Here is a 72089-nt window from a genome sequence, read left to right on the forward strand (position 1 = left end):
ATAGATGAGTTCGTCATGGGTTAATAAAGTAGAAAGTTCTCTAACTAGTACCGAGGCCTTTTCAGATAAAATTCCACACCCATTGCCAAGTTGTGGCCCAAGCCCAATGGGTAGTTAAGTGGGGGACAATATCAGTACTAGTTATCCTATGGGCGCGGAGGCCCAGGCCCATTTGGTGTGCCTAGATCCTAACAACTGGTATCAGAGCCGATAGTTCGGTAGGGACAAAATCTCTAATCATGTAGAATCAAGAGATGAAATCAATCAAGCTGGAGCACTAGCGAAGGCCGCAACTCAGGTGAAGTTGCTTAACGAAGCGTTCCCATTACACCAAAGATTGGTGCCCCTTGGATGTTGTGGAGATTCGAAGGGGTGTAACTCGAGGTGTGTAGAGAAAAAAGAGTTTTTTTTCTGGTTTTCATGGTCGAGCCGCGTGCTTTCAGAGCTGCCACTTCGCCATGGTCCAAGAGTTTTGGCCGACCACGCCGGAAAGAAAGGCGCCCGGCCGTGTCCTTTTTTTGGGCTTCATTATAAGAATCGAGATTTTGGTTTTTTTGTATAAAAACAAAATCAGTTTTTTGGAAAACCTAACTTTTCCAAAACCAAGAAAGAGAGAGATTATAAGAGAGCAATTCTTTGTGAGTTGAGTATTCATTCTTTGTGAGTGAATTGAGAGACTTGTAATCTGTTACATCCGACATCTAGTAAAGCTTGGAACTCAGCAGCGTGGAAGTAGGCAAATTACCAACCACGATATATCTCGCCTTGTGGTTTGTTCTTCTTTATATTAATTTGTCTTACTTTATATACTTGTTATTTGATATCGGAGAAGTGTTGGGATATTGCTTGGAGGGTGTTGAAGTCTTGTCTATCGGTAGGATCTATCCTTGTGTTGGATTGATCCGCTTTGTTGTAATTGGTAACGCTTGTTTCCGCAATCATATATTCACAACAATTGGTATCGAGCTTAGGTATACGACCTAGATTTTTGAGTTTAGTGCTTTCGAAATTTGTGTAGACAAGGTGTTCGATTAAATTCGAGGTGAAATTTTTTTGGTTATCAGGTGTAACTTGAAAGATGGCTCCCAAGATGTCAAACACAAGGTTTGAAGTAGAAGTTTTAATGGGAAGAATAACTTTGGGATTTGGCAAGTCCAAGTAAAGGACATCCTCATCCAACAAGGTTTGCACAAGGCTTTAAAGGGGATTAAATCTAAGGCGGCGAGTATGAGTAATGATGATTGAGAAGAGTTCAATCTTCAGGCTTGTTCATCAATCCGGTTATGTCTTGCTAATGAGGTCATGTATAGTGTGATGGGAGAAAATACCGCTGCTGGTATTTGGCTCAAACTAGAGTCTATGTATATGACCAAGAGCATGACAAACAAGATGTACCTTAAGAAGCGTCTTTATTGGTACATGATGGTCGATGGTTCAATGATGCAAGAGCACTTTAGTGAGTTCCGTCGACGTCTAGCGGATTATTTGAATGTTGGTATGAAGATGGATGATGAGGATCAAGCGGCATGTTTAATATTCTCCTTGCCAGAAAGCTATGAGCATCTAATGACTACATTCATGAACAGAGAAGTCATCGATCTTGACGAAGTTCAGAGTGCACTTCTTTCTTATGAGTTGATGAAGAAGACACGCGTGTAGAGAATAGCATTGATGCAGTCGTGGGCTAGTGGCAAGAGGAAATTGTATGAACGTAATTATTCAAGTAATGAGAATTCTAGGTCCAAGTCAAAGAAGCCTTTAAAACATGTACAATCTTCAATTGCAATGAAAAGGGACATTACGCAAGTAATTGTCCTCACCCAAAGAAAGAGAACAAGAGAGATGGTCAAGAAAGGTAAGGCAAAAATTGAGGCAAATTATGCTTCGTGCTCAAAGAGGATGAGTTCACTCGGTGTCCACACAAGACTATATGACCGAAAGGTGGATTCTTGATTCGGATGTTCCTATCATATGTGCCCGAATAGAAAGTGGTTTACTTCTTATGAGAGCATTGATGGTGGTTCCGCTTTAATGGGTAATGACGCTGCTTGTAAGATCGGTAGGAATTGAACTATACGGGTCAAGATGTATGATAGTGTAGTGAGGACTTTAACCGATGTGAGACATGTTCCCCGAAGCTAAAGAAAAGTCTTATTTCTCTTGGTACCTTGACTCCAAAGGCCACAAGTTTGTAGCGGCGTGGAGTCCTACATATTGTTAATGGCTCTTTAGTTGTTATGAAGGGGTCAAAAATATGGAACCTTGTATACTCGATAGGTAGTACGGTGATAGGCGATGTAGCGGTGGGGTGCATGTAGTAATGATTCGAGTGCACTAAGATATGGCATACGCTTTAGGGCATATGAAAGTGAAAAGGGTTTGTCCGAAGTCAGGCAAGCAAGGGTTCTTGAAAGAACTTGAAGAAGCCAAGTATGGGGTTCTCGGAGCATTGCGTGTATGGGAAGCAAAGCAGAGTCAAGTTCAAGTCAAGCAAGCACACGACAACAGCATCCTTGACTATGTGCATACGGATGTTTGGGGACCCTCCGTGGTGGCTTCCAAGGGAGGTAACCGCTATTATGTCTCATTCATCGATGATCATACTCGCCATGTGTGGGTGTATATGATGAAATCGAAAGATGAAGTGTTTGAGACATTTAAGAAGTGGAAGGCAAGGGTTGAGAATCGCATTTATAGGAAGGTAAAGACATTACTGTCCGACAATGGTAATCGAAAGTATACCTATGGACCTTTTCAAGAGTTCTCGCGGCGCAATGGGAATTGCCGCATTAATCGATACGTGGGCACGCCACGCCAGAATGGAATGGCGAGAGGATGAATAGAACTTTGCTTGAAAGAGCAAGATGTTTATTGTCTAATGCCGCCCAGGCAAAAAGAGTATCAAGCGATGCAAAGGTCCATGGCGTGTTACCCGCATAATAGGTCACCATTATCAACTATAGATTGCGGACACACCTTATGAGGTGTGGTCGTAACCCACCGATTATAGTATTTTCGCGAAGTTTGGATCGACGACTTACTACCATGTGAGGGACGCAAAGCTAGATCCTGTGAGCTAAGAAGGCCATATTCTTAGGCTTCGCAAAATGGGGTAAAGGGATATAGATTGTGGTGTCTAGAAGACCACAAGTTCCCCGGTCGCCAGAGATGTTACCTTTGATGAGACTTCCGTTATCTTTAGTAAGTTCCAAGTAACCGGGCGCGAAATGGTGAGTCTATAGAAGTTTAAGCTACCGAGCTTGAGTTGTTCGATGCAGCCAGATGACCGGTTAGATCATGATGAGGTACCAAATCATGGAACCACACAAAGAACGGAAGAAGAGCAAGAGCATCCACAACTTGTAGTAGTGGTCGACCCTAGCCACGAGACAAGTTAAAGAAGTGCACAAGTACGGGCACGAAGGTTCGAAACACTATGGTCGTGGATTTAGTGGCATATGCACTGAATATCGAAGATGATGAGCCAGATAGCTTCAAGGAAGCTATTAGAGATGCTCATTATAGAGATTGGTTGGTAGCTATGCAAGCAGAGATGGAATCTCTTGATAAAAATTACACATGGGACCTAGTTTTATTGCCAAAGGGCAAAATGACTATCGGCAATAAATGGGTGTTCGAAGAAAAAGATCCTTCCCCGAACCGACAAAGATCGGGTATAAGGCAAGAGTGGTAGCAAAGGGTTTTTCACAGAAGGAAGGAGTCGACTACAATGAGGTATTTTCCCCGGTGGTCAAACATACGTCTATTCGTGTGTTATTGAGTTTAGTTGCTCACTTCAACTTGGAGTTAGAGCAACTTGATGTGAAAACTGCTTTCTTGCATGGGGACTTGGAAGAAGATATCTATTTGAGACAACCCGAAGGGGTTTGTCGCTTCTTGAAAAAAAAGATTATGTATGCAAATTGAATCGGTCAATCAGACGGGTTAAAGCAATCACCCGTGCAATGGTACAAGCCGCTTTGACACGCTCATGATGCAACATAAGTACACCCGGCGTAAGTATGACCGCCGTGTCTACTTTAGAAGCGCTTCGTGGTAATGACTTCATCTATCTCCCGCTTTATGTGGATGACATGCTTATTGCTTCCAAAAGCATGGTGGAGATAGACAAGTTGAAATCTCAACTTAGCTCGAAGTTTGAGATGAAAGACTTAGGTGGAGCCAAGAAGATACCGGGCATGGAGATTGACAGAGATAGGAAGAAGCGACGGATAGTTGTATCTCGGAAGAAATACATTCGTGAAAAGTAATTCTCGATTTGGTATGGAGAATACAAAGTCGGTTTCTACACCTTTAGTCGGCATTTTAGGCTTTCGACTAAGTTCTCTCCTAGTTCGGGTGGAGGAACAAAAGCATATGGCAAATGTTCCTTATGCAAGTGCCGTGGGCAGTTTGATGTATGCTATGGTGTGCACACGCCCAGACATTTCACAGTAGTTAGTGTTGTCAGCAGGTATATGGCAAATCCCGGAAGCAAAGATTGGGAGGCGCTGAAATGGGTACTAAGGTACTTGAAGCGGTACCTTGGATGTGGGATTAGCTTATGGTGGAGGCACTTGTTATGTCGGGTTTGTGGATTCGATTATGCAGTGATCTAGATAGATAGACGATCGACCATCGGTTATGTGTTTATGATGCATGGTGCACCGGTTAGTTGGAGGTCTATGCTACAGCTACTGATTGCTCTATCTACCACCGAGGCGCGAGTATATGCAAAGGCGGCAGGCAAAAGAAAGAGGCACTATGGCTTCGGTGGTCTTCTAGATGATTTGGGTATCGAAAGCGTAACGTTGTTGCTTTGTATTGTGATAGTCGAGTGCTATTCATTTGGCGAAGAACCAAGTTCATCATGGTCGGACCAAGCATATTGATGTCCGTTATCACTTTATACGGGATGTCGTTGAGGATGGTGATGTAGCACTTGAGAAAGTAGACACCCATGACAATCCTGCTGATATGCTGACAAAAGTTGTCACCGGAGTTAAGTTCCAACACTGTTTGGACTTTCCAAATCCTACATGTTTGAAAGAGCCATGTGTGGGCATAGCCCTTCGGGGCTGCGAGTCTTCCTTGCTGGAGGTGTTCCTACTGGATGTGATCTTGCTGGATGTGTTCGGCTTGGTTTTATATGTTAAAACCTCACCGAGGTGGAGAATGTAGAGAAAAAAGAGTTTTTTTTCGTTTTTCACGATCGAGCGCCCAAGGCCAGAGAATGGGCGCGACTCAGCTCATGGTCCGATGTTTTGGCGCCGACCAAGACTTAAGAAGGGCGCCGCCGGCCAGTCCTTTTTGTGGGCTTCGCCACAAGAACTCGGATTTTGGTTTTTTTATAAAAATAAAAATGGTTTTGGAAAACCTAACTTTTCCAAAACCAAGAAAGAGAGAGATTATAAAGAGAGCAATTCTTTGTGAGTTGAGTATTCATTCTTTGTGAGTGAATTGAGAGACTTGTAATCTGCTACTCCTGACATCTAGTAAAGCTTGAACTCGCAGCTGAAGTAGGCAAATTGCCGAACCACGATATATCTCGCCTTGTGGTTTGTTCTTCTTTATATTAATTTGTCTTACTTTATATACTTGTTATTTGATATCGGTAAGTGTTGGGATATTGCTTGGAGGGTGTCGAAGTCTTGTCTATTGAGAAGGATCGATTCTTGTGTTGGATTGATCCGTTTGTTGTGGGTAACGTTGTTTTCGCAGTCATATATTCACAACAAGGTGAATCTAACAACATGGAATGATGTTTAAGGTGGAGTAAGCTCTGGGGTTGAGAAAAAGTTACTTGCCTCAGAGGCTCATATACACCAGAACTCTGGCATTGGATCGTACTCGGCGATGAACGAATGGAGTCCTTTGGAGTTCGGTCCAAAGTGGAGATTGTTTGAGTGTGTGGACCAAAAAGATGAATAGTCCCATATGGAACAAGAATAGAGTTCATCATGGGTTGATAAAGTGGGAAACTCACTAACTAGTACGATGTTTTTCTGGATAAAACTCCACACCAATAACCAAATTGTGGCCCAAGCCCAATAAGTGGTTAAGTGGGGACAATATCAGTACTAATTATTCTATGGACATAAAGACTCAAGCCTGGCGGGTGTGAATCTCAGTCGAGAAAATCCTATACTATCAAGCCCTCAGTAGCACCGATATTATCCCCACTTAATCACTCACTCGGTGTTATACAACCCACTTTCGAGATTGACGACATCAATTTTGGTGACCAAAGACGCAAAGTGGAGAATATCTTCCACTGTTCGGAGGCCACGAGATATCAGGGAGTATCCATGTTACGAGATAGTTGTAACGTTGTCGCGGTGCACATTTCCCTACATGTTGCCACTAGGCAAAGCTAGTGTGGGGCATTCTATATATATATGCTACCCTATATAGACGTACGCATTTACCATTTTCCCTACATGTTGCGGCAAAGCTAGTGTGGGGTATTCTGTACATGCGCGCAGCTACCCTATATAGATATATAGTAGTCCGATATAGAAAGAGGAGGACTACTAAATAAACAAGAGATGTTCTACAGATTCACTAAGTTTTGGGAAATCTGAGGGGACTTCACTAAGAAATTACAAGTCATGGTCTCTGGAAGTATCAGTTCTTATTACCGAACAAAAAAAACAGAAGAGATTTTTCTAATATTTCGTGTCAACAGTTCACCACCTTCAAGAACTTACCAAAACATAAGTCCAACAGTCTTTGAAAAATCAATGAAAGAGAGAAAGACGTGGCTAAAAAGATGAGGGGATTATATTTGTTTTTGTTTTTAGTGATGAATCATTGTTGTGTGAAAGTTCTATGATAGTCTGTCCATGGAATGTGTAGTGTTCTGCACTTATGTGAGTTATGTCCTCTACTGCATTGCATGATAAGTTTAAGAGAAACACACAAGACTGAGCGTACTGACTTTAAGCAGCCCTAGATGGTCCTGCATCTCCCAGCTAATAGAAAGGGACAACTGTACGTGATCTTGTCTCGCTAGCTTCCTATAACAATAAGGGGAGTAGGAGACAAAGATATTTTTGTGTGTATACAATGCACCTGGCGTGGGCCTTGGAATTAGAAATTTAGAATCATTGGCCATGGACCCTAGCGATCTTTGGAGGGGATAATAAGTAAAAGAGCTACCTTTCAATACTGTTATATACTTCTGCAGAAGATCTGAATCAGGGATTCAAAACAAATGAATAATTGAATATACAAAATTTCCACTAGGCCTCTTGTACAGACTTCATTTAACCTTCTAAAATACAGTAGAATATGAAATTCTAAAAGAGATAATAACGCTGACATTTGCTACCCTCATCTTTTCGATGCAATCCAACAGAACTACGCTAGAGCAATGTAATAAATATTATCAGCCTCTTCCATAGTGTTGTCTCCACTCTTGAACGACTTTTATCTAAGAGTTACTATTCCGATGCGGTTCAACTTATTCAATTTCTACTTTAATATCTGTCAGAAGTTGATTCGCAAATAAAAATTTGAATGATCATTGGCTGCAGCCCCAACAACGATTGTGCACGGCATTAACCAGCCAAGACCTTTACGTTGCACACAGTGGTCATCCCTGCTCCATTGTTCCTCTTTTCCAAGCCACAAGGGACCTATAGATGCAGATTTATCATGATATTGAGAAAAATTACAAAAGAAAAAAAGAGACGACAACTTACATGGAAATTCCTGTAAATCAAATTGGACCATTTCCAATCACTTTCATTTATTCCAGACGCTTCTATTACAAAAAGAAACAAAATATTGTGGTTGATGTTATGCTTTGTCCATCATAGCGTGGAAAATTTATCGTAGTGCTATTCTTTTTCTCCTGGTATCGTTTTTTCTTTTTCTTTTTCTCTTCCGTATACCTTTTGAATTGAACCACACTAAATCTTATATGTGTTATTAAAGGAGTTCATTTATAGACGAAAACAAGTAGGGTGCAGCCGTGCAGAACAACATGATATTATTAAGTCTTATTATTCAATCCTGAATTTAAACTCATAGTTCTTAGGGTTTTTCATTTCTCTTTTTTTCCTTTTCCTGAACTTTTGCTTCAAATATGTTAGTCACAAAAGGAATTTGGTGGGGTTCCCTCATATTTCAATAAGCTTTTCCAATGCCCACAGTTGTGGCTTTTAAAGTAAGATTCAATATGAAGTCTGCAATTTGATAGGGGAGGATGGGATCTTATAACCTCACTTAACCATATAACCACCACATATATATTCCAAAACTCAAGTAACCTACTTTTAAGAACCTTAGTCTTCTTTTAGAAAAGGATAAACAATACCAACCACTCAGCTATATAATAATACTCTAGCTTTCTGTGGTTAATGTGAATATATTCTTTCCACAATTAGAAGTGTCAGTGACAGAGAATTAGACCCTTGGTTAGGAGAAGTACGAAAAGTAACTTAGAAACTTCCTTTAGGGAATCTGTTAAAGTTTAGGTTTTGAGTTATTTATATGTTGTTACTTATTAGCATTACTTTGTTCTAGTGAGATTTTTAGATTCTGATGAAACTAAATTCCCAAACAAGAAGAATAGAATCTTTTATAATGAGAACTAATATAATCTAAAAACAAAACTTTTATTTCACAAATAAGAGCTCTTTCAAAAGGAAATTAATTCATAAGATAAATCTGAAAGGGACCCTCTTAATAAAGAAAATAGAAGAATAAGTGCTAATGTAAGCCATTCAATCCGCCCCTCGATTATTGTTAATAAAGAGTTCAAAATACAAGCAATCAGGAAAGAAAGGAATGTTGTTTTATTAGTAGTGCGCATACAACACAAACAACATCAGTACTATAATAATCATGTACAACATCCTTTACAGTCTATCCCAACCTACCATTTAAATTTAACAAGGTTCATATATTAAAGCAAGTTCTTGATGCAATGTTCAGTTAGGAAATAGGGTGGAGTGGAGCCTGTTTGATTGTGAATCCATATAATTTACTTTAGGACACTTAGCTAAGAAACGAACCGAACCACAATCCAACAACTGCTCCACCTGAAAATGAAAAAGCGTCCAGAAGATCCCATCTCAAATCTCTGTTATTATTTCCTTGTATTCTTTCTCGGTTTACAACAATATTCATTCTAAGAGGTGTAATATTGAGTTTTAACTTTTAAGTAAAATCATGTGAATGGTTTACTAGTATACCATGTCCCCTAATAAGGGTTCAATAGAGGTGTTGCTTCAACCTTCTGTGTTGCATATAGATTATTGACACCGTTTAGAATGGTGTAATAGGAGTGGCGAGTTCTAGTAACATACTAGAACTCGCCACTCTATGGAATCCACCAAAGAGACAAGAGTTGAATAACAAAGAAGAACTCCTTCTCAATTAAATTACTATAACTCCATCTGGAGAAAGATATGACCATTTTTCCACAAGGTATCAAACTGGAATCCAAAAACTTATTTGGGCTGTTTCTTAGACTTTTAATCGGATGTTTCGTCATCAATTATTTTAGTCCCTGCTTAGCAAAAAAACAAAAGTAAATAAGAGATTTTTTCAGTCCTTGAAACAAAGAGATTCCTATATCTTGATAATACTATGCGATCTGTTATGTTAACGGCAATATCTTAAGATTCCTTGTTTCCCAGTTTAAGATCTAATGATGATATGCCTAAGACTTAAAGGTGTAATCAGTGTCATTTGTAGGGACCAATTTGACCTTTCAGTAACAATTGGTCGACACTTTGAACCATCTTTGGGAAGCCCAAAACAGAGCTGAGATGTATAAATTCACATTTCTAGACTGGGCCCGGAAATGAGGTCTGAACTACTGACCCTGCTTGGAAGTGGTACTCATTTAAGAAGATGATATAAATGCACCTGGTGAGATCTTACAGCTGACCATACCCATACCCATACCCATACCCATATTTAACTGATATGGATTGTTCTGTACCATGGATTTAAAAAGTCTGTGGGGTCTATGTTTCGTGGATGCGGACACAGATGCTGTGACTCAGGCGTATCTCAAAAAACAAAGGGCGCAGACACGGCAAAAACGCGGGAAAACATCTTAATTTAATCTAATATTGATTATACATTAGAATTCAATTTGTACATATCATATATTCGTAACTCTTCAAGATTCATAACCAAAAATGAATTGAAAAACATGTGGTGGTACTGCAAGTGGTGGTGAACAGTAAGTGGTGGCAGTGAAGTGTGAGTGGCAGAGGGAAGAGAAAAAAGATGAAAGAGGAATAAATTTAGGGTCAGATCGAGTTTTTTCTTAATTTTCTCTTTGACCTGTGTCCTGACTATTGGTTGACCGCGTTCAATTCTCGCGTCCTGCAAGTGGTGCTGAACAGTGAGTGGTGGCGGTGATGTGTGAGTGGCAGAGGGAAGACAAAAAAGATGAGAGAAATAAATTTAGGGTCAGATCGAGTTTTTTCTTCATTTTTTCTTTGACCCGCGTCCTGACCATTGGTTCCGCATCCAATTCCCTTGACCACGTGGGACTCATATGTGCCACATTGGACACGTGTCCGAGCCACGTCCGACGCGGACACTGCCAAGAAACAGGTGCGTATGTGCTTCATAGGTGGGGGTATGGTCAGTTTGATTTCATATATCATGGAGTAGAATTGGTAGATGCTATTCTGAAAAAAAAAATGAATTTCACTGATTCTGATCAGATTTTGACGGTATTTAGTCATTAGGGAACGACAAAAAAAAACACACAATACTACAGGATTGTTCCATGCAGAGTAGAACCATAGGAAGAGTTACAATAGAGATGAAAAAAGAGTACTTTGATACCTGAACATGGAGATGCGAGAAATTATAGGAGATGCCGGGTGGGCGGGGTGGCAAACAAACAAAATTTAAAAAGTCTTTTAAGGGAGAAAAACATGGGATTTAAGGTTCTGCTTTACTTCATAAACATGGAGATGACTGATAGCGAGCGAGTGATTTAGTTGTCCTCCTCAACAGCAGTCTGAATGAACTATACAAGAGAAACTTGGATTTTAACAATGGAGGTCACTCATCCACTCAACACTCAAAGACTACACGGGTTAACTGAAGGGAGTATAAAAAATATATATATTATCACATACCTTAGACAGTTAGACGACCTTAGTTGACTTTAACGTACTTGAGATTTTTAGTATCTAAAATTGGTATTAAGTTTTCAGACTGCGTAATGCTCCTAGCATTAAGATTTGAACAGAAATATGGGCCAACCATAACTCCAGTAAGCATAAGTATGTTAAACACCATACCCAGACTGTTTCAAGACTATGTAATGTTGGAGTTCGCGTCTCAAGTGTACCCAGTAGAGCGGCTCTAATTTGTAACTCTACTGGGAAATTACACTACAGGAAACTATTACATTACCTGTTTTTTCAAGAATCCTATGCATCTTAAGAAACTGATCTACTAGCTAGATTATCGCACCGTAGAGACAATAGAGAATAGACAAAGGAGCTAAGAGGAGGGACAATAGACAAGGGAGGAGAGTAGCAGGAAAAGGGAAAGTGGTTCTGCAGTTAGGTGCAGCTCGTAGACATACTTGAAGCTGCAGGAGAGCGAGAACAAGTGCAGAAGAAGAAGGAGATGAGGAAGTAGAGGGACCTAATAGAGTTGGAGACCTTGAGCAGTGATCGAGAACTGATGAGGAAGACCGAGCTAAGATTGGAGGAGGGAAACAAAAGGATAGCGCTCAAGACATACAGAGGGAAAGACAACCCCCAAGACAATAACGTTGACCCCCTTTAGTCCAAGAAACTCGCTTCACTCAATAGGATGAGAGGATTAAAATTAGCAAAAGAATCTACTTCTACAGTATAAATAATGATTAGCATTAGTCTTCCAATAATGGATGACTCCCTTTAAGTGAATAAGTTTCATATAATATCTAAGACAGTTTTGGCATGGATAAAGGAATCCATGGCAACGTCTACCTTTTGTGCAGGTCTAATGGTTGCCAGTACAAGCCCAGAGCAGTTGAAACATGAGGTGTACTAACAAACTGGTCACTGGAAAACAGATGTTGTAACAATGTTCCAATCTAGTTTTTATGGACGTTACTCTTGCGAAGGATATTCTATTTTATCATACTGCTAGAATTAGTTATAACGATGTTAGTTTTATCCAGTGATCATTAATAAGATATTAAGTTGTTACAGAAGTAAAAATAACAATAAGGTGATCAAACAGCTTATAATGGAGTAAATAAGAATGACGTTTAACTTTGAGCACATACTATGATATAATAAAGTGGTTTGATGTAATTCTATACCTCAAATGGATCCTTGCAGTTGTGTCTGAAGTAGTTATCCATTACCAGCTAAGTCAATCCAACTGCTTCCAGGAATTTTCCTTACAGATGTAGTTTCCATCAATTCTCTCAACTTCCCCACGCCATCCCAGTTACTTGAATCAGCAAATATGTTAGATAACAATATGTAAGTAGATGGATCTTCTTTGTCTAGAGCAAGAGCATGCTGCGCCGCTCTTTTTCCAGTCTCCAGGTCCCCATGAACCCGACAAGCACCAAGCAAGGTCTGCCACACTAAAACACCCGGTTCAAAGGGCATAGTTCGGATCAGCTCCTCTGCTTCTTTAATCTTTCCGGCTCGACCAAGGAGAGTTACCATACATGCATAGTGATCTTCTCCTGGGGAGATACCATGGTCAGCAGTCATGGACGAGAAATACTCCCAGCCTTCATCAATAAACCCTCCCTCGCTGCATGCATACAGCACACAGATAAACGTGATATAATTTGGCTGCACACGCTCTGCCCTCATTTTGTTAAAAGTCTCCAGTGCTTCCCTAGCATGGCCATTTTGCGCAAACCCCATTATCATTGTTGTCCAAGAAACAACCGAGCGATCTTTCATCAATTGAAATGCCGTCCATGCCCCATCCACATACCCACATTTAGAATACATGTCGAGCAGAGCATTTTCAACACAAACATCCACTTTGTCGCCTAGCTTAATCCTCAAACCATGAGCCTTCTTACCATCCTCCAAAGAAGCTAAATTGGCACAAGCATTAAGTGCTGTTGCTAATGTGAATTTATTTGGTCTGACCCCCATACTCTTCATCTCTTCTACAACCTCTAGTGCTTTTTTTGGCACTCCACACTGCAAGCACCCAGAAGCCATTTCGGTCCAAGAGATCACATCTCTAAAAGGCATTTCACTAAAAGCTTTCAGACCATCATCTAATTTCTTACTCTTTAAGTACATATCAACTAAGGAATTCCCAACACAGTTCTCATCACCATGTCCATACTTAACAAGCTGAGCATGGACTTGTAACCCCAGTTTAAGATCCGAAACAGCTGCCAAACCAGTAAGAACACTCGCAAATGTAAAGTTATCAGGTACAACCCCTTGATGATTCATCCTACACCATATTCTTGGTACATCAGTATAAGAATATTGCAAGTACCCAGCAATCATAGCATTCCAAGAAACAATATCTCTCTCCGTACAATTCTCGAAAAGTTCAACAGCTTCAACTAAGTTCCCATGCCTAATCAATGCAGTCAAAAAAGCATTAGTCAAATACACATTCGACTCAATCCCAACCCGAATAATCAAACCATAAACCTGATACGATAAAGCCAAACTCTCCGTAAACGAACACGCATACAAAACGCTTACGAAAGTAAACTCATTCGCCCTCACCCCATCTCGACGCATGGAAGCAAACATAGAAATAGCTGTTTCACAACACCCACATTGTACAAGTCCAGAAATAATCGAAGACCATGTAACAACATTACGTTCAGGCATTTCATCAAATAATTTTAAAGCTTGTAAAGTTTCGCCGCATTTCGCGTACATGTTGAGAAGATAGTTGTTAATGAATAGTGATGAAAGTAATGCATTTTTAATGAGTTTAGCATGGGTTGCTTTACCATATTCTAAATTTAAGGTTTGGCCACACTTCTTTAAGAAATGGGAGTATTTCTCTTCTTCCAAGCCCAAGAATTTCGCGGTTTCGGAGAGATGGAAACTTCTATGGTAAGTTCTGTATGGTGAAGGGTATTTCAGTTTACGGAAAACACTTGTTGATGGAACCATTTGTTTGTACCATTTTATTTGCATCAAGATTATAGTTAAGTTAGTTAAAAACACCTATATATCTTTACAACAGAAGAAAGAAAGAAGTACTTAATATTGTCAGTGGTAAACGAAGAGCGCATCTGGTGTAGTGGTATCATAGTACCCTCCCACGGTACTGACCAGGGTTCGATTCCCTGGATGCGCACGCACCCTTTCCTTTTGTTTTTTAAATGAATGGGCAATCCAAAAGCATGATCAAGATAATAATCTTTATATATATATAATAGCAGTCCCTTTTCCTGCTCTCTGAGGGTGTCCACGTAGGCAAATTTTAAGTACCCTTTTTACTCACGAGAAATCAGGATGGATTGAGAAAAAAGTGGAAAAAATTATGTTTTCACAAGACACAAAACACTTCTATTCTGAAACAAAAACTATACCCCACGTAGACAAACATTTTGATTTGACGCTGCCGTTCCATCTCGCCCGTCCAAAAAAGACAAGAAGAAGAAGAAGAATCGATCGCGTGTTGGGTTTGAATCATGTCAATTGCGGTGTGATTGTTCTGGATTGGATTGATGGCGTATCGAAGAAGACAGTGTCCGTGTCTTCGACTTTCAAAGAAGAAATCCGAATAATAATGATGATGACAACAACAACAACAACTCTTCGGTGGCGGCGGCTCCATCTTCTTCTTCTTCTTCGCCGCCGCCGCCTCGGCGCCCAAGCGATCCGGGCATCCTCGCCCCATCGCGATTCATCTCTCTCATCGACTTATCGGGACTCTCGCTTTTACCTCAACACCAATCGCCAAAAATCTGCCGCTTCTAGACGGTTTCCATTCATCCATGTTGTCTATTTCACGTTTCCATTGAAATATCTTATTATTATTATATACATTATTTATTCCTTTTGCATATAGGATTCCACCTCCTATGAGTATATCGTCAATGAAGAATTTGAATGAATCCAAATATGGCTTTTGGGGAGTTCTTGCTAGAAAAGCTAAATCCATTCTTGACGATGAGAATGTGGCTCACCAGTTCAATAAACCTGCCCTCCATATACCTTCAGATGATATGGTCAGTTTACCACTTTTTATCATTTCTTTACAGATTTTGCATTCTCAAATTCTGCTAAACATTTTCATCTGTCCTTATGCAAACTGAGAATGAAGAAATAAAAGTGATTGATTGTTAGTTGGATTCTCACTCCACTAGGTAAGCGTTCTTCACGAATACCTTATTTTACTACATTTTTCTTCTCATGTGAATTGCCATAGCTTCAAATTTAATTGTTTCCGCTTAAATTACTATTATTATTAGGAGTTGTGCGGAAGTGATTTGTGTTACTATTATTGATTTAAATTCTTTGTTTTTTTTAGTTAAATTTAATTACAATGCTCTTGCAGTTACGTTTCTGATGTATGGAAATTTCTTTCAAGGTTAATGGTCAATCAAGTAAGGGATCTAGAAAGGACGTGCTGCACTTACGTTTAGTTGGATTCCACTTACTGGTCTTTCTGACGTTCGTAAGGAAGAAAACGACTCTACACTCTCTGACTCTAATAAGCAAAATGATAAACCACCTTCCGAACCTAAATCTCCTGACAAAAGTAAGTAAATGGAACCCGGTGGAACCCCGACCAACAACAAAGGAATAAATTGAATGCCGATGGGGCGTTAAATGATCGAGGTACGTGGATATGGAGGAGTGTTGTGTGATGGGCGGGGGAAAAAGATCGAAGCTTATTCAGGTTCTCGGGGATGAAATCGGTAATATATCAAGAACTCAAGGCCGCCATTGAGATAGGACTCGATCGATGTCGACACAATACACTTTGCAATCTGCTACTGAGTTTTTCCATCCCGCCGGGCTACTATAGGCGCTAGGTTGCTGCCGCAGCCACTTGTATCGCCTTCTTCACTCTCCTTTTTGGGTGCGGGCTTGGTGCTTTCGAATTAACAGTTAGTGAGGCTTACTTTCTCTTTGTTATTTCAAGCGTTGGTGGATGTATTAGTTACTTTGAGAAATTTTGGTTTGCTCATGTATATCAAACAAACTTATTTACTAATTGAATTTTGGATATTCAATAAAGCTTCGTGCATGGTTGAGTTTGCGTGATCGTTTCTTATAGACTTTTTGTTTGTTAAGTTTGATTTGTCCCTTTTCCTGCTCTCTGAGGGTGTCCACGTAGGCTAATTTTAAGTACCCTTTTTACTCACGAGAAATTAGGAGAGGAAAAAAAAAAACCCCCCGAAAAAAGGAGAGAAAAAAGGAATTATATATGAGTCCCCCACAAATACGATTCTATACCCCACGGTCCCCCCAAAACCTTCTTTCTCCACTTCCCCCAAAACCTTCTTTCTCTACTTCTAAATTCACGTAGAAAAGCACAACTAAAACTCTAAAAGACCACATTTGAATCCCTCCTAGAAGCAAAGGAATTGATCCGATTGCTTCATATGAATCATACAATCATATTTCACTTCGTTTTTTTTTTTTTTCTTCACGATCAAAGTTTCAAATTCAGCACTTATCAATGCCTTTATGACAGAGTCGAAGTGATACACCGTCACCGGGTTATTCTTTAATTATTTTGAAACTTCTTACCCCGACTCCTTCAGTTTGGTCAATCATTGAACTCTTGAGGTTCTTTTTGCAAGCAGTGATTATGATCGCCTACAGCCTATCAACCAATCCATTTATGGAGAGGAATGTAGCGCTTTTGATTGAATGCATGGATGATCCACAAATGGAACAACAAAAGGTTAGTGCTTTCTCTTTCTTTTCTTTTTTTATCTTGGTATAGTTTTCCTTTATCCGAAAAACCATGGCGAGGAAATTATTTATTTGGTTGTTTTTCGGTTTCAATTCTATTACCAAACCTTTCACGCCGCCAGAAGCCCAAAGAAGAATCATGGCTTCAAAAGAGGAGATAATTCATGGACACACTCAAAACTGCTTTTAACTAACGCGTTGTTTTCTCGTGACTTATAAATACCTTCATTTCCTTTCTTCCATCGCATTGGGCCAAGAACATGACAAACCGCAGACAAGAACCATTGCCTGAAGAGGACCCTACCAATCCCATCTTTAAGCCAGATACTGAGCCATCATGGTTGGATAGCTATCTCATAACAATAATCAAATGCAGTGTAAGAGGTGAAGTCTGTGTACTCAAAAAATTCATTGCACTCAAAACTTTAGTTCTGCATAATGATGTGGTGAATATCTTTGATCTGCCCTTTCAACATGATCGTTGGTTAAATAGCCATTCCTGCTCTTTCTACTCCCTCTAGATTGCCCAAAATCCATTTCCACAACCTTGACATTCTCTTCAATGTGTCTATCCATCTACATGCAGAAAAATCAGATTGCAGATTAAAGGGTGAAGAATTTGTATTGCTTTCATTTATAAGAGAGATTCTCCCATCATAATAGTGGATATGCTCTTAAGTAGTGCAAACTATTTTCAGTAGGATGCATGTGGTAATTTTATTTATATAGAAATGTTTAACATATGGACTGATTTCTAGGAGGCTTACATTATATGTTGGTCGAATGTGATTTGCCCTCGCAAAGAAATTTACGTAGTTTGATGACCTATGGGCAAGGAGATGTGTTTCCTTAGCCATCCGGCTCCTCCGGCTCGAGCTCTAGCCTGAACAAATACCAAGGATTGCATACACCGGAGGGTCCTAGCAGCCTGTTTTCTCACAAGGTAACCCCTTACAAGTGCTTGCAACTTCACCAAATTTTCAAAGTGCACAAAGCTTTCCTTGCAAGTTGCAATGGAAGATACTGAGAGAGTTGATTTATCTAACACGAGACTTCTAATTGGTAATCTTTATATTGACAAATGGTGATTGTTTTGAAAATTATACCGATACCCATGGAAGAATGCCTCAATCCCGATTGAAGCGCCTCTTGAATTGCACTTGATCTTCTTCTTGAAGCCGTTGGGTAACGGCAGCGCCGGCTGTCCAACTGCCATGACCGCGTCATTACGGGACGATACAAAAGCCACGAAATGCTCATCGAACTCAGCCTCCTCCTCGTCATTCTCCGTTTCCAACATAGATCGCGACTTCGCGATTGCAGAGTCGTAGCAATTAAGTTCATAGAACTGAAATCATTGGATGCCGTTGGCGATCTTCGAAAACTCCATCTCCGCTTCTCTTTAGGGGGGGTGGTGGGAGCAACGGGTGCCGTAGGGGAACTCAGTGAATATGAACAATGCTGATTACTTAACACTACCTCCTTACCATTCTCTTTCTTTCACGCCAAGAAGTTTTTAATCCATTTTCCCGCCTTCCCCATATCTTTCAACTCTTCTCACTAACCATGCCAACACGAAACAACAAATAATAGGGAGAAAATAAAACCGATGCTTCTTTCTCTCTCAGGTCCCTTTCTTTCTGAATCGAACCGAATCAAAAAATTTATGAAGGCAATTTACTCTTAGCTGACCTCTTATATTCCTCATCCCTTTCCTTCGCTTGTTTTAAAAGTATCGGTTGAGTCTTTGCATTTTTTAGTGGTTAAGGCCCCGCGAGAAAAAAGTAGTACCATAATGAGCCACTTGCCACTTGCCACTTGCCACCTTGCTTTATATGTAAATTCCATCAGTTTCCTCAATTGTCACTTTTGTCCTTCTTTATATGCTTCATTAATTGAGTATTTACTTTCATATGATGATGTGAAAGTTGTTTACGTCATTTGATTACCGGTATCATTTATCAAAGATTTGCATGGACGAAGCCATGTGAGGAAGGGTATCTATGAGTTGCAACTGATGTAACACACTGGGTGAGAGGCTATATGAAGGGTGCGACCAGGCTTACATCCTCAAATTCGATAGGGAGACAACCATCCGTAGCGCCCAAAAAACACAATTGTTAGAAGTGAAAACCGTGCGATCGAAGATCAGAAAGATTCTTGCGGGGAGGAATGGGCAGTCCAAACAGACCAACAACCTAAAAGAAACGCCAAGAACAAAGCAACCAAAGGGCTGCCGTGAGGAATTGGGAAAAATGGAGGGGAAGAAGAGGTAATGTGTAGAGGGAAGGAATCATGCAAGGAGTATATCAAAAATTTCTGGCTGCTATCCCCAATCGAGAATTGCGGGGTTGATATCAAGAAGGGGCTGATGGACTCCACACTTCTTCACCATCGACTTCGGTCAATTTCATTACACCGAAGTTTTACAGCCAACTCCCCGAACCACAAGCGGTTGAAGCAGCCAGAGAGCTATGTTAGCAAAGTGGTACCGGTTGTGGAGGCATGTTAGCAATGTTAGCATTGTTGATAGTAATTTACTTTTTATATATATTTCTTTTCTCAACCGTGTGATAGGTTTTGGAAAAATTGGGTTCAAAGAAGAGCCCACTTAAGTTATGTGACTTCGTAATTAGGTGTTGTTGGTTCTATGTGCCGGATAGGGAGTAAGAACAACTTATCCGTGTGTGATTAGGGTGTTTCGTGATAGGTCTAATTTTTTTTCTTCTTTTAACTGTTTTCTTTATAGGGGATATTGTGTACATGAGTGTGTAAATGTTTATAAGAATACTATAAGATAGAGTATGAATGTATAATGAAAATTATAATTTTGTTTTCATAAAGGTTTACATTGTGTATATGGGAGCTCTCACTAAGAACACATATTCACCTCTAGCACACCACCGCACCATTCTAGAACAAGTTCTTGAGAACAGTACAATTATTGCATATTAGTTAATTAATTCTTCACGTTACTTGGGAATTTCTCTACTTTTTTGTATCCCGATTTAATCACCTGTGATTATTTTTTCTGTAGTTTTTATTTAGTTCCCAGTTCGCTTTCAGATTCCTTGGTTCATAGCTACAAAAGAAGTTTCAATGGATTTGCAGCCAAACTCATTGCTAGAGAGAGGAAAAAGCTTGACAATTAGTATAGTACTTAACTTCGATTTTAATAATTAAAGCATAGCATCTTACATGCTCTATTAGAGTTGCTACGAGAGCAACGTCATAGTGGGCGTCATGGTCCTCCACCGAAAAATGGAAGGGCAGTTCATGATGGAGGCAAAAATATTACATGCAACAAGTATAATCCCATTCTTAATTGACGTAGAAGTCTATCCAGTATAAGTAACTTTTGTCCTAATGTTATTTCATTCACGTTTTGCTAGGTATGAAGCTAATATAGCAAAACATTTTGAACGTTGCCCACCTTAATTTGGTGTAGAAACTACCATATCATTTATTTAAGGGTTTCTAGCATTGAATGAGAGCTTATATCTATTAGAGATTGACCCAATAATTGATAGCGAAAAAAAACAAAGATTGGCCCAATAATTTGACAAATATCTTGCTTGGAACAGTTAGTAATAGGATACTTGATGTTTAACAAAATGGATTATTTTGCTCAATATCATTTTCTTTGGGGATATAGTTGTCTGTGGCAGTAACAGTATAGTATGGATCACAAAAGTGAGTAGTCGATGCTTTCATTTCCAATGCACTAGATCTGGGCAGCTATTGGCGAATGAATGACTACAAACCAAAAGTTTTGCACTGCCAAGGATGGTTCTAACCCCAACTCTCCAAGATGTTGTATGCACCATTAGATTGGGCATGCGGGCCTGGTAAAGTGAATTGTTCGGCATTAAAGCAGGGGCAACCATGCAGCCATGCTACTTACTTGACAATGTAGTTGCACATGAATCAAATGGGAATGTAGTATTAGCAATTTAAATCAGAAACTAAAGTATCTTTGTTGATCCCATATAGTGAATCATGTATAATTTTCTTTTGTGTCATGTTTGCAAAGACACTACAAAATGATCATTAGAAGTTGGTATTACACACTATCTTAGATAATTAACGGGAAATCAGAAACGGGACGCAACTGCATTGATGAATTAACTTCAAAGAATAATTAACGAAAAATGGATACCTCATAGAATAATTAAAGGGAAATAAAAAACTGAATGAATTCAATTTCACTTAACTAACCTCAAAGAATAATTAACTGGAAATCGTAAACTGCATGCAACTGGATTGAACTAACTTTAAATGATAATTATCGGGAAATAAAAAATTGAATGCAACTGTATTGAACTAACCTTAAAGAATAATTAAAGTGAAATAAAAAAACTGGATGTAACTGCATTGAACTAACTATAAAAAATAATTAACGAGAAATCAGAAAGTGAATGCAAATGCATTGAACTAACCTCAAAAAATAATTAATAGGAAATCGGAAATTGGACGCAAATGCATTGAACTAACCACAAAAAATAATTAACGAGAAATCAGAACCACAAATAATAATTAACGGGAAATCGGAAAAAAGATGCAAGTGCATTGAACTTAGGAGTGTGCATGGGTACCCAATTACCCGTAATTGAACCGAAATCGGAATCATTTATAGCAGTTCTGGGTCTTTAAATGTTAGACCCATTAAAAGTGGGTTTTCAAGAACCGAAACCGTTTGAACCGAATAGTAAAAAACCGATGGGTACTCGAACCGAAACCAGAATCGATTATTATGATTTTGATATATATAGTTTAGTATTATATTACACTAAATAAAGGCACACCCAAACATTATAATATAGAGTTTTTGTTTGTTAGATGTATAAACGTCTCCTAAATATAATGTGTGTTATTAAATGCATGTTTTATAATATTACGTTAAACATGTGCTTTATAAATGTTAATAATAATGTCAACGTCTACATACATGTATACTATGAATTAACTAATACATCGGATATATATATTAACTGATAAACGTGAACATGCTTGATATATTACACGAATAAGATAATGATCGCATATGTGCAATGCTAACTAACTCTACATGTACGTTAAAATTTAGTGTGCTATATATTTATATATGACGCGTGTACGACGTGTAACATAATGTACACGAGTTCGATTTAAAATACACGTGTAAGTACAATTTATGAGATGTATATAAAGTTTTTAGATAACTTTCAAAGACTATTGAATTTATGACCATTACTTTTTATGAGATGACAAAAATATCGAGTTTTCACACTAAAAACCAACTTTTATATCGATTACATAATTAAAAATAATAATACTAATGTATAACTTGAGAAACAACTAAAACCTTAACCGGAACTGACTTAATTAATGTATATGGGTCCGGATTTTCTAAATGCAAGAAAAAAATATGAAAGAACCGAACCCGGTAGAAAGTTAGGAACCTTTAAAAATAGAACCGAAACTGGTAAAGACCGAATTAGAACAGACCCATGAACACCCGTAATTGAACTAATATTAGAAAATTATAATCTCATAGAATAGTTAACATGAAATCGGAAACTGGATGTAATTGTATTGGACTAACCTCAAAGAATAATTAACGGTAAATCGGAAACTGGATGCAGCTGCATCCAACAAACCTAAAATAATAATTAATGGGAAATCAGAAACTAGATGCAAATACATTGAACTAACCTCTAAGAGTAATTAACGGGAAATCAGATATTGGACACAACTGCTTGGAACTAACCTCAAAGAATAATTAATGGGAAATCAGAAACTAGATGTAACTACATTGAACTAAGCACAAAGAATAATTAACGGGAAATCAGAAAGTGGATGCAAATGCATTGAACTAACCTCAAAGAATAATTGACGGTAAATCGGAAACTTGATGCAAATGCAATGAACTAACCTCAAATAATATTTAACGGAAAATTGAAAATTGGATGCAACTATATCGAACTAACCTAAAAAAATAATTAACATGAAATCAGAAACTGGGTGCAAATGCATCGAACTAACCTCATATAATAATTAACGGGAAATTGGAAACTAGATACAAATGCATTGAACTAACCTCAAAGAATAATTAACAGGAGATCAAAAACTGGATAAAATTTCATTGAACTAACCTCAAAAAATAATTAACGGATAATCAAAAACTGGAAGCAACTGCATTAAACTAACCTCAAAGAATAATTAACGGAAAATTGGAAATTGGATACAACAACATTGAACTAACCATAAAGAAAAATTAACGGGAAATCGGGAAGTGGATGCAAATGCATTGAACTAACCTCAAAGAATAATTAACGGGAAATCTGAAACTGGATGCAAATAGATCGAACTAACCTCATAGAATAATTAACGCGAAATTGAAAACTGGATGCAAATGCAATGAACTAACCTTAAAAAACAATTAACGGGAAATCAGAAACTGGATGCAATTTCGTTAAACTAACCTCAAAGAATAATTAACGGGAAATCAAAAATTGGATGCAACTACATTGAACTAAGCACAAATGATAGTTAACGGGAAATTGGAAGCTGGATGCAACTGCATTGAACTAACCATAAAAAACAATTAATGGAAAATCGAAAAATGGATGCAAATGCAATGAACTAAGCTCAAAGAATAATTAACGGGAAATTGGAAACTGGGTGCAATTTCATTAAACTAACCTAGCTCAAAGAATAATTAATAGAAAATTGGAAACTGGATGCAATTGCATTGAATAACCTCAAAAAATAATTAATAAAAAATCGAAAGCCAGATGCAACTGCATTGAACTAACCACAAAAATTAATTAACGAAAAATCGGAAACTGAATGCAAATGCATTCAACTAATCTCGGAATATAGTTATATGTAGTGGGAATGTCTCAACATGTATGATTTTGCTTTTAAAATGATGTATCCTATCTCTTTTCGTATGATTGAGAATGCTTTGTTATTCAAATAGTTTCACTATGATCTTTCCCTCACTGGGCATTCACAAATCTTCAATCAAACTTCTATTATTAAACAACAAAAGGATGTCGAAAGGTTGTATCGAGGGTGTACATATTATTTCTTTTTATGGAAAGTGATTAATATAATATTCATATATTAATATAACTGCTAATATGTTTAAGAATAATTTAATATAACGGCACCCGTTCGTAGGACGGGTTCATCAGAAACTGAATGCAAAAAAAAAAATTAACTAACCTCAAACAATAATTAACATGAAATCGGAAATCGGAAACTGGATACAAATGCATTTAACTAATCTCAAAAAATAATTAATGGAAAATCGGGAATTGGATCCAAATGCATTGAACTAACCTCAAGCATAGCTGCATAAATGTATTATATGTAGTGAGAATATATGTCCCGACAGTATAGTTTTGCATTTAAAATGACGTTTATTTTTCTTATTGGATTACAAAATGGGTTGAATCTGGATCAAGTCAAATTTCTGAATCCTCTTCAGGTTTGATGCAATCTCTTCCAAACTCGAATCCAAAAATTAGGTAACTTTTTCCTAATTGTTTTGTTGTTGTACTTGCATTGATTTTAGACTTTCAGCCCTTTATAATTCGAATAAGATTTTGCAAATCATTTCATAACAAGTGCGTTTCGATTAAGTTTTTCAAAAAAAGTGTGGTCGTTTCTCTATTTTCATCTTGATTAGGCTTGGAAAAGGTATTGTTTATGCAGCCAACATCATCATATCTACCAAATGGAAGGACCATTGAAATTTTAAACCCTTTAGAAGCAGCACTTGATAACTAGCTTAGTGGAATTAGTTGTTGTGATTAGGCAAAAAAATCGCTAAACCCCGGCGATTGCTATGGATTACGACATTTGCGGCCCCGTGATCACGGCCTCAATGTTTATGAGAGTAATCAACATCCCCACTTGATTGGAAGTTTGAGTGTCTTATGTAGGACTAATAATTGAAAAAGATCAACTGATCACAATTTCTTTTGAGGCGGGGAAAAAATAGTTACGATAGTATATTCTTACAAACTTTCAATTTTCTTTTTCTTCTATTTGCTTTATTTTTCTCTTAATACGTTGTATATTTATCTTTGTACTGCTTTCAAAATTTTGCAATCGCTTTGGTTGGGATGTGTAAGTTGCTTGGATGTGATATTAGAGAAAAAAATTTAGTTGGTATCAGGAATTGTTAAATTTTTAGTGGATTATATCTTTCATAAAATAAACCAAAAAAAAAAATAAATAAATAGGGAAATTGCATGGTAAGATGGATGATTTGTGAAGTGAATGATAGATGCTATGAAAGATGTATGACAAGATTTGGGATAGAGTTACTTAATAGAATATAAAGTTGTATCCGTTCTCATAATTAAACTCATAATTAAACATACTAATAATTTATGAATACAAAGTCTACGTGTCCAGACTAATTACGATAAATCAGGAGGAAAAAACTGCGAAAACTAAGAATGAGTCGCACGAAATTAAAACGAAAACCCCATTACATCTTTCTTCTACGCTCACTCATTCAAAACCCCAAAACCTCTTACTTCTCCGCTCACTCATTCATTTAGAGAAAAACTTGCCGAGAGAAAAACTACTCCAACTCAAAATGGAAACCCAACAAAACCCACGACTCTCGCACGAACTGATCTCTCTCTCCCACTCTCTCTTCTCTACCACCCAACCTAAATCACAAAACCCTAACTTTGAAAGTCGAATTAGTCCCTCGAATTGATCTCTCTCCTCTCTTCTCACTACATCCTTTCTTTACAACTAAATCCCTAAGTCTCTCATTTGATCTCGAGGCAGCAGACGATCCGATCTATTCTCTTGATTTTTTGCTTGACAGATTTGAGGTTAGTTCTTTCTTCCCTTTTTCATTCCATCAACTATCAATTTTGCGTTTTTCAAAGTTCAATATTGCAGGTTTAGGTCATCACTTGGGGAGTTTAATCTATTCACATAATCAAGTTTCTTCTCAATACAAAGATTCTGGGATCAGCACCTTTGTACAACTTTAAAACCTGTATCAGTTTAAATTACCAAATGGAAAGGCAAAATTAAGATTTTCAACAGAAATGCATGTAACGGATCTAAGATGTAAGCTTCTAAGAAGTACCCACTTATAATTCCATCTTATACTGCACATATTTTGAGGTTGAGGCTTCCTTTGCTTCACCATAGCTGATTCGTGGTGTCGGGTTCCAAGTATTATGTGCTTATGGTACATTCTTTTGCATTAATCTCTATTGTTTATGCACATGTCACCAATCCTCGCCTTTGTTTTAACCCTCAGATTTAGTTTTCATTTCTACTCTCTTGAATTTCATTCCATGGAAATCTATTTGGAAATGTGCCCATTATTTACTCCATTATGTTCGATGGATAATTAGTGCCACGCTAGCACTGAGGGTGAGCCAGGGCATACCCTAGGTCCCCTGGCTCTGCCACTGATCCTAGGTGATAACAAAGACCTTATGCTGACACTAAGGAGCAGTGGTGCTGGAGCACGACGGGAGCTTCAAGAACTTTTGAACTCTGTCAATGCTGATTTTGACTAAACACTCTGCCGGGGAAGAAGGGTTTACTTCCTATTTACAGATTTGACTGAAAATATTTGTTTTTGTTGTCTGATTGATCCGATTTTTTTTTTATGGTCTTTGCATTTTTCTTTTGTAGCATGAGTTGTATTTCGGGTGGCATTTTGGTGTCGATTGTTTGTACAAGACTTCGTGTTTATGAACTACCCCGCATTCTGCCCTCAAGGTGAGTTTTATTTCGGGTGTCATTTTGGTGTCGATTGTTTGTACAAGACTTCGTGTTTATGAACTACCCCGCATTTTACCCTCAAGGGAATTATATTGTTGGGCTTTCTACCATTGTATATCCTCACTATATGAGCTGTAAAATAGTAGATACATATAATGTTTGATCGTATTTTATTGAATATTTGTTTGTGATCACTGTTGTATATGCTCTAAGGAAGCTAGGTTGTAAATTTAAGTAACAATTAGATGTTTAAAGTAGTCCATGTCTTTTAGATGTTGTCATAGCATCTTACGTTGATGTGGTTTCGATATCTTTACGCAGATATCACCGACATGAAAGTAAAGGATTGATTTGTGGGTAAATCTTTGTAGTGTTTCATGTTGTTTTACATGTATGTATGATGAATATACTAACTGTTGAATCAGTGCATATCACTGAAATGAACACTAGCAAAATTAAAGGTGACCAGTTGATTTCCTTATGGAAATGTTTCTTGGCAAATTTTGTTTCTTTACTCAATTTTCAGCAAATAATAAGTGGCTTTAAGAATATAATTGACTAAGCTTTCTACATAACAGATCAAGGGCAATATGGCTAGCACCGTCAACATTCGCAACATAGGTAACATTTCATCCTTAATAAACATTGATATTTTTCTTTTCAAGCCATAAGTAGTTGCCTTCCTTGCAACGTTCTTATTGTACTATTGCTTATATTTTTCTTTTCAAGCCATATATATCCTGGTTAAGCAATAGTACAATATATATATATATATATATATATATATATATATAGCAGTACCTTTTCGAGCTCTCAGCCTATCCACATCGGCAGGGGTATTATAAAAACTCAGGAGACTAAGTAGGAAGTTTACCCATTTTGAGCTCTAGAAATCAAAGTTTACCCTTCATTAAACCCCTCGCCCAAACACTACGAATCAATTTCTTTCCTCTCTCTCTCTCAATATTTGCCGCTTACTTCTGTAAGCTTGGCCACTGCATAAGCGAATCAGACACCTAGAGAAGTCATTAATTTCTCTCTTCAAGCTCATTAAACTTTTGGGGTTTGGCTAGGAATTTTTTCAGGTGAGATCTTTTTGCTTCAACCCCACCCAGAACTCTATCGTCTCAAATCAAGATATTGAGAAACCCTTAACAGAACTTCCATGATCGCGAGGTAAAATCAAGCTATTTTATTATTAATATTATTTTGAAGTTGTTCTATTAGGAGTGTTGATTTTTATTTTTTGGGTTTGGTTATGAATTTCTGATGGTGAAGATTAGTTCCTCATATTCGTTATATATTTCCAGAAATAGAATTTGAGATCTCTGCAATCGAAGAGTTTCCAACACTAATTTTATTGTGTTCAATCTTAGAAATCTGGTAAGTTATCTTTTCTTTCATGAACATCATGATTCAGCTATTATTAGAACTACACCAGTTTATTTTCTTTACACTGATTTTAATCAATGTGTTCTACTTTCTTAAAGCAATTTATCGTTTGTTAATTCGCCACACTCAACCACTTGAGTCTATCATTCGAAATCTCGATCTGCAAGTATATTTAGTATTTTAAGTAAATTAATTTGACGAGCACGCTACCCCTTCCGTTTGCCATCAATCTATACCAGTCAGGTGTTGAAACTTTTGACATGTTGGACAAAATTTTTGAGCTTTTTAGTATTTTATTTTCCATTAGGTATGGTGTTGTAACGACATTAGTATTGAAATGAAGATTGATTTTATCAAGTTAGGTGTTAGTTGTTAGCTTAATTGTTTCTTCTAATACTTTCTATTTCATTTTGACTTTGTGGGATGTGCACTATCTGTGCTATTTTCTACGCACCAAGGATACTTTAAATACTCGAGAGTTTAGATTGATACTTGATCATTAGCCAGTATTCTTAGCTCAAGTTATTAGCAATATGGGTTGCACCAGGCCAAATAATTTCCAATAATTTTCTGATATATGTTCCTGTTCAATATTGCATTATGTGAACGAATATCTAACATAGTCTTATATCTGTGTTTGCAGCGCCAGAATACTTCATGAGGGAAATTATTCTTGCGAAGTTTTGATTTAATGAAACAAGAAAAATGTTGTTTCATATATCTTAATTATTGTAAAACTGTTTACTGGTCTGAAATTGGACCCGTAATTGAAATCGATTATTTTTATACAAAGCTTCCTTGGTTACATTTCATGTATATTCGCAAATAATTTTTTCTACTTATATAAGAGGCGTCAAAAGCTGCCGTTTGTGCCCTTCGTCCTCTATTTCTTTCGCTTTTCTTTCCTAATATCTAGATTGGCCCCACTGCCCCCACAAAACCTTCACCACTGTTTTTTCTTTTGATTTCTTTAAATAAATGTTATATATATATACGACAGGAAAAACATAAGTGGTGTTATTAATTATTGTCATTAGTTTTTCTTACCAATATTTGTTTTAATTAATTTTGAAACTAATGCATGTAAAATCAATTAAAAAATTGTTGATTCCTACCCAGATGTTTATGACTTGGGAAATGCTAAAATGCCACGAATTAAAATCATAAAACATACACAATTTGGAAATAGAATCACAAATTAGAGTATGACGCTATTACTTATCACATGTTATTATATCATTTCAAGGTATTTTTTTGGATCCCACAAAATTAGAAATCGAAAACTAGAAACAACTGGTAAACCACAAAAAAGAATAATTAACCGAAAATCGGAAATTGGATACAAATGCATTTAACTAACCTCAAAGAATAATGGATTAATGGGAAATCAGAAATCGGATGCAAATCCATCGTACTAACCTCAAAGAATAAATAGCTGAAAATCAAAATTTTGATGTTCAAATGCATAATTAACGAGAAATCAGAAAATAGATGCAAATATATTGAACTAACCTCAAAGAATAATTAGTATAAAATCGGAAACTAGATGCAATTGCATTGAACTAACATAAAATAATAATTAACGTACGGGAAATCAGAAACTAGATGCAAATGTATTGAACTAACCTTAAAAAGAAATTAACGGGAATCGAAAACTGGATGCAAATGCATTAAACTAACCTAAAAAAATAATTAATCTTGAGAAATAAAAAACTGGATGCAAATGTACTAAATAACATCAAAGAAGAATAATTAACGAGAAGTTGATAACTAGATGGAAATGTATTGAACTAACCTTAAAGAATAATAACTAATGAGAAATCGAAAACCGGATACAAATACATTGAACTAACCTTTAAAGAATAATTAACTGAAAGTCTAAACTAGATGCAAATACATTAAACTATCTAACCTCAAAAATAATTAACGGAAATCGAAACTGGATTTGCAAATGCATTAAACCAACCTCAAATAAAAATAATTATCGAAAATCGAACTGGATTTGCAAATGCATTGAACAAAACTTAAAGAATACTTAACTAAAAAATCGAAAATTGGATTTGCAAATGTATTGAACCAACCTCAAAAAATAATTAACGATAGATCGAAACTGAATTTGCAAATGCATTGAACCAAACTTAAAGAATACTTAACAGAAATCGAACCTGGATACAAATGCATTGAACTAACCTAAAAAAATAATTAACATAAAATTGGAAAATATATGGAAATACATTGAACTAGCCTCAAAACATAGTTGTATTGGGAATGTCTCGACAAGTATAGTTTTACAGTTAAAATTTAGTTTATAATATCTATTTTCGTATGATTGAGAATGATTTGCCATTCAAGTAGCTTCAATATGATCTTTGTTTCATTGGATATTATTATTGAACTTTAATCAAACTTCTCTTATTAAACAACTATTAAACAACAAAAACAAGTCAAAATGTTTTATTAAGGGTGGGTTCTTTCTTTTTTATTGAGAGTGGGTTTTAACATTGCAAGAAATTTAGATGAGTGATTAATATAATATTCATATTTTATAACTATGTATAGTTAAAAATAATTTTTTAAATAATTTAATATAACAGTACCCGTTTGTAGGACGGGTTCGAAAACTAGTTAGATAAAAATGTAGCTGAAGTCCCCTTACAAAATCATATTTAACAGACAAACGTTCACATTAATACACATTACACAGCATTCTGAAAGCCATTCTATTCTTTCGTAGACACCAACCGATTTCATTCATATTTTGTAAAAGTGAGTAAAGCCCACCATATTACTCTGATGTCCGCTGCAGGTTGAATGGATTATAAACTCATTAAATAAGGGGTTTACGATTGCTTTTCAACTATTTGTCAAAGAAGATATGGATGGATATACATTATAGATGGCTACTCAAAACTGAAGGCCAAATCAATGGCAGTAACTATTTTGATTCTTGCTGTTCTCTAAGTCTGTAACCTCCTTACTTACGCCAACCAAGTGTGCAATGCTTGATACAGATCTATTCTAGCGGGGATGAATTCAGTTAGACAACTTTGCAACCACATACTTTTTGCAGCACTTAAACAATAGAAAAGAACACACCAAAGAAAGCAAGTAATTAGGCAATTTCATTATAGAAAAAGTAGGATTCGAACAGTAATTTCATTAGAATCATACAATAAAGTTTCAAACTACAATTTTGAAAACAAATAACTAAACAACATAAAACATCTTCGATTTAATATACACCCCAACCCTAATTGACCAAACCCTAGCTTCTAATTCCCATAAACTCCATAACCCTAACCCCCAAACCCATAAAGAGTCCTTCCCTGCCTCTTCAAAGCATAAACAACATCCATGGCTGTAACAGTCTTCCTTCTAGCGTGCTCAGTGTAAGTGACAGCATCTCGAATCACATTCTCCAAGAATATCTTCAGCACACCTCTGGTCTCTTCGTAAATCAGACCGCTAATACGCTTGACTCCACCACGCCTCGCCAAACGTCGGATGGCAGGCTTAGTGATGCCCTGAATGTTATCGCGAAGAACTTTGCGATGCCTCTTTGCTCCTCCCTTTCCCAACCCCTTTCCTCCTTTCCCTCTACCAGACATTTTCTCAAATTTCACTCTTCTTGATTTTTTAGATTTGTGTTTTTCTGAATGAGATGAGATGTTGAAATGAGGGGGTGTTATTTATAGACTTCCGACTTTCGTGTGTGAGCCGTTGAATCAATTGGCAATCCGTGTCTTCATTTACGTTGAGTTGTAGTGCGTTGGATTAGAAATAGTGGAGTCTCATTGGTTAGGAGATATTGGCACGGATCATGTTTTTTCTTTTGCGAGCTATTTTTCACTTATTAGGTCGTGCTACTGGATTTGGGCCTTATTAGATACTATATGGGATTTGGTTTCAGACTCAAGAGTCGAACATTTAGGTGGCTAATATAATTTAAGCTGACTTGTCACCAAAAATTCATAGTTGCCCATATTACAACATATTAGAATATGGGTCTTTATCGATATTCAATTTCTTGATATGTATCATAGATATATCTTTTTTTTTTTGGATATTTTATATTATTTGATATGCAAATATCGTGGCTATATCTAAAACATCAACAAATATAATGGATATTGTAGATATTTCTTGATATATCATTTATATTTATTTGAAATATAATGATAAATATTAAATAAAATTGTTATATAAACAAAATATCACCAAATATCCTCAAATATCGCAATATATCATAAAATATCAAAATATCATAAATATTGTCTAAATATCACCGATATTTACAGTTATATATATATCTCTAAACTTACTGCGATATTTATATATGTTTTGCTGAAATCGCGATATTTTGTACTATGATACGTAGTGCCTCATGCCACCTGTAAAGGTTATATTTCATTAACCTTACTGATCGATATAGGTAATCTTTGGGGAGAAAGGTGTTTGAAGGATTAAATTGACCGAGTTCATATGGACGAACTACCTACGTATCAAGTTCTCTCTATTGGGGGGAGACTTGAATCAGGTCAAATGTAGTTCATCATCCTCTTTATATAAGCAAGGTGTCCGCGCCTCTCGCATTCTCGCGACAAGTCAGATCCAGGTCTTCAGGTCACTCCCCATCCTTGATTCCGAGTTATGGACATTTATCATGAAGCGTGCCTGAAGCTCCGGTCTTGATGGCTGTAATAAAGACATACGTTACAAGCCGTTGTAGAACGAGAGGAGTGAGCGCTATGTAGGTCGCTTCTGGATGAGATTGTCCATTCGTCTTGAGTCACTTTGAAACGAGCTCACAGGACGAAGGTGTGAAATCGATTGGTGGTGAGGTCGCTCTGAACGTGATTTGAATATGTTGCTTGCTTTATTCGAGTCACTATGAAGCGAGCTCTGAGGACGAGGATAGGAGGTCAGTTGGTAGTTCTGTACGTTTTGGACATGTGTCTAGTATCCATTGGTTGTGGATATTATTCCCTCACACAGCCCTATCTAAGTAGGTCGCTATAGCTAAAATAGCGATCTACTGAGAGAGCGCGGTGGCACATGTTTTTGAAACTGGATCTGAACCGCTTCATCTTCGGGTCGGTGAAATTATCACGTACTTGAAAAGACCACGCATAAGAACACGTGTTAGTCTAGGTTTAGGTGCAATGATGATTTGCCTTGGAAACTGAACGGACGGCTTGTATAAGACGTTTTTTTAGGAACTGAAGGGGTAGTTTTTTATCCATTTTCTCCAGCTTTATGAGAACATAGACTGCTCAAGTTAGTCTTTCTTGCATTTCTATTTTCTATTTTCTTCTTTTAGTAGGTTTATATCAGAGTTCCATCGAGTAAAAAGGTTTTAAAAATGCCTGATTGTGACAATACTCAGTCCGACGAGTTGATAGAGAGATCGCTAGGGTCCGAGGATATGGTAGAGGAAGAGGTTTTTGGATCTATCGTTGCCATTTCGAGTGGTGACCTTGTGGAGGATGGTTCTTCTTCTAGTAGTTTACCAGCCAGTGTTGTAAATAGGAGTGTCATCACGAATTTTGTAGATATTAGGTCAAGATTCCACATTAACATACCCAACCTGAGTAATGTAGATAACATGTTTAGTAGTAGTTTTGTATCGATAAATCGAGGGGTTGTTGTGTGTATAGGGCAATTGAGAGCGGGGTTGTGTTTGCCGTTCTCAAAATTGACTTGTGATATTCTGAACTTCTGTGGGAAGTCTCCATGTCAGTTCGTTGGGAATAGTTGGAGGCTGTTAAGGGTATTCGACCTGTTGAATGAGTCAGGAGAGTATGATATAAGACTTGATAATGTGTTAGAGCACTTCGCTATGAAGTAATCTAGGTCGAACAATTTTAGTTTTCAAACTATAACTGGTAAGTCTTCTGTTCTGGATGGGGTAAGCAACGAGTCTTGGGAGCAAAGACCGTTGTTGTTAAGAGGTGACTACTGTGTCCCTGGAAGTAGATTGAGGTGGAGGAGTTGTAACTTTGATGGTACGTTTGTACTGTTGTTTGCTTTTGTAATGTTTTATTGTTTCTTTTCTCTTGGTAATACTGACTTTGGTTGTTGTTTGTGTCTGCAGACGTTGTTATTTCGAATCGGGGGTTTCTTGGGGAGATCGAGAGGTTTGCCAGACTTCAGCGATATGAAAAGAATGATTTTCTTACAGTACAGTTGTCTCGGGCTATTTCACTAAACGTGGGGGTGAAGGTGTTAGGTCGAGAAGACTGTAACAAAAAAGAAGAGCGCGAGCTGCTGGTGTGATAAGTTCAGAGGTTGAATCGGGAATGGAGAGAGAGATGAGTGACTTGATGACTCGGGAAGATCGCTGCAGAAGTCGAAATGGGCTAGTGAAGGTGGGAGGTAATGATGGTAGTTATGGTGGCGGAGCTGGTGTGAGCAGGTGAACTGGACCGCGCACTGTGGGGGGCTCATCGCTACTAGGGAGCCTGGGAGGTAGCAGAGGGAGAGCTCCCCGCTGGTGATGGACGACATTGTTGTCGTGGTTCGTGAACCTCATTTGAAGAGGAAAGCTGGTCCGTCTGACACTAGGCCTGGTAAAAGTGACAGGGTGGAGAGTGGTCGACCTGCCCCTGTGGTTGAGCGAATTGGTGGGCGTCTTTGTCTGCTCATAGGTCAAGGCCTGCGCCCGATCTGGGCAGCTTGGATCTAGAGGCTTTTAAGGCCAGTCAAAGTCAGCCCACTGCCCCTGGTGCACACATCCTGGCTGTGAGGGTGAGAGTTCCCAGTAAGTCTAGTGGGAAAGTTGTGATGAGTCAGGACGACACTACACCATAAAAGGTGTTTACTAACGGCCATAATTGTTACTAATATTTTTATTAACGCTTATATCCGTTAGCTCTGGGGCGTCACTATCACTTGCATGAAATTTAGTAACGGATATATCCGTTACTAAAATTAATTTTGGTAATGGATATATCTGTTACTAAAATTATTTGTAACGCTTATCTTGTATGTATATTTCGTTAATTTCTTGGTCTTTGTCACAGTTATAAGCGTTACTAACGTCAATGAGCAATTTTGAACATATATTTCTAACAGATTTGTAACGGATATAGCCATTACAATATGAAAATTATTTTCAAAAAAAATATAGTATATACTAGCCCAGTTTGTTTTGGGCTTCCTGCTAACCTGCCACCTAAACTTTTACATTAAAAAAAAAATGAACTCCATTCATCATAACACTTTTGAACTTGGCAATAGTACAAGACTTCGAAAAAAAACTCAATTCTTCAAAACACTTATGCCATTCCAAACACAAATTGCACCAACTCCATCATTCAAATCTTAAAACAAATGTATCTAATTGATTACAAATACCAACTCTTAACTAAACAAAAAATTGTTACTGATCCATTTGATACCGAAAAATCAACCATATACATATCTAATTAACTACAATTAAACCTAATATGTCGAACCCAAAACTTCATTTCTTTATCTTACATGTTTATGCTGGTGAGGCTTACCTTATAACACCTGCAAATTGTATAAAAAGAAAGAGAAAGGAATCTAGTATAAATGACATTACCTGCATGAAGTAAAAAATAAGATAAGCTATACTACAAAAAAAAAAAAAAAAAAAAAATGAATAAACCAATAAAAATAAGTCGAGCTGCTAGAAAAAGAAAAACCAATATGGAAACGGTGCATATAAAGGGCGGCAACTACAAACATACATAAAATATATATAATATGCTAAGTAGGTGAAATTGTGATCAACTTAACTGGTACTATCCAATGGTACTATATGTCTTGAACTTTATATTATGTAAACCTCACATCCTAATACCTAAATATTACCTAAATATTGTGAAGTACATATGAAATATACAAATACATCATGGACACCAAAATAAAGGGAAGAAATTTACCTTATCAAAACACATGATATAAATCTCTATCATTTGACAAAGATGGACAGAAAATGTTTTCTTGTCACTACTTTCACAATTTCTTCAAAACCTATCCAAAAGAGATAGAACATTCAGACACAGACAACGTAAAATGCAATTAAGTTGAGACAAACAGGAACATGTGAAACCAAAAACTAATTGAAGTAAGGCTGAACATAACTATGGTAAGATCTGCTAGTAAAAGGAAATGTTCCAAAAACAACCAAAGAGAAAAGACAATTGAATAAATGCATGTTATGCGAGACCTAACTTGGTATATTGGTACTAAATCAAATTCAACAAACAAGGGTAGGTAGATCGACGTGTCTAATGAAAACAATACTTTCAAAGGTGAGTTGATATTTCTAATGTATCTTAGAGCAATGTTGTTGAACCTATATTTGGACCAAGACGCTAATATAAATTAAACACGAATAAAGTTGAGTGGTGTGCTATTCAACTTCAAATTTTGTAAACCTTGCAAGCATCAAACTAGAATGTTGCTACTAACATAGAAAATATGAAAAACTTAAATAAAACTAAAAGAATGGGTCTGCTCACTCATCCTAATGGCATCCTCAATGTCATCGAACTCACAAATCAAAATAGCTAGAAGAACTATTTTCCTTCAAACAACAATGTGTCAAACAAAAGGACATGCATTAATTCCGATTGTTATGCCCTTTTTAGTTGAAACTTAACTACTCAAGTGTTAGAGACCAGAGTTCTAATTCATACAACCCTCCAAATGACTTCCCTAAACTTTGTAATGAAACTTGTCATAAAAATGGAGCCTAAGACTAGTATGAATCTAAACAACATCAATCAGCACAACAAAATTAATACATTATTAACAGGAAAAAGAACTAATAGCAACAAAAGAAAATCCAAACTGTTCTATGAAAGGCAACGCGTACCAGGCATGTAGAAGACCACTAGAGTAAAGAAGTGAATGGACATCACCATGGCCATGAGGTTTAGTCTATCAAAAGCAAATAACACAGAAAACAAAATAGTAAGATTAAAGAAGATTACTGAATATATCTCAAAGCAATCTTTATATATATATAATAGCAGTCCCTTTTCCTGCTCTCTGAGGGTGTCCACGTAGGCTAATTTTAAGTACCCTTTTTACTCACGAGAAATCAGGAGAGGAAAAAAAAAACCCCCCAAAAAAAGGAGAGAAAAAAGGAATTATATATGAGTCCCCCACAAATACGATTCTATACCCCACGGTCCCCCCTCCACTTCCCCCAAAACCTTCTTTCTCTACTTCTAAATTCACGTAGAAAAGCACAACTAAAACTCTAAGACCACATTTGAATCCCTCCTAGAAGCAAAGGAATTTGGATCCGATTGCTTCATATGAATCATACAATCATATTTCACTTCTTTTACATTTTTTTTTTTTACTTCTATCGGATCAAAGTTTCAAATTCAGCACTTATCAATGCCTTTATGACAGAGTTGGAAGTGATACACCTGTCACCGCAGGTTATTCTTTAATTATTTTGAAACTTCTTACCCCGACTCCTTCAGTTTTTGGTCAATCATTGAACTCTTGAGGTTCTTTTGCGGTGTGATTATGATCGCCTACAGCTATCAACCAATCCATTTATGGAGAGGAATGTAGAGTTTTTGATTGAATGCATGGATGATCCACAATGGAACAACAAAAGGTTAGTGCTTTCTCTTTCTTTTTTTTTTTTTTTATACTAGCGTATAGTTTTCCTTATCTGAAAACCATGGCGAGGGAAATTATTTATTTGGTTGTTTTTCGGTTTCAATTCTATTACCAAACCTTTCACGTCGCCAAGCCCAAAGAAAGAATCATGGCTTCAAAAGAGGAGATAATTCATGGACACACTGAAAACTGTTTTAACTAACGTTGTTTTCTGAACTTATAAATACCTTCATTTCCCTTCTTAAATGCATGGGCCAAGAACATGACACGTAAAGCTGCAGGACAAGAACCATTGCCTGAAGAGGACCCTACCAATCCCATCTTTAAGCCAGTTCCTGAGCCATCACGGTTGGATAGCTATCTCATAACAATAATCAAATGCAGTGTAAGAGGTGAAGTCTGTGTACTCAAAAAATTCATTGCACTCAAAAGTCTGCACACTCATCTCTGCAGCACCAGAAATTAACTTACTGTTAGGCAAAGCCAAAGTCAATATCCAGAGAGAAATATAGGAATCGTAGAAAACTTCGTAAGGGATCAAAGTCAGGTGCTTCAATGACATGTGGTGGTTGTCAAGGATCTGGTATGAAGGTTTCAATTAGACACCTTGGCCCATTTATGATTCAGCAGATGCAGCTAGCATCCTTGCAATGAGTGCAAAGGCACTAGAGAGTCCATCAATGAATAGGGACCTCTGTTCTCAATGCAAAGCAGGTTGAAAAGGGTTGTACTGTAGAAAAAGTAGGTGGAAGTACAGGTTGAAAATGGAACGCAAAATGGGCAGAAGATAACCTTCCTTAGTGAAGTTGATGAAGCGGTAGTTTATTTTTTGAATTTCCTACGAATGTATTCTTCATTTATTTTTTATTGGTTGATTGATTTTTAAGTTTGTTTGATATAGGTGTACAGAAGGAAAGAATGGGTTGATTTTTAACAGTGAATGCATAGTGTCATGGAGAATGCCTTTTTGAGACGTTTGATTCTAATGTGTGCACAGGTAATTAATAATCTGCTCTTAATAATCATTTTCTTTTATCTAATTTATCTTCTCAATTTTGATGCTGCATTTTAGTTCTGTAATTATCGTATTATCTATTTCAATTGTTCGCAAGTAATAATAACCCAAAAAAATAGAAAACAAACCTTTCTTCAAAACAAACCCGAAACCTCAAAACTTTCCATTCTTCTCTCAAAACATCTAGCATCTCTCTCACTCGAGCTCCATTCTTCTTCTTTGGCATCTTCTGCGCGAATTTTATGTGCTTCTTTCAACCAAGATAATAGGTTATTAATAATTAACATGTTATTATGTATTGACTGAATATGGTATCGTATTGATTGAATTGTTATTTTTATTTGGAAAAATTGATCAGTGGGGTTTTATTATGAAACTGGAAGGCGTTGTTGTCAAAGTGATAACTCAAATTTCATCATTCAATTTTTAATTATTAATTTGCATGCTTTTTATTTTATTTTTTTGTTACTAGCGGTTGGAGCATTTAGTATTATAGAGGTGCTATTTAGTTCAAGTTTTCTTGCCACAGTAAGAGCAGGGGAGCAAGAATATGCAAAGTTCCTCAATCGTTATTGTTACTTATGGATTATGTTTTGTTACACCAGGCACTTAACGTGTTCTAATCAAACTGCAACAACCATTAGTTTTTCTGGAATCCAGGAAATAGTCACTCAATATTAAAAACTAGTTTAAATAGGGGTAGTTTCTTTCAACTTTAAGTGCTCGCTTCGATACAAATCTTATATATGCCTGCAATAGCCCTATATTCCATAAGATAGTTCTGTCTTTAAGTACAATGGAAGTACAAACTGAAAAAAATAACAACCTATGGCCATATATCAATTGCCATATTCTGTTTTTGAGTACAATCTTTGGAACAACATTGTTAAATCTTGCAGAATATGCATCAAAAGCTGGGAAAGATGAATTTGAAGCTAGCGTGTCTCTGACTCGCGAGTGGTGTCGCTGAGCCTCATCCTTCTATATACGTATGAGACTCCTGATATATTTATTGTTTTTTTTTCATGACTGTGTTTCTCCAGTTTTCTATTATGACATTGTTCTTTATTTTTTGGTAGTTATTTTTCAGGTTATTGGAACTAAGAACAACACAAGAAAATTCTGAGACAGTGCAGAGAGCAGTATCACTAATTCCATTATCTCCCAGGTCAGAAGCGCTCTCATCAGAGAAAGATGAACTTTTGGCTCTTAAAGCAGGTCTGAGAAAAGTGAACATTCTCAAAAATTATGTATCTACTCGAAGGGTAAAGAAGACAGTTCGCAGACCTCACGTATCCGTTTGACACAGATTCCCTTGATGATAGCGAGGAAGGGGAGTTGGAGGACAGCAATGATGAGTCTAATCTTCGGAAGTCATTTAGTTATGGCATTTTGGCCTATGCAAATTTTGCTGGTGGATCATATTACTCTGATATGAGAATTAATGGAGACTCCGAGGATTTGATTTACTACAGCCATCGCAAACCAGATGTTGGTAGTTTGCCTATTGAGTATTCAACAACATTAGTCCCTGAGCAGTCACTTTTGCAGAATTCAAAGAGAAGCTTTCTTTTGTAGAGGAAAAGGAAACTAAGCTTCAGATCTCCTGAAGCGAAAGGCGAACCACTGTTAAAGAAAGCATATGGAGAAGAAGGTGGGAATGACATATTCTGATGAGTCTTTAGCCCTTGGGGTAACCATCTATTTACTTTAGTTATATGATTTTTTTTAATATACTATTAAATGTAAAACTTACTTGAAAGTGAAGATAACAAATTTCATAAAAATCGGAACTGATAGATATGAAACCAATGTTTTTCAAGTGATTTTGCAATTCTTGGCAATGGGGACTGGAGTTATTGGCATGTTTTTTCCCTTGCGATTGGTGATTGCATTAGCTTTAGCTCTCACTCATATTGTTTGCCCTGGGGATTGCATAAACATTGCTCGCTGTATTATCCAACAATAGCAAATCAGGTAAGCTATAGTTAGTAATATATAAGACACATTCTGATTCTATTTTCTACTTGGCTTTGTAATGTATGGGATATAATCTAGATTTATAATAGGTATAGGCGATGGAACTTTCCTACATTTGGTGTAGACTGCACGAGTAAACACTGTGAGAGATCTCCTCCTAACCAGAAATATCAAATCTCTGAATCTTGCCCTCTGATGGTACTTCAGTTTCATGACCAAAACCAGGTACATTTTGACCCCTCACAGTTTTTTTACACTTGACCAATGATGCTTGGGCCAATAGGAAAATTAGTTATGTGAGTATTTGTGATGAGTCTTTAAGTAAGTACGGGACTAATGGTTTTATGTCACAATATGCTGCTCTCCTTTGTTACTATATTGACCTCATTTGGTTGGAAGTGGGTTGTAGTTTTATCTTTCGTCTTAGCATAAAAATGAAACCACTAGGTATTAGCAGGTGTGTGTATTGATTTTACATTATATTGTCCACGTCTATGACCAAGTCATGAAAGCTTTCAAATGTATGTTATTATTAGTTGTTGTAAGGAACATCTGGGTTTGACCTTGCTATATTTTCAAGTTCTTTTGTTAACCCATAGGAATAACTTATTCTGGACCATGCTGAACTCCTCAAACTAGAATTTTTCGGAAGAAAACAAGTACAACAACACTTGGGGTGGCTATTAGGCACCACTTGGGCTATATTTTTAGCCTACACCTTATAGTGTCAAGTTGCTATAACTAAATTTTGGTGGATGAAAAGTTAAGTGAATCACATTGATTAATCTATTTCGTGAGGTTTTACAAGTAAAAACAAAGGATGTGCCAATTGTTTGTCTATTACTATTGTTTTACAAAGTCGAACATCGTTAAACAAGCAATTCAAGTAATAAGCTCTAATTTGGTGTAGCTATTTCCGCTTTTAAAGTAAGTGGTGATAGAGTCTTGGGTGGTCTGACTTTTTTTCGTTTGTTCAAGCAACTCTATCAGTTTATGTATGTGTACGCGTGTGGGTATTGGAGAAGAACATTTTAATAGTGTTTGTTTGGATCATGCTAAAATTGTGATTATTAGTTCCGATATTGACTGCCCTTAGAATTAAAAACAGCCCCTACTATTGCTCTTCTCTGTTAGAAACTGATACTTAAGAATTTGATGATTAATTAGGATCCAACTATAACCCAAAAAGAATTCCGATTGGCATATAATAACTTACCCAAAACAAAAACCTTCCTTAAAAAATCCGCGATTGATCTTCTCTTCAGCACTTTCTTCCTGATCGAAAGGATTTTGTCACACTATCTATTGCTGATCGAAAATATGAGATTTCTTTTATGAACTTTAAGGCTGTCAGTAGCATGCATTTGACCTTGATGATATGCACAATGGGCATTCGGATTATACCACCTAGGCAAAGGATCAGGAACAGGCCTGTGCTCCAACAAAGTTAGCAACCCCTTTCGAGGAGTTGAGGTAGAATTACACTCATTGGTTGATTGAGGGGAGTGAAATTCCTCTCGGGCCTAACCTGATTTTTATTTGGGACTTGAGCTGATTGTTTTTAGTATGATGCTCCAAATTTAAGATGGTATCAATCAGATCGGGCTATTTTAGTATCTGGCCCAAGGACCTATGTTTTCCATGTCACCAACTAAAAGTGGTCCACCTGAAGGGGCATGTTGAGATATATTGTCTGTGGTTCCACAAGCCTTGCGTCATAGTGTGTGGTTCCACAAGCCTTGAGTCGGATGCTCACATTTAAGATACTGTTAAAGCAAGCTATTGTTTTCGACTGTGGTAAACTTTTGTATGCTTTAAAAGTTTGAAGTTTAAACATGCTAGAGCTGCTTATTTCACTAATCCTACTAATATTTTTGACTAATTTGTGTTGTATTGAGCAAAGTTCTTTCTTCAGATAATTTCTTCACAATATATCTTTATGTTCTTGCTTGCTTTGATACTTAGTACTTTGAAATTTGCAGACCAAAATTCTCCCAGCTAAGTATATAATGAAAACAGATGATGATGCTTTTGTCAGAATTGAAGAAATTCTATCTAGGCTCGGGAAAAAGACTTCTAATTCTCTCTTGTATGGTCTCATATATTTTGTGTCATCATCACAAGATAGAGATAGAGACAAAGAAATGGTATATCATCAAAGTGAGGTATCTTTCTATGTTAAATCTCTTCAAAGAAAATTGTAGGAAATATATGCACTAGAAATGTTTTTCAAAGGTTGGTTCTTTCTACAGGAGGGGCCTCATGCATCATTTCCACCATGGGCTCATGGTCCGGGATATATTCTCTCACGGGACATTGCAAAATCAGCAGTGAGGTATCTTTCTATGTTAAATCTCTTCAAAGAAAATTGTAGGAAATATATGCACTAGAAATGTTTTTCAAAGGTTGGTTCTTTCTACAGGAGGGGCCTCATGCATCATTTCCACCATGGGCTCATGGTCCGGGATATATTCTCTCACGGGACATTGCAAAATTCATCGTTCAAGGCCACCAACAAAGAACTCTAAAGGTATCTATTCACATAATCAAGTTTCTTCTCAATACAAAGATTCTGGGATTAGCACCTTTGTACAACTTTAAAACCTGTATTAGTTTAAATTACCAAATGGGAAGGCAAAATTAAGATTTTCAACAGAAATGCACGTAACAGATCTAAGATGTAGGCTTCTAAGAAGTACCCACTTATAATTCCATCTTATACTGCACATATTTTGATGAGCTGTATTTCTTTTTAATCTAGCCCAATATGAGACTATTGGTTCCTTCCTCTAACCTTTTTCTCAACTGATGTGAAAATTTTCATTTTTTAGCTCTTCAAACTTGAAGATGTAGCAATGGGCATTTGGATTGAACAGTTTAAGTAGAGTGGTCAAGGCATACATTACATCAATAATGATCGGTTTTATAATACTGGGTGTGAATCAGATTATATTCTCGCACATTACCAAAACCCAAGAATGATGTTATGCCTCTGGGAGAAGCTACAAAAAGAACATCAGGCTCACTGTTGTGACCAAACGTATTTTTTAGCAGGTGTCAGCTAACTTACTTAGGTTGAAGTGCCTACCAGAGAACTGGGTGCAAAGCTACCAAAAACTAGATATTCATTTTATAAGAAGATCCTGAACCTTGATGTTGAACTCAACTCCCTGACAAGGGTAGAAACTCGAAATAGTTTTAGGACTTCCTGATGGCTTGGACTTCCATATGAATGAGCAGTGTCTTGCATATGAAGTGTATCCAAAGAGGTTAAAACAACAACAGTACAGGAAACAAGACAAGCATTGGATTAATAATCATAGTCATATATCTATGTACATATGAATTTGGTTGGGTTCATTCAAACTTTTTATTTTAATTAGTACAAGTATGTGTTACAAGTTATTCTAATTTTTTGGCAAAATTGATTTATTGTCGAGGGATTTGGGGATAATGTTATCTGCGTGTTGGGAAAAATATTAAATAGGGCCGTGTGAGTATTAGGATAAAATATTTCACCACATTGAGGTGCATGAAGGGCACTACATGAGGTGTATGAAGGGCACTACATGTTCAGCTCAAAATTACTTCTGTGTTTATAATGGTATATTCATATTTTTAATTTAATTTAATTTAAATTTTTTATATTTATATTGGAATGCGTTGCTATGTATTTTGATATGAGTTGCATCAATTCATCATTATCATGCTTGATTATAAGTTAGTGATTTTTTCAAATGTTATATAGTTTTACACTTTGGTAATCCTGAAGTTTCAAAATGATACTCACACACCGTCAAGCAATATAATTAAACTTATTATATCCAACCAATAAAAAATATTTTACTCCTATCTATCAAATGTAATGGTAACTACGACTACATAGTATTTGTCTTCCAGCTATTTACAAAGTTCTTGAAAATTGCTTTCAATTGAATCTTTGCTTTGACTTGAGTAAAAGTTACCGAAAAATATAATTTACATATCTCATACATAGCTTTACATTTTTATAATTTTTTTTTCAAAATAAAAATTAATCATATAAAAACACCCGTTCGTAGGACGGATTTGAAAACTAGTATATATAATAGCAGTCTTTTTTGCTGAGCTATGAGGGTGTCCACGTCTATAAATTTTAAGTACCATGTTTACTCACGAGAAATTAGGAGAAACCCCGCTATTTAAACTCCGCAAAGTGAACAAACCTAAACCTAAAAAACCCCTTGATTTAAACTAAAAACCCCACGAAAAGTTGAACCTTTCTTCCCCGTCCATCACTTCTATAAAAAAAAAAGGGGGTTTGAATTATCTGTTCTTCCCAGCATATATTAGACAAAATCGAATTTAAATAATAAGCGAGGGACTCTCTTCAAATCAGTCTCTTAATAAGAAAATCACTTCGTTGAGCTTTCTCTATTTGAGACCCAGGTATTGGTTAATACTCCTCAAGGCATATTAGAGATATCTTCAGGATTGCTTGGGAGGCACAATATCTACAATATCGTTGTTGCTGTAGCAGTTGGAATTGTTGTGGGAGCACCATTGGAAGGCATTGTTCGAGGTATTGAGGAGGTCGATTCAGTTCCAGGAAGGTGTGAATTGATAGATGAAGAATAGGCATTTGGAGTTATTGTAGACTATGCACATACTCCCGATGCTTTGTCTAGACTACTTGACACAGAGGGGGAGTTGAGCCCATTAGTCTATTAATAAGAATATTTTTCTGTTTGCAAATCAAAATTTTCAGAGTTGATTGGGACGGAAAAGAGGAGCTAATCGATGGCAGATCTGTGGTTTTGCCGATCTCTTGCAAATAGAATAAGGTAAGAAAGATATTGTCGCATACAATGTGATTTTCTATCTTTGTTGAAATCTTTCATGTGTATTTATATGATGTATTTGATATTTTATTATTTTGGAACATTGTTGCTTTGAGGTTCATCTATGCAATGGCTTATTATCTATGCTATTTAAGATTTGTGGTCTAAACCATTGAATGAAGTAGATTGGGAAGACAAGTAGTTTGGATTAATTTGTTAGATCTGTCACCAAATACATGTTCAACTATGACCAAATTTGTGGAACGCGTGCTTTTTGTTAAGGTTAGAATTGATATGTGATATCTCAACATATTCGATCACTTGTATAGAAGTACCCCGCAATACGGATACCCATTGAATGCACGCGTTGTTGTTATATTCTCTATTTGTTAATAACTATGTTACAAGGACTCGCCATATTTTAAAAATAAACTGTGACGGATCCATGTGTTCGCGTTGGACACTTCTCGGACACATTGTATGTGAGATTCCTCAGGTTTTTATATATCACCGTCTCGCATATGGACACACCTATCCGTGTCATTGTAACTTCGGTTAATAATAATCTTCAAATTATATCTTACCGTCAAAAGGGAATTCCAACTGCGTGTAAGAAGCAATGCTTTGACATTGAATTTTGATTGATATGTAGTGTCAGTTTCTTTGTTTGTATAATACACATGATAATGCATTGATTCCTTTTCATTGTAAAACTTGCTGCTGATGATTAAAAAACCAACATTGTTTCGTTCTCTTTTATGAGATGCACTTCCGGCCATCATCTTACAAACATGCAGTTGTTGAGCCTGTTTTTGTATCCAAATGGATAGTAAGAAGTTCATGCAGTTGGTTGAAGAGAAAAAGAAGCTCACTTGAAATGGGAACAAAAGCTTGAAGCCACTATAAAGGCAAAAGCTGATCGTGAAGCAAAGGAGGCAAAGCTGAGAGCTGTTAAACATAAGAAAAGAAGATCTATGTCTGATTCTGATGATGATAGAAGTGACAGCAGTGGTAGGGAAAGAAGGCTGAAGAAAAGGGCCCACAAGAAGTACCGAAAACATAGTCATTCAGACTCTTCATCCCACTGTGAGAAGGGAAAGGATAAGAAGTCAAGGCGAAAGCTTAAGAAATGCTCATCAAGTTCAGGTAATGACAACAGTAATGATGGTTATGAGAGTGACTCACAGGAAGGTCAGAGGAGAAAGAAGCGAGTCTGGAAGAAAAGTCACAAAGATTGGGTTTTGAGATCAAACTCTCTTTGGACTTTCCAAGTGATCATGTTGAAGGCATGACCAAATATGGTTGCACCAGAAGAGGAAGCACAGACATCAGGTCTCAAGATCTGATTCTAGCCTTTCATATTATACCAGTAATCACGACGGCCGGGGATGGGAAAAGAAAGAGACATGGATCAAGAGATCAAGACAGCACAAAAGAAGACAGTCTACTGATTCAGACACATCAAGTGATGATGGTGAGGATGTGTCAAGGGATACTCATAAAAGAAGGCATCACAATAGGAGGTAGAAGCACCAGTTTTCTCTTCTTTTCGAGACTTACAGCTGTCGATGGAAGATGGAAAAGGTGGTGGTATTTTGATGAAGGATTTTTTTAGTTGTAATTCTTCCAATAATGACGGCTTATAGTTCTTGGCTTCTTAAAAATGGGATTTCTCTCTCTTTGGTTTTTGAAGTTCTCTTTCTCTTGAACTATTAGTGAAGCAGAGTGTTTGTTTGTACGATGTGAAACAGAGAAGCATACATGTTAACACTGCTGCTTTAAGGTAATACAAAGCAAGAATTTGTTGAATGTAACATGGAATAGGTGCCAAAGGGAATTCTCTTCTGGGTCCATTATATGGAGACCCATCATATTATAGGTTTCCTTTTTTCTTTTCTCTTGCATTTTCCTTCTTAATTAGGACATTATTAACTAAAACTCAGCCAAATGTATTAGACAGAACATATAAATTTTCATCGTTTTTCTTAGAAGTAGTCAAGTAGATAAAGTAATTGGTTTATAATAGGGAATAAGTCAAAAGGAAGAGAATGACCTTTACCAAGGGAAAATAAAGAAAATGATCATCCAAAAATGGAGTGTATTAAGAAATGTTAACTGTGGCCGCAAGGCCAGCAGATCCCAGGTTACCATGTCTCTCCAAGCCATTTATGGTACAAGTCTCCTGTGGGCATGATCTTGATCCGTAGTATCTTGGAAAATGACAAAGAATTCGACTTAGCACCCTTCTTTATGTACCATTTGTTTTCTCTATTTTGTAGGCAAATGCCATCCTAAGAAAACTATAACAACAACATTCCTTGATAGTAAAAGAAAACATGAGCTTTGTTGTAAAAATGAACACATCACAGTTGTTAAAACGCTAAAGAAAGTTGGGAATTACTGGAGGCCATATTTTATGACAACTCCGCATTGCCAAGGAATGCGCTTTTTCCAACTTTAACAGAGATTTTAAGGTGTTTCTCGATAAAGACAATGGACTTAAAAAAGTAAATTAAATAAATGAAAGGTGGATGAGAATCCATATCCAAGTTCTTGCATATTAGGAATTTCGCATAACAAGATAACAAGTCTAAACTCTTGAGGTTTTAATGGGTGAAATACTGAAATTAACGATGGGTTTATTTCTCTTCTTCACTTCTTCCCCACAACGAATCTCCGCCACTCTAAACCTTTTTTTATTATTTAGAGAAAAACAATCAAAAAATCCCAACAAACAAATAAAATAATTCTACAGGCAGCAAGTTTAACATAGCAAACCAAGGCGAACGAAAATGTAAGTTATTTCTATGCGCATTTATCTTTTTCCCATATTCCTTCAAAACATTTTATCTTTGTATTTTCTCATTTGAATCTATTTTAATTTACTGAAATATAACTGAAAGTCAATAACTTTTATCTTTTATCTTTTTTCGGCACAAGAATTGAAAATTTTGTTTATATCTTTGCCAATTAAGAGATAGATTAGTGGAAGAAAATAAAACCATACATACTTTGCTTACTTAGCTCATCTGAGTCTGTTTTTGGGAACTATTTGTTTTCTTTTTGACTTGGTTCGCCTATTTTGGAACCAAATATTTACCTTTAATGATTGTCTTATACGTTGGAATCAAGAAAATGGGGGCAAATGCAAAGTGCGAGCTTAGCTTTGCTCATTCTACTAATTTTTGTAGGTTAATTAATTTGCACCTTGAAATCGTTTTTTAAATTGAACCCAATCTAAATGATAATTTTTTTCTATATCGATTTTTATTGAGCTTTGTATGCTATTTTAAATTGTCAATTTGGCACCATAAGCGTCATCGAATCATTTATCTGTATCTCCAGGGGTTAATATAAATTACTTGCGGTTTTTCATTGTTTTAGCGCATTCCAGTTATCTTTTGATGAAATTGTACGTTGTTGCTTGCCATCAAAATCAAAATATTCTATTGCATACTTGCATTAAAGAGTGTAATGAAGTTGGATATTCTCATTGTATATTTGCGTTAAACAGTTGCATAATGTTTCTTACAGAAATATATACAGTAGCAGATGAAGTTGGATAGACTAAAGTTTTACGTATATCCAACCTTTTAGTGTTGCATGTGTTTGTTTTTATTGTATTGCACAAAATCATTTTTATAATATTCTTCTTGATGTGCCGAACGCATAACTGTTTCCTCAAAAGTGATGAGCTCTTATAGTTAATTTCCTTTAGTCAATGAAGTTTTCATTTGCTACTATGTTTCGATAAGCATTATATAATTGTATGATATTAAAGAAACCTAACAGGTCTTAATCATTTTTATTCTCATTTTCATTTGAATGTAGTCTGGCATGAATGCAAGAGACGAAGGACAAGCAACTTGAAGTTATAAGGATCATATTCGAAATCTCATTATGTAAACTTATAGTCACATTTTGATGTAAGGTGTATCCATCCAATTTTATTTTAATCGTGTTTTTCGAGACTTTTTTCGGTTTTAGACAAGCTTAAAACTTAATGATTACTTTCACTGATTTTTGTATGTACAGACCATATAGTCAGTTGATTGCAATGGTGCAATTCTACAAGGAATTAATGAGTCAATTGTTAAGGTAACTACGTGAAATTTATTTTTTCAAACACCATGATTAGCGCATTAGCTGAAGTATATTAGATTATAAGGCTGCATTTGCATAGCATACTGAAGATTTTTAATCTCCTTATACCACTACCAATGTTTTTACTAAAGTTGGAATGTTTGTTCATTAGTTATTTGGTACGGGTTTTCATATACATATCTTACATGGAATTGAGCACCTTACATCGTTGAATGTTTCACTTCCTCTCAAAATTTGTTTTCTCTAATTGTTTCATTTGATAATGTTATAAATTTTTTCTTTTCACTTTTAACTTCATTCCCATCTTATGAAATTGCAATAGATTAGTTTTAGGTGGCACTACCACATGATTACTATTGTTGCGTGCATCACGACTAAATGTGTTTGGTTAGGTTGCCAAATATTCTTGGAACTAGATATATATTAGCACATGAACTGACAACTTCGGGTGCTACGAGGTACTTATATTCCTTGATATAATCACTTTTGAGCTGGTAGTTTGTAGTATTCATATAAGCTATAATCATAGGTAATACTTTCCACAGAGTATAGATGAAATGGGCAATGTAGAAGTTGACGAGTATGGAGAATAAAAACAGATCAGCCTATCATCACTTGGCTCCACTGAACAAGTGGCTGGTTGCAAGACAACAATCTCATTGATTAATGTTTATTAATTGGCATAATCTAAGGCAATACTTCTCTGATGTAACTGTAATTCGATTCATTGATTAAAATGAATATTTGGAAACTGAAGTTAAATTAGTAGGTTCGTATAGTCATAGTCCATGAACAGTTTGCAAATTGAGGTTTGATTGAGCGTAAAGTGTTCTAACCCTTGATGACTTTTTGCTCGATTGGTTTAGTTAATTAGTTTGAAGTGTTGAGTGCTTTTTTTTTTAAAACATTTGGTTGTTATTGACATTGAATTCATTAAACATTAGGCTTGAAGAGCCAAAATGTTATTGCATTGCCTCTCTATATTACTAGTTAATGAACCTCAACTTCTACTATCTTTCTTTATTTACAAAAGTATTTGATATATTGCATGTATATAAGATTATGAGAAAAGAGCATGTTGATGGAAAACTAATTAAGTGATTCCCGATTTAATAATCCTAAGGGTATTCAATATTGATGATAAAGAGAACGATAGAGTCGCAGACACAACGCTTGATTTAATATGTCATATACTGCACGAGCCAGGTTGTTGTTACCTTAGACAATTTGCAGGAATTGGGATTTTAGAATTTATAATTTTTGATATGTTGCTTGCAGGTGTGACAAAAAAACTAGAGGGAAATCCTAAGGGTGTTACTGATATGTTGGGGTTTGTATGATTTCTAAAAGAATTCACTGGAAGGAGGGGCTCCAAGCATTCCATTAACTAGGTGATGAATGTAATAAATTATGTTTTTTTCAATCATGGTTTATGAACATATTTTCCTAAAGGTATTTTTAGTTTCCAAGAATTCTAACACTTTTCAATTGAGGTAATTTTTTTTCTCCTTATTGAAGATTAGTAGTATTTATGTTGTTATGCCGATCGTCAATGCAATTCTAACTTTCCATGCCATTTCCATCATAAAGGTAAATGATTCCAATAATTTAGTTTATTCTCCAATTTTCTTTAACCTGCTAAATGCATTTTGTTTCTCGAAGTAATTGTTCAAAAATAAGCTACATATAGAATTTCATACATAGACAATGTACTAGACCATGCATAGCATGCCCTATGATGAAGGAAAGTTCGTAGTAATTAAGTTCACTAGCTACAAGACTACACTATTGAGATCTCCTTTGGGTGAAAACTTCAAAAGTGTTCCAGAAGTAAATTCCTAGGCAACCTAAGGATTCGGGGTTAAGACAACTTCTAGGGACATGGTAATTTATGTATAGTGAATCACTAGATATGAAAGATACAATAGTCGACTTTGGAAAGTAATAAGAAAACTTGGTCTAATTTCATTTCATTCCTTATCCTTAGCTCATTATACAAGTTTGGATTGTAAACGGGATTGAAACTCATAGGTCATGGGCAGACAGGCTTCCAAGATGAGGCTCTTAGTAATTAACTATTTGTCTTTATGAGTTTTTTGTTTCTTTCTTCGTTCTAAATATTTAATCACTTGATTTTGCTTTCATTCTCATTAGATTCCTCACTTCATAGGTTCTGTTGTATCTACTACATGCTTCCATTAGCCATGTACTCCTCTCTGGCCCTTCACTACTTGGTTATTTAACATTAATTTTAAGATGAAGGAGGCTTCACTTTACATATTTGAGGAGATTATTATAGTGCCACCAAAAGTCGTCTTGGCGACACTTTCTACTAATTTATTGAGGTATTTTTTTTTTAATCTTTCATTAAACTTATTCTCTCTCTCTCTCTGCGTGCTTTTGTTTAGTAAGATGTGATAGTTAATGATTTGGACTAATGGTACCAGTTAATACTAACTCAAACTATAGTTTAAACTATTCCTCTTGCAACGTCAGACATGTGTGGTAAATATATCCAATTCAAGCGATTTCGAAATTTTTGGACAATTTTTGCTTTTGTTCTATTGGCCATGTCATACCCATATTACAAAATTTATATTCGTTCATTTGGGATTTTGGTTTCTCTTTTACTCAAAATCAGGTATGACTCCTTTACTTTATTTATACTCTTCTTCTTTTGTTCATTTTTACCAATTTTAATAGTGTTATGAACTTTTATTCGTATGAATAATTTTAGAGTTTTGTTAAATTTTATAAAAGTGGATAGTGGATAGCTTTCACAGAAACTCTTTTGCTGAAACTTCCCAGTTTCAAGTTGATTACCCTGAACACTACCCTATGGAGCACTGCATGCCCCCCTCCCTCCTTTTTTTTTAGCTATGGGTTATGGTTTTCCTAATGACATTTTTGCCTGAAAACATACTTCAATCCCACCTGTTGCTCTGCATCCATTCATTATGGCAATGATCATATGTGTTTTGAACTTTTGGTAAGCTTTTATGGTTTGTGCACTAATAATTTCGTGCTATTTGATTTTCTCCTAACAATCAAATGCAATGTATTCAGCATTCTATAAAAATTGGGAAGTTTTTAGTTTAATTTTCAAGTGTTGATTAAGCTAATTGGAAATGAAACTATGTAGAATTGTGGGTATATTGATTTAACAGGTAAGTTCCCATTACGGAAAACTTGCAGTAGGTTACTTAGTGCTTAGTGTTCATTGCAATTTGATAATATGTTACTGTTATGAATATATGTAGTTGTATTGCTTATGTTAAGAAGACAACACATGTCAAGAAATTGAGTGAATGACTCAATCTATAAAATATGTGTGTTTGATCCATATTACCGGGGAAGGTATTGAAAAGGGAGTTGGAAACCACCGCACCAGTCGTGTACTAGAACCACAATGAGAGATGCTCAGCAGATGGTTAGTTGAATTGGACATTGCTGATACTCAAGTGACATAAGGTAAGATCTATTCCAACTATGCTGATTTATTTATGTTTGGGAAACCTTGAGATGCTTCTTTTCAAACTTCATTTTATGACTTTGAATTGCATTGCGTCTCAAATATTAGACTCTCCAATTGTTCTTCTATCAAGAAATCTTAAATAGTTATTTATACAAATATGACTCTAAAGGCAACCAGGTTTTGCATATATGTACCACATTCACATCCACTATTCTCTAAATTGCCAGCAGGAACCATACACCGAAAGAATAGAACCAGTACACCATAATACAATGTCGCCTCAAACCCAAAAGATGAGAGACTTACCTACCTAGACTTCTAGAATCCACTATTTTGCTTCTTACCTATGCGTTATGACTCTTAATTATTGTGTTGTCTGAATAATGTATCGCTCTAAGAGAATAACATACATACAATGTTTTATATGACTATACATTTGGACAAGATAAATGGTATTAGAGCATGGTGAACGGTACTTTAATTTATAGTTGATTAGTTTGAATGATGACTTTATTCATATACATTCCATGCAAATAATATAATGCGTGTCTTGGAAATTTTAGTACGCAAACTTGATTCTGGACTATATTCTTCAATCGTGTGTGTGCAAAATTGGGAAAGAGTTCAATTGGAAGTTGACGTCTTGGTATGCAAATATTGTTGCATTTCTTTTGCAGGTGTAGAAAATTATTATTGAGTAGTATAGTAACATTGTGAAAATATAAAGTGAAATAATCTGGCCTGGCAATTAGATGCATCATCCATGTGTGGAAGCTTTTGTTAATATTTCCCACCATTTCATAGGCACACCATGTTGTTACTTTCCAATCACCTTGCCTCAAATTTTATACAATCCAGTGTAGTGGGAAGAAGCAAACAAATAGTTCTAAACTTTTTGGAATCACGCTTTTTTTTCAGGTTCCCCGCCTTTAAATGTTGAAGCCTAGGATAGAGTACTTGAGCTGGATGGAGATAGATCTTATGTAGTTGATCGTGCCTAAGTCATGGAAAACAGGAAGGAGGACTTTGAAGTTTGAATGATCTTATTTCTTTACAGGTTTGATAGCTCTCAATTGTATCCATAAGTTTGTCTTACAGTTTAGTCAGTTACATGTAGTATTAGTTTCACTACTGCACCTTAACATAAGTATGGAGTTGCCTCACCATGTTGGAATTTAGGAAGTTACTCATATGATTGAAACTCTTTTAATTTCCTCTCAAATCAATACTAGCAAACTGCTTTAAGAACACTTTTGAAATTTGTAAACATAATTTGACTTAATTTAATGAGCTTTTGGGAAGATGATCTCCAAAGTGTTGTTCAAATTGGTTTCTTTCTCTTTTTTTTAATAGAAATTTAGTGGTAGCAAACAATAATCGAGGCAGGTTTTATAATGAAGTTGCTTACCTACCAAATCATTGTGAAAACTACAGTGATTTAATTGGTAAGCAATGCTTCACATTTACCACATCGATAATTTGTAATTCTTAGCATTAACTAAGATCAATTACTGTAGTGTCAAAAGTTCAATCTTGAGTTCTTTGATATCAATTTCTATAGACAGGATACATTTTTAGTGGGGGCTACCATGGCGCATAAATGGAAAAATTCCTTAACATTCTGAAGCTATAGCTACACGCTTCAAAGACATAACCAATCTTACACATAGGTTTAATTTAATGTACATAACCATTGACAAATCGAAACGTCATTATATCCTCTTATGCCATGGCTGGCAAACCTTTCAAAGCATATTCTATTTTACCTTTTGTTTGAAGGAATTGCTCTTTTCTATTTTTTGAAGCATCATTTTTCCTGATAATCTTTTCAGCAAGTTTGAAAAAGACTCAAATAGTGATCAATCTGCTAACCAAAAGACTGAATAGAGGCTCAGAGGTTGTAATCAGATGGCTCTAACAAGTGTGATGACCAAATTCATACTTATCATTGTGTGACAGAAGCTCACTGGAAGTCACAACATAATTACGGATACTGACAAGTATCATTGGTCCTTCATAGTATAGGCATTATATTGGTCTCTTACAATTCTTTACAAGAATCCTTCATAATACTACAATACATCTCTGGTGTTGTACTTTTGGTTTTTGGTATTTGTTTGTTTCAATTACTAATTCCTACACTCTTAGAAGTAGGAGATCTACTAATATTCATTGGATTTCATTTTTTTTTTTTTTTTTTTTTCCGTTCATGTAGTGAAATGTTTGTTGGATCCACCTGTATATTACCTATTGAAAATCCTTACAAACATTTCGTATGAGTATGATCATGAGGCAGGGGATGCACACTAAGACCAGAAGATTAACAGCTTCATGTATAACCCAAAAACTATTTAGTTATAAAATTTTTAAAATCTTTTACTGCCTAATTTATTTTTCAATTTTCTAAACTGCATAAACATCACCTTTCGAGTGAACCAATTAAGATACTAAGGTATAAAGCTCATAGGAGGTTCAATATATGGAGCAAGAATGCTAAAAAGAATGTCTTGCGAACCAATTAAGCTACTAAGGTATAATGCTTTCGGAGGAGGTTCAATATATAGAAGCAAGTAATGCTAAAAAGAATGTGCAACTCGGATCGTAATGACCAAAAAAAAAACTATGCAAGGTGACTAGGTATATGTTTGTGTAACACTTTTCACTTGCAGTAAGCATGAAACCAAAACTGATGTTGATAGCAAAGATGAAATCAAACCCATGTTGGTAGCAATCGAGAGCAATATTTATTTAGTCATACTATAAGTTGTCATTGTTCATTTTTTTGACTTTCAAGCAAATATCATAACAAATAGAAACAACACATGTTGTTGGTTAGCTTAGGCTTCTCAATTAGTGACCAAAAAGAAAACTATGCAAGGTGACTAGGTATATGTTTGTGTAACACTTTTCACTTGCAATAAGCATGAAACCAAAACTGATGTTGGTAGCAGCATGAAATCGAAACTGATGTTGGTAGAAAACAAGAGCAATATTTATTGAGTCATACTATAAGTTGTCATTGTTCATTTTTTTTACTTTCAAGCAAATATCATAACAAATAGAAACAACACATGTTGTTGGTTAGCTTAGGCTTCTCAATTAGTCAGCGCATCAATGTTTTCATAACTAACTTAGCACTATCAAAAAAGAAAAAAAAAAAAAAATGATTAGATGGTATTATTATTAAGCAAAAATTTAACATAAATCAAATATTTTATTAAGCCGGATAATGATCAAATGGGCTATCTTAGTTTATATATACACTTTTTAAAATTATTTATAGATTTTGATTTATATTTCGAATAACATATTGTTCATCCTAGAGAAGGTGATTTAACCACTTGGGTAATATTAAAAGGCGCCTATATAAATGTTAGCTATACACGAAATTTTGATTAGTTATTACTACCAATATTCACCCTTCCATGTATGAGGATAAATGTACATAATTCACAATACTATTCCGTTTTTTGCAGGTTACATGATAAATCCTCCAGGTTGTGTATTAAAAAAAACACTCATTCAATTGGCTTCTCATACTTAGAACCAACTTTTTAGTTTCACTATTTATATATCGATTATTGCCACCACGGTGTCTATAACACCTCTTCAGTTTGACTTTTTTAATTAGATATTCAAAAAAATCAAACATAGAAAATCTTTCTTTGTTATCAAAAGCATACTCATTTGCCAACCAAATATCATTTGAAGAATTAAAAAACATCATAAATTTACAAGCACGATGCCTACAAAACAAAAAAATTGAGACAAAAACATTAGTAAAAAATAAAACTTGACTTTAGTATAAACTTTGATAAAAATAAACAGATAAAAAAAAATCAACTTACTCTTCCATTGAGAAAAATATTCCAAGAGAACCAATAAAATAATAATAAAAAATACATATAAGACATGGGAAAAAACTTTACTAAAATTTGACAAGGACTTCAAACAAAGCATTCTTCAAATGTAAAGAAATCTCTAATAACTAGAAACATTCAGTATATCAAAATCACTAATAATATGATATGATTTAAAAATCCAAATACAACTACAGCTATATTGTATACAAACTTTCACTCAATGAATAAAGCATAGAAAGCGTAAGTAGCGGTTTAATGTATATAAAGCATAGCATACTTAAGTATGCTTAACTAACGATAGCAAATTAGGAAACTATAAATAACGAGAGCGAGATCAAGGGATATTAGGAAAATTAAAAGTTACCTTTGAGAGCGACTGAATTAACTTTTCACTTAAGTCAACTGAAGATAGATACTCAAGATTCAAGAGATAGGTTGCTTGGATAAGAGTGCGAAAACACGTCGGTAAATTAGAGATACAAGTGGTGAAAATGACACCACGTGTTAAGTAAAGTAATGGGCCCAAAATTTGGACATCTTAATACGGCCCATTCATACAAAAAAACAGTATTTTAGTCCATAGCCAAAAAGTTTGACATTTTAATACACTATAAGGCCCATTGATATACAAAAAAAAAACAGTCTAACAAATTATTGGTGCTGGGAACTTTGATAAATTAATTTACTGTATGAGTTTCAATATAGTTTGGAAGTAAGATTTTTTATACATAATAATAAAATGAAATAACGTATATAATTCGGTGAACAGGTTCCATTTAAATGAGTAATTTACCTAATTATTTTTGTCATTGATTGAATGCCCATTGATTTTGTTAAATAAACGGGTTCTATTACATATATGAATTTACATAATTATTCTTTTTGGCACTATAATTATGATAAGATTCATTGTTTGTGTGGGCGCTGGATTAGAAAATTTAATTTTTTGAATGTTGTATTGTTGTTGTTTTGAGAGGGCAACTGGCCTGTTAACATATCATCATGTTGGTAGAAGCTACAACGTGGCTACTCCCGCTCTATGTTAGGCATCTTTTGATGGGTTATTCAATCTACTCACGGACTCACCGAGTATTGAATGGAAAAGTACGATATTAAATCATTACAATATTTTAAAGCTAACACTTTTTGGTACATAATAATTCGATAAAAAAGAATTAAAAAAAAAATCAATTATATGAAAACGATCCCCGTTATGTGAAGGGTGCCAATTTATGTAATTTAAGTAAATAATTTAAAAATAAAAATAATTATTTTTTCACAAAATGTGAACTGAACATGTTTCGCCTATGAATTAAAGTGTAAATTAGGGAAAAAATGACTGGTTGTCAAAATATAAACAATTAAAAAGTGTCGTCGACAGTTAAACTTTAAGAGTTCAATGACTTTTCCAATTTGAATTTGTGCATGAAAGAAAGATAGACTCTACTTTTAAATTTTAGGATTTGTCAATGGTTTGGTCATAAATCAAATTAATTATGTTTTCGAGCTATTTTTCCCTTTTATTAATACTATATTATTATGCCTAAATGCCCTTTCTACGAATCAGTACAGTATTCTATAGTTAATTTTTTTTTGATACATAATAATTTAAAAAATATTAAAAATAATCAAATCAATTTTATCAAAACAGTCCCCGTTCGTTGAACGGGCTCAAAAACTAGTTGTAGTATTGGATACACAACTATATATGTAATCATAAAAGCCTGTAGTACTGCCAGGATTCATAGACAACATGAAAGAATACTGATGCCATCCACAAATTTTGGAAAAATCCAACACAAGTTTAGTATTCATAATTAAGTATCACGGCCACAGAGTCCACACAACAAACATAAAGATATTACCTGAATTATGTATTTATTTTTGGGGTCAATGGCAAGCCTAACATCATTATCATCTAGGCAAGCTACCTTCTCCTGCAATGAGCATGCAGAGAACAAAGATAGTTAAGCATTTTGGAGATTGGAAATTATCAGCTTCTATGAACTTAATAATATTAACAAACCTGCTTAAGAAGCTTCACTTGTTCAGGCTTCATTCCAAAATAAGCATTTGTCTCTAGGAGCTCTAGAGTATGTGCATGTGTGTCATCCAATGTCATTATCACAAAAGGAATATGAGTTTCACATTGACCTACATTAATAACCGAAAGATTAGCAGAATGTAATCCAAGATGTCAATTCTTATATACTGATGAAAAGATGTTTTAAGGACCCCATAAACATCGAAACAATGGCCATATATATCTATAGCAAGAACATACCCATTGGCAATCGAATAAAATAGGGAGAGACAGAGAGTTCATTTTAAGAGGTAAAAGATTTTCATAGACAAGAGCCATTACAATACTCTAGCTAGAATAACAATATACATCTTTAAATAATGTCACAATACAGCACCAAGAAAGTATGTTGCATACAATATAAAACAGACCCATGGTTTCAGACCTGTAACAGGCATCGAAAGCAAAATGCAAAACAGTTGCATCAGTGTCAAATTTGAGCCTTACTATACATAATCTTAGCAAGTCATATTTTTCCAATTTTCACGCCCTTTTCGCTGGTGGTGCGAGGCTATGGGTTAAAATTGATGAGCCTACAACCCTTGTTAATTGCATACATAGAACCCAAATTTTAGAACCCTAACTTTTTCAAAACCTTAACACCAATGAAATTGAAGATATACAAATGGAATTGAAGATACGAACCTGTGAAATTGAAGCTTGTACCGGCCAATGATAACCTCTAGCTACTGAGTGCGTTGGTATAGTGTAGAATGTTAGCAAGAGAAAATAGGTTTACCGTTTACCACCCAAAAGAGACAGAAAGGTAAGGATAAACAATTATTTTCATAATATTCAAACTTTATTTGATTCACATTCTTTCACACTATTAATTAAACAAACCCTGTATATGATTGAAGTAACTCGTATACTTTCAAGGGGTTTGAGACCCCTATGGTCGCACAACACAAAAACCCCACCCTTCAACTCAAACACTTCAATTTATTTCTTACACATCGTGCTTCTTCAAGTATAGGCATCAATTTTTTACCTTTTTGCTATAGAAACGAAGACAACAGGTTTTCTTGCACAAAAAAAAAAAAAAAAAAAAAAAAAAGAACAGCAGATGGAATTGAAGAAAAAAACGTACCTCAAATTTCAAAGATACCTCCTTTAAGCTAAGGGCTCCTACACAGTTAGGTATGCTCCTGTAGTTTCCAAATTGAAAAACCCCAAAAGAAATGCAAATAGAATTTGCGCTCAAACAAACCAGAAGATGGGTGAAGTGTCTATCGGGTAAACTCATTTTTTTTTGTAGTGTCGGGAGAGTGAGAGAGAAAACATACATGGTTTGTTTTCTTCTTCCTTGGCGAGGGTTTTACAGAGGAGAAGGGGGAAGTGCTTGATGGAGGCTTGAAGAGAGAGACGAGAATGGGAAATCATCGGGCACAATTTTTTTCTATTTAATTTAACGAGTATGCGAACCGTGCTACGCATCGGTGTTTTTTCAAATCTTTAAACCTGTCGCTCTAACATCTCTCTAATAGTATGATTTTTTGAATTCTAGTTATAATCTAAAAAAATAATATAAAAATATTAGGAGGGGTTGAATATAATTTGAGTGACGTAAATGAGATTTTTAAAATTATTTTAAATAATATGAAACTAATTCTAATTTCAATAAAGTGAGAGAGTTTTTGATAAATTGTTTAAAAAGGAGGGAGCTGATTAGAATAATTAAATGAGGTGGTTCTAAAATCATAAAATAGAGAGATTACAAATACACAATTCGGTTTAGAGATTTTCTAAATTATTTTAAATAATATGAAACTAATTCTAATTTCAATAAAGTGAGAGAGTTTTTGATAAATTGTTTAAAAAGGAGGGAGCTTATTAGAATAATTAAAGGAGGTGGTTCTAAAATCATAAAATAGAGAGATTACAAATACACAGTTCGGTTGAGAAATTTTCCTCTTAAAGATCCGGCTAGTATGATTTTTTGAATTCTAGTTATAATCTAAAAAATAATATAAAAACATTAGGAGGGGTTGAATATAATCTGAGTGACGTAAATGAGATTTTTTAAATTATTTTAAATAATATTTAACTAATTCTAATTTCAATAAAGTCAGAGAGTTTTTGATAAATTGTTTAAAAAAGGAGGGAGCTGATTAGAATAATTAAAGGAGGTGGTTCTAAAATCATAAAATAAAGATATTACAAATACACAGTTCGGTTGAGAGATTTTCTAAATTATTTTAAATAATATGAAACTAATTCTAATTTCAATAAAGTGGGAGAGTTTTTGATAAATTGTTTAAAAAGGAGGGAGCTGATTAGAATAATTAAATGAGGTGGTTCTAAAATCATAAAATAGAGAGATTACAAATACACAGTTCGGTTAAGAAATTTTCCTCCTAAAGATCCGGCTATGAGAAGTTTTTTTCTTGTTTTTGTGATTTACACGAGTATGCGAACCGTGCTACGCATCTGTGTTTTTTCAAATATTATTTAAACCTGTCGCTCTAACATCTCTCTGATAGTATGATTTTTTGAATTCTAGTTATAATCTAAAAAATAATATAAAAACATTAGGAGGGGTTGAATATAATTTGAGTGACGTAAATAAGATTTTCTAAATTATTTTAAATAATATGAAACTAATTCTAATTTCAATAAAGTGAGAGAGTTTTTGATAAATTGTTTAAAAAGGAGGGAGCTGATTAGAATAATTAAAGGAGGTGGTTCTAAAATCATAAAATAGAGAGATTACAAATACATAGTTCGGTTGAGAAAATTTTCTCCTAAAGATCCGGCTATCATATAGTGTAGAGATTTAGTCCGTTAGTTCCGAATATACCCTTCTGGTCATTATTGTAGTTGTTTTCTAACGGACACGATTGTTACCAAATATTAAAATGCTGCTTTGATAATAGTTGGAAAAATAAATTGAAATATACTAACGGATACCAAAAAAGCTCACAATTATATCCATTAGAAGGTAGTAACGGATATATTCGTTACAAATTAAAATTTTGCCCTGTTACAAAATGGCCCTTATGGTGTAGTGTGAATTGGACCGTAACTTGGTGTACGTTGATGATCATGGGAAAAAGCGAACTACCCTGTGTTCTGACTGCTGTTATAAGTCTGCTCCTGTTGCGGGTTGTTTGCTTGAGAGTATCGCTTTGGATGGTGACCGGAGTGATCTCAATAGCAAAAGTTTGAAGGAAAATCTGAGGTTGATGGATCTATATCAATACTTGGTAAGTGTTGTAGGGGTTTTATGTTGTCTTTTGTAGTTGATTTGTTTGCATCCTGATGTTCGTCACTTTCTTACTTTGTGTAGATGATCAGTGGGTACCGTAAGCTTAAAGAGATTGCTGAGATTGCCGAGTCAGAAAAGGTTGTGGTTGACGAACTGAGAGAAGAGCTGAAGAACGTTCAACTTGTTCAAGCAGCTGAGAAAAAAAAGTTTGATGAAATGAAGTCGAAGTACCAGGACGCTTGCTTAGATAAGGTTATGGTGAGTAATGAACTTGCTCAAGTGAAAGCGGAGCTCGTGACAGTCATGAACTATGCAAAACGCTGTAAGGAGGTCGCCCAAGAAGCGAATGATGCTTACAACTTTCTGGATTTTGACTTTGTGAAGCTAGAGAAAGCGTATTTAGCTTTAAAGGAGGAACATGAACGCGGGGCTCCAGGTACACCAGTGTTAGACATACCTGGAGATGCATGTGATGTTCCTCCTTTGGGCCCTTCTTCTTTAGTGATCGTGGATAGCCCGCTTGATCGAACCGTTGCTGGTACTTCTTCTGAACCTACTGCTGGAGCCATTGTGGAAAGCATACTTGATCCCTTGGCCGTTGAAAATTTGGAAAATGTGTCTTAGCCTTGTCAGTCTTGATTGATTGTTTCTCTCTATTCCTTATGTTTCCTGATGTAAGTGGTATTGATATAATAGAGCTAGTCTCCTGGGCTTGCCTGGGCAATTCACCTTTTATATTTGTTGTGGTATGGGCCAGATACATTAAGAGCTGTTAACCTGGGGCGACCTAGGCAGTTCACCTTTCGTGTTTGCTTTAATTTTGGTATTTGGACGAGCTAGCTTCCACATAAGTGGCAGTTCGGTAGTTTTAAAGAGCTGGCTTCCTAAATATGTTCAGGCAGTTCGTATTTTGCACTTAAGGAATGTATGTTTGCTTTGAAGTATTAGCTTACTTTTGTCTGAATGCTTGTTGCATGTTGTTTTGACACTCAGTAGGAATTTGACCTAGAGATATAAGTCTCATTGTCTAGGAATACTTAGGATGACATGAAGCATTTGAACTCGACTGAGTATATTACTTAGGAGAGCGTTTTGACTATTATAGAAAATGGTCAGCAATACGTTGATCTTAGAATTGTAGGTTTTCAACGAGTGAGAAATGTTGTAGTATAGTAGCCTTTGAGCTCAATTGAGCGCTTTAGCTTAAGTAAGCATGTTGCTCTTAGTGGACTTACTACATGTAGTTGACTCTATAAGTGTAGGTTTTCAACTAATAAGCAGTGTTTGAGCTATATAGTCGGTGAGCTCGAATGAGTGTTTGAATGCAGAGAATGTTGTAGCTCTGGAGAGCGTGTTAGTTCAAGCAAGTGTTATGACTACTCTAGAGAGCGTTCTGCACTATGTTGATCTTAGAGTTGTAGGTCTACAACTAGTGAGAAATGTTGGAGTTATGAAGCCCTTGAGCTCGAGTGAGCGTTTTATCGCATAGAACATTTTGGCTCTGGAGTGCATTTCAGTTCGTTTGAGCATTTTGCTCTTAGATAGCGTTTTGCACTAAGTTGACCCTAGAGTTGTAGGGTTTCAACTAGTGAGAATATTAAGGCTAAGTAGTCTGTGAGCTTGAGTGAGCGTTTTATTATGTTGAGTGTTTAAGCTCCGAAAAGCGTTTATGTTCAAATAATTGTTTGGCTTTTAGAAAGCGTTTTGCACTGAGTCAATCCTAGAAGTATAGGTCCCCAATTAGTGAGAAGTGGTGGTGTTATGTAGCCCTGAGCTCGAGTGAGCATTTTAGCACAGAGAACGTTTGAGCTCTTGAGAGCGTTTTAGTTCAGGTTAGTGTTTTGCTCTTAGAGAGCGAGTTGTACGTCTATTTAATAACACTGAGAGATTGTAGTGCATTGATGCAAAAATAAAAGCTATAGTACTAAGAGAAAGAACTCATGGCAATGGAATTTTTTATTGATAATATTTCTTTAACAAGAAAGTATTCAAAGGTCGTGGTAATGCCTATTCGTCTTGGGTTTTGATCTAATATGCTACGTTGTCAACGACTCATTCCACTATGCAAGGGCCTTCCCATGTTGGTGCTAGTTTCGAGTCATCCTTAGTCTTCTTCAATACTAGGTCACTAGGTTGGAAACTTCGAAGGTTAACTCGCTTGATGTATGTCTTCATCAGAGTTTGGTGGTAGGATGCCACTCGAATGGCTGCTAGGTCGCATCGCTCTTCAAGTAAGTTAATCTCTCGAGCAAGACTGGAATCATTTTAACTAGATTTGACGATGTCAAATTGAGTCATTGTAATTGTCAGCTCAGTAGGAATGATGGCCTGAGTACCGTAGCATAGTGAGAAAGGTGACTCACCTATACTAGAGCAAGCTATCGTTCTATGAGCAAATAGAATGTTTTCTAGCTACATTGGCCACTGGCTTTTGTTCTTTTCAATCTATTTTTTCAAGTTCTCTAGAATTGCTTTGTTACTAGCTTCTGCTTGACCATTGCTTTGAGCGTACTGGGGAGTAAAGAACGCGTGAACAATCTTCCACTGAGCCAAGAATTCTTTAACTGTTTTTCCCTTGAAATGGAAGCCATTATCCATCATCAGTGTGTGGGGGAGGCCAAATCTGATAATGATGTTGGTCCAAATGAAGTTTTTGACATTAGATTCCTTGACATGAGCCAAGGGGATTGCTTCCACCCATTTGGTGAAGTAATCTGTCGCAGCTAAGACGAATCGGAAGCCTGTGTTTTTTTTTGTGGAATGAATGGGCGCAAGATGTCCAAGCCCCACATGTGAAATGGCCAAGGGTTGGCAATGTTGATGAGTTCGCGAGCTGGTTGGATGATATTGTGGCCAAATATTTGGCACTTAATGCATTTCAGTACATACTTCTTTGCATCAATCTGCATTCTTGGCTAGAAGTATCCTTGTGAGATCGCTTTGTGAGCCAAAGAGCAACCTCCTGCGTGGTTTCCGCATTCTCCCTCATGGATCTTTGCGAAAATCATCTGACCCTGTTCTGGGCTTATGCACCTCAGATGTGGTCATCCGACGGACTTTCTGAAAAGTTTGTCGTATACTAGGTAGTAGCGACCTGACTGGTAGTGAATATGTCTAGCCTTGATGCGATCTGTTGATGCTTTGCCTAGCTGGATATAATCTATGATAGGTTGCATCCATATTTGACTCATCTGAGTGTCAGAGAGTGGGCATAGGTCGCTGATTTCTAGGACGAGCTCATTTTGGTAAGCAGGTCTATCAATGACTTCGATGAGTAGCTTCCTAGGATCATAGTTCGGTGTTTGGATCGCGAGGTATGCCAAGTTGTCAGCGTGGCGATTCTCTTCCCGTAGGAAATGGTGTATGGTAACTTTCTTGAAAGAAGGCAGTAATTGATTTACAACTTGAAGGTATTTAGAAAGGTTACCTTCAATTCATTAGTGGTATATTCATTGGAGACCTGGCAAATGACCAGTTGTGAATCGCTAAAGACCTTAAGTTCCAGAACATTGAGTTTTAATGCCATGCGAAGTCCCATGATCACGGCTTCGTACTCAGCTTCATTGTTGGAGGTCGCAAAATTAATGCAAACTGATTTTTCCACCATAGAGCCATCTAGTAACACTAGGACTACTCCGACTCCGCTGCCACCTAGATTGCTAGCTCCATCTACGAAGAGTGACCATACAGATTGGTCGTGCTGCTTAGAGGATGGGGTGTTGTCCTCTGGCTCCCAGTTCAGGACGTCAACTAGGAAATCTGTTAACGACCTAACCCTTCTGAGAAGTTCTTGGGGTGAACTCAATGTGGTGTTCATCGAGTTCTTCTGCCCAAACTGCCATGCGAGTTGTCTTGTTGGTTTTAAGAAGGATCTTCTTTAGTGGCAGGTCAGTGAGCACTTTGATTGGATGTGCTTGGAAGTAGGGCCTAAATTTTCTTGCTGAATAAAGTAGTGTCAGTACTGCCTTTTCAATGTGGGAGTATTTCTTCTCAGCTGACAACAATGTCTTGCTTGTGAAATAGATCGGTTTCTCTGCATTCCGTTCCTCTTTGAAGAGAACTGAACTGATAGCGAATTCAGACACAGCTAAGTATAGCCCCAACATTTCACCATCAATTGGTTTGGCCAACACAGGTGGTGTTGACAAGTAGTTCTTGAGAGTGGAGAACGCTTGGTGGCATTGCTCATTCCATGAGAACTGTTCACCCTTCTTGAGAATTTGTAGGAAAGGTTGATATTTGTCTGATGCTCTCGATATGAATTGATAAAAGGGAAAACAATAGTTTTACCTACGAATAAGTGATTAAACTCAAATGTAAGTAAAATTAAAACTATTTTACGCTAATGTATCAAAGTTATCTACTCTCGTTTATCAATGCAATATGTTTGGAGTAGATAATTCGTTCCACTCCTAATTCGTTTAGATGTGAAGTTTCCTAGTTCGTGTGAGCTAACAAAGTCGTGAGAGTAATGGATTGAATAAAACTACGATGGTGAATCAACAATCAAGATTATATAAATCAAACTACGAAAATACTAAATTGACAATATGAGGAGGAATTAGGGGAATTTGATTCCACCTTAATTCAACTTAATAAACTAGCATAGAATACATTGTAATCCTAATCTTTACGTTTTCACGTAAAGGTGGGTTGGGTATTTCCAATCTCTAATTATTTATGGTAATCTCTACCAACTAATAACTAGCATATGAAGCAATCAAACCTATTCTCATGATGAACTAATTACTTTCTAGAGTAGAATAGAACATTGTAACTCTATCTATGCTACCAAAAATCAAGTCATCATCAAGGCTTCCTCAAACCCCTCTAATAGAGGTTTTAGCCTTGGATCATTATACTATCATTTCTAAGACAAAAACAATAAGAACAAGTTATTATTGAATAAGTAATTAAACCTTATAAATCTAATTGACCAATAGTCTAATGATTCGAAATGAATTAATATTGAATTTAAAACTAAAATTATGAATAACTAATTATCAATTTAAGACAAACTAAATCTATGAATTAAGTATTGAATTAGAAACTAAAACTTAAAATATAAACTAAGTATTTGATTCTAAAAAATAAATTCTTGTTCTAACAACTAATTTCTTGATAATTAACTAGCTAACTTAAGAGCTAATCCTTAGTCTTTTTATATAGAATAGGCTAGATCCACAATTTCGTGCTGGGGCTGAGAAGCCATGTTTTGGGGCGGAAAATCGAGCCTAAAATCTCATTACTTCAGTCCACAAAGGGATTTTCAGTTGGAAATAACTTCAATAGCCTTTTTTTCCATTTATGCTCCTCTGATTGGGTCAAGTCTTGAACCATTAGAAAGCTCTTTCCAAGTTGGTCGTTTTGACATAAGATAGGCCCAATTCCGAGGTCTGAGTCCAAAGATACGACCTTGGAAAGTTCCGCTGACTTTTGTGTGCTATTTCTACCCGCGTTGACTTTGACTTTTCAACTTTGACCGGGCTTTAAAAAGGCTTTTTCTCCTTGAATCTTGGCCTTTAATCATAGAACTTCTTAGCAACCAACCTTTGCTCCTTTTTCTCGCAAAAGGGACTCTGCACATATTCGACTCCAATGCCTGAAATACATAAGAACACGATAACAATACTAACTCTTACTTATTAATCACATAATTGATCAAAAAGCAATATTGTTAAGGGGTTAAAACTATAGTTTTAGGATCTTATCAAACCACCCCCAAATAGCATTTTGCTTGTCCTCAAGCAAATATGAGAATTTAGAATAAGTGACCAAAAATGGAGTTTTAACTAATCTCGTTTCGCTGAGTGCGATTGCATTGACCATATACAACAAGGCCTTAAACCACTAGGAATTCCCTAGTGGACAAGTTATAGCCTCGTGAGAGTTTTCCAGTGAAGGTAGTCACAAACTTCATCTATACTACAACGACTAAGAAATAAAACTATAGTTTCCTTATTTAATTATTCTCAATATCTATCCATCTCACTAGCAATGAATACAGAATAATCAAGTCGAAACCTAAGCTAATATATGTATAATAATCAATCATCTACTAATAAACATATATACAATGAGCAATACTATGAAATGTACTAACATGTCCGTTTATGAAACTTTGGAATAGCGTCCTTAAGTAGGTCCTCACATAAATGTCAAGACAAAAACACTTTCGATTTTTCAAACAAGTTTCACTACTCTGTGTCTTTGGGGCACACTTTACCTTACAATCTTAATGACACACAAAGCAGCTGAAGTCGATCAAACACATCTGCCACTTACTATCACACTAACCTATTCCTAATTGAGCTAGAGGTCTTTATTAGGTGTTGCAGGGATTAGGTGATGGTTTAAGAATGAAGGAAATGGATATTCAAAAAGAACCAGTATGAGATAATAGAGTCTTCATATTATGTAACTAGAGAAAACTTAGTTCTTACTTTGCTTCTACACTTTGTTTCCATCCTTAGCCATTTTTTTCTTTTTCTTTGGCTTTTGACTATTTTAATTCTGTTTTTGGAGTTCTAACTCTTTATTTATTTTTTTTCTTTGGATGGAAACTTTCTTTTCTTATTTGAAGCAACTAACAAATTCTTGATTACAAAGGTCTTTCTCTTTTCTATTATTCATCTCTATTCTCAGACTCATTCCAAGATGGGTAGACTAATTTTTATTTTTATTTTGTTTGTATAAAAGGGTAAATGATTTGTGGTTTATGAGAGGCTAAAGAAATGCTCAGAGGGGCGACTAGCGGAAAATAATTTCATAAGGTTTGAATTTCTAGCTATATCGATCCAAAGAGGGCCTAAATTCTCGCTTAGGATATGGCATAGTGATTAAGCAAGTGGACGTGTGATTTCTCTATTCGGAATTTACTTCTCCCTTGTGTCATTTCTCAAATATTTCACTCATATAAGGCTTTAGGCTATATTCTTACAGGATTTGTAGAATAAGTATACTAGCCTAGATTTCAGAAACTTACTGCCAATACAAACATAGATACTCATGCAATATATTTATAGAAAGATGCAAGATTATTACCTACATATTAACCTAAGTTTCTAAAAACTATTATAATGCAAAAGCTAACGTGAAACTTCTAGATTATTAAGAGCATAGAGAAAGAAACAATACCAATATTCCTAAGTGTATAGCATAAACTTTTTTTTTATACTTTTTTTTTTTTTTTTTTTCTATAAACAAGTGCATATTATACTATCTATATCCCAACAAATGCCTTAAATTATGCGTGTTTCTATGCCACCCCCAAACAAAAAAAAAACATGTTTTGTCCTCAAAGTATTGAAATAAAAAGGGTAGAAAAATATCATGGAAACGCGTGAAATTTTAGAACATCTGCAAAATAAAGTTAAAACATATTAATATAGATAAATAAAAACAGACGCAACTTTATATGAGTTCCACCCATTATGCGGTTACAAGAAGTAAATTGCTTGGGACATAAGCAAACACGAACAAAAATAAAAACTTACCTCTTATCCAGCATTTAGGCATCATCATCCTCGTCTACATAGAAACGAGGTTCTTTTGCGTCCTGCCATGCCATGATAATTTGCCAAGCCTCTCTCCATGTATCATTAACCCGTGCTAACCTGTTAAGTGTTACTCGGTCCGATTAGGTGTAAGGAGCAACCCATTGAGGTTGTACCCTCCATCCCGGCCAAGTCATAACATGAAACGAATGAATTGAACAACGCAATTGGTGGGTCTCATAATTTCAACCCCAACCCAATCCGTGTAGCGGGTACAGAAATCACGGAAAAAACAGCACATGATACGACAAACCAAAACAGGCATAAGAAGGTACTTATGCCTCTAGCTAGACTAGCCACTAAAACCTTGGGAATGTCATATAGGAAACGTCCCTCGGCTAAAGCAAGGAAAACATCACTAGCAGGACTATGCGTAGAACTAAATTGTCAATCCCCTAAAATATTCATCATAATGAAGAACATGGTAAGGCCTACATTCAGGGACAGGCTACCAAGGGCTATGTTATATTGCCCTCGGTCCATTACACGAAAAACCCCTCCCCCATAAGTCTCGTGAAAGTACTCATAGTTATAAAGGTATGCATTATTAGTCAGATATCCCCATGAGTTTGTAGGAACAGGCATAGGCAGTCCCATAATAAAAGCAACTAAGAACTTGCTGAAATCCATAGTCGTATCATTAACTACGACAGAGAACATTTGTTCTCCATCTGATCTACAAAAGAACCTTGAATTATTATAGAAATATTACGTAAGTTGAGGGGAATACGAGTCATCAGGACTTACCAGTAGATTTGTCCATTTTGACTACACGATTCTATCACGGAACCATCCTCCATAGGTGTTACTACGGAACAAATATTCAAAAGACTGCTCCGGTATGATATGAGGCGATGTCATCATAACAAATACACTCTAGAAGTGCTGCAAACAACCTAAGAAAAACTCACAAAAAATCAGAAATTTAAATGGCTGCGAAGGTCGGGGGTCTGTGCGCTTCGAAATTGGCTTTGAAAGGGTGCGGTAGCGCTTTTGCCTTGCTTTCGAGGTCCGAGGCACTTCTGGTAGCGAGGGTCTTTCGAATTTTGCCTATGAAGGGTGCAGGGCGCGCTCTTGCCTAACTCGAGTTCCAGACACTTCAACGCAGGGTGCGCTCGGATTTAGCCTGTCAAGGGCACAGAGTGCATTCCTATCTTGCTCGAGTTCCAGCGCTCAAAGCGCGGGGGTGTGCTTTCGGTTTAACTTTGTATATAAAGGCGAGGTGCGCCCGATAACTTGAGTGCTTTGCAGTGAAAAACTAAGAGAAAAGTGAGGAGTGAAAGGTGAGAGGTGTGATTTGTGAGTGTAGAGTAGGAGTGTAAAAAAAAACCGTTGACCCATCATCCGGTAGGGTACCCGGTCTTCACCCGCCACCCAAACCCGTACCGACCCGAAAATAGACCCGCCCCGCCCCACCACCGTTTTTACGCGGTCGGGCTATGGGTGTAGGATCTATGCTCAAACCCGACCTGTCAAGCCGCCCGACCGGTACTGTGTCAAAAGCCGTTGACCCAACCCCGTTGACCCGCACAATTTCAAGACTCTAACTCTAATATTTTTGTATTCAGTTTATTTTTTTTTTTTAACTTTTGTAGGAATTTGGGAGATCAATATGAACACAAACTTATGAGTTCAACATCAACTTCAAATATTCAAATTTGAATATTGGGCATATATCAAAAGTTCAAATTCAACTTTCGAATTTTGGAGAAAATGAATCATTCATCCTTATATTAATTTTGAATTCTTTTAGTTTATATTTTATTATTTTGTACCATAAATCTTCGCTTCCATCTTCATTTTATCATGCTATAGAAAATAATCAATTTACAAATGGTAAATCACGATAAATAAGTTTCAAATTTACAGATATGGTTTTGGGTTCAAGTTAATTTTTTTTTATTCTTGTTAATTTTTTATTGATTGATTCCAATTTTTTCTCTATGTTGTGAATGAAAAATATATTACATGCAGAATTAGAAAGTTTTTTTTTGGATGAAATTGGGTTAAAATGATAATTTTCACCCGACCCGGAAGACCCGCCCCGTAAGCTGACCCAATAGACCGGGTGATGGTACTAAGACATGACACTTCAACCTGCCCCGCCCCGCCCCATCGGAGACCACTGGATTTGTATCCCCTAGACCCGCCCCGCTCCGACCCATCATTATTTGAGCCACGGTTGACCCGGCCCTCCCCGTATTACACCCCTAGTGTAGAGTGAATCAAGCATTTATAGGGTTTTAGTTTCTAAAACGAATATCCACAAGTTGCCAAAAATTTTAAGGCAATTGCCGGAAACAAAATATTCTAAAACCAAAACGGAAACAAGTTAGGTGCATATTCCAAAT

General features: G+C 36.0%; 2 protein-coding genes, 1 long non-coding RNA gene, 1 other non-coding gene and 2 pseudogenes across 12 annotated transcripts; 3 read left to right on the plus strand and 3 right to left on the minus strand.

Moving 5' to 3' along the window:
• Nucleotides 1-7204: 7204 nt before the first annotated feature.
• Nucleotides 7205-14196, minus strand: LOC147508804 (pentatricopeptide repeat-containing protein At2g03880, mitochondrial pseudogene; annotated as a pseudogene). 3 transcript variants are annotated; one of them, XR_015218222.1, is made up of 3 exons: nucleotides 12305-14196; nucleotides 7707-9050; nucleotides 7205-7640 (listed from the first exon to the last, which is right to left on the minus strand). The product of XR_015218222.1 is annotated as a pentatricopeptide repeat-containing protein At2g03880, mitochondrial pseudogene, transcript variant X2 (transcript). The 3 variants fall into 3 exon arrangements; XR_015218223.1 differs by lacking the exon at nucleotides 7707-9050 and having other exon boundaries at nucleotides 12305-13551; nucleotides 13940-14194; XR_015218221.1 differs by lacking the exon at nucleotides 7707-9050 and having other exon boundaries at nucleotides 12305-14195.
• A 25-nt stretch (nucleotides 14197-14221) lies between these two features.
• On the plus strand, nucleotides 14222-14292 carry TRNAG-CCC (transfer RNA glycine (anticodon CCC)). Its single transcript has one exon. It is a non-coding gene; the product is annotated as a tRNA-Gly (tRNA).
• A 16828-nt stretch (nucleotides 14293-31120) lies between these two features.
• Nucleotides 31121-31688, minus strand: LOC147508806 (histone H4). The gene has a single exon (XM_086599170.1). The coding sequence runs from the start codon at nucleotides 31625-31627 to the stop codon at nucleotides 31316-31318; it is 312 nt and encodes a 103-aa protein (XP_086455296.1). The 5' UTR covers nucleotides 31628-31688; the 3' UTR covers nucleotides 31121-31315.
• A 3636-nt stretch (nucleotides 31689-35324) lies between these two features.
• Nucleotides 35325-60330, minus strand: LOC147508807 (UDP-sugar pyrophosphorylase-like). 5 transcript variants are annotated; one of them, XM_086599175.1, is made up of 7 exons: nucleotides 60065-60330; nucleotides 59620-59663; nucleotides 58918-59045; nucleotides 58757-58828; nucleotides 36868-36932; nucleotides 35930-36020; nucleotides 35325-35534 (listed from the first exon to the last, which is right to left on the minus strand). In XM_086599175.1, exons 3-6 carry the CDS (start codon nucleotides 59011-59013, stop codon nucleotides 36014-36016), a joined length of 240 nt encoding a protein of 79 aa, XP_086455301.1. In that variant the 5' UTR covers nucleotides 59014-59045; nucleotides 59620-59663; nucleotides 60065-60330; the 3' UTR covers nucleotides 35325-35534; nucleotides 35930-36013. The 5 variants fall into 5 exon arrangements, with proteins under 5 accessions (XP_086455301.1, XP_086455299.1, XP_086455302.1 ...); XM_086599173.1 differs by having other exon boundaries at nucleotides 58918-59663; XM_086599176.1 differs by lacking the exon at nucleotides 60065-60330 and having other exon boundaries at nucleotides 59620-59999.
• Nucleotides 37897-40465, plus strand: LOC147508808 (uncharacterized; annotated as a pseudogene). The gene is made up of 3 exons (XR_015217471.1): nucleotides 37897-37982; nucleotides 39608-39638; nucleotides 39729-40465. The product of XR_015217471.1 is annotated as an uncharacterized LOC147508808 (transcript).
• LOC147508809 (uncharacterized) lies at nucleotides 42880-44191 on the plus strand. Its single transcript, XR_015216445.1, has 3 exons — nucleotides 42880-42964; nucleotides 43052-43159; nucleotides 43461-44191. It is a non-coding gene; the product is annotated as an uncharacterized LOC147508809 (long non-coding RNA).
• Nucleotides 60331-72089: the final 11759 nt, after the last annotated feature.

Source organism: Coptis chinensis, chromosome 3 (assembly GCF_015680905.1).
Source record: "Coptis chinensis isolate HL-2020 chromosome 3, ASM1568090v1, whole genome shotgun sequence".
NCBI classification, from domain to species: Eukaryota; Viridiplantae; Streptophyta; class Magnoliopsida; order Ranunculales; family Ranunculaceae; genus Coptis; species Coptis chinensis.

Bases quoted from the DNA above. Each gene is read 5' to 3' on its own strand.
- LOC147508806 (XM_086599170.1), bottom strand. From the start codon at position 31,627: ATGTCTGGTAGAGGGAAAGGAGGAAAGGGGTTGGGAAAGGGAGGAGCA.
- LOC147508807 (XM_086599175.1), bottom strand. From the start codon at position 59,013: ATGACATTGGATGACACACATGCACATACTCTAGAGCTCCTAGAGACA. The intron at 58,829-58,917 runs GTTTGTTAATAT...TGCTCATTGCAG, and splicing joins AAGTGAAGCTTCTTAAGCAG to GAGAAGGTAGCTTGCCTAGA. The intron at 36,933-58,756 runs GTAATATCTTTA...TGCTTTTGATAG, and splicing joins AAAATAAATACATAATTCAG to ACTAAACCTCATGGCCATGG.